This window comes from Pan paniscus, chromosome 21 (assembly GCF_029289425.2).
Source record: "Pan paniscus chromosome 21, NHGRI_mPanPan1-v2.0_pri, whole genome shotgun sequence".
Taxonomy (NCBI): Eukaryota; Metazoa; Chordata; class Mammalia; order Primates; family Hominidae; genus Pan; species Pan paniscus.
In genome coordinates, this window is record NC_073270.2 from 51,270,547 (window position 1) to 51,341,603 (window position 71,057).

The 71,057-nt window shown below is 41.6% G+C and overlaps 3 protein-coding genes and 1 pseudogene across 5 annotated transcripts; all 4 read right to left on the reverse strand.

The window, feature by feature from the left end:
• Window positions 1-3,071: 3,071 nt before the first annotated feature.
• On the reverse strand, window positions 3,072-8,372 carry WFDC6 (WAP four-disulfide core domain 6). The gene is made up of 3 exons (XM_008951357.4): window positions 8,207-8,372; window positions 6,854-6,984; window positions 3,072-3,381 (listed from the first exon to the last, which is right to left on the reverse strand). Exons 1-3 carry the CDS (start codon window positions 8,295-8,297, stop codon window positions 3,343-3,345), a joined length of 261 nt encoding a protein of 86 aa, XP_008949605.1. The 5' UTR covers window positions 8,298-8,372; the 3' UTR covers window positions 3,072-3,342.
• Window positions 8,373-9,511: 1,139 nt separating this feature from the next.
• On the reverse strand, window positions 9,512-19,153 carry EPPIN (epididymal peptidase inhibitor). 2 transcript variants are annotated; one of them, XM_003825968.5, is made up of 4 exons: window positions 16,158-19,153; window positions 14,526-14,657; window positions 11,584-11,751; window positions 9,512-11,038 (listed from the first exon to the last, which is right to left on the reverse strand). In XM_003825968.5, exons 1-4 carry the CDS (start codon window positions 16,246-16,248, stop codon window positions 11,028-11,030), a joined length of 402 nt encoding a protein of 133 aa, XP_003826016.1. In that variant the 5' UTR covers window positions 16,249-19,153; the 3' UTR covers window positions 9,512-11,027. The 2 variants fall into 2 exon arrangements, with proteins under 2 accessions (XP_003826016.1, XP_063456946.1); XM_063600876.1 differs by lacking the exon at window positions 9,512-11,038 and having other exon boundaries at window positions 11,602-11,762.
• Window positions 19,154-20,011: 858 nt separating this feature from the next.
• Window positions 20,012-47,521, reverse strand: WFDC8 (WAP four-disulfide core domain 8). Of its 2 annotated transcripts, XM_057300842.1 has the most exons (7): window positions 47,459-47,521; window positions 30,964-31,073; window positions 27,709-27,849; window positions 24,562-24,729; window positions 21,992-22,132; window positions 20,879-21,021; window positions 20,012-20,472 (listed from the first exon to the last, which is right to left on the reverse strand). In XM_057300842.1, exons 1-6 carry the CDS (start codon window positions 47,482-47,484, stop codon window positions 20,882-20,884), a joined length of 726 nt encoding a protein of 241 aa, XP_057156825.1. In that variant the 5' UTR covers window positions 47,485-47,521; the 3' UTR covers window positions 20,012-20,472; window positions 20,879-20,881. The 2 variants fall into 2 exon arrangements, with proteins under 2 accessions (XP_057156825.1, XP_057156824.1); XM_057300841.1 differs by having other exon boundaries at window positions 20,052-21,021.
• LOC103782860 (E3 ubiquitin-protein ligase CCNB1IP1-like) lies at window positions 36,814-37,631 on the reverse strand (annotated as a pseudogene).
• Window positions 47,522-71,057: the final 23,536 nt, after the last annotated feature.

Sequence of the window (71,057 nt, forward strand, 5' to 3'; positions counted from 1 at the left end):
TCCCTTCTCAAGCCTGGCATCCTCTTATCTTGCCCAGTCCTATGGGCATCTCTTTCTTCTTTCTCTCTCCCTATCCTTCCTTCTACTCCCTTTTCATCTTTTTTTTCTTTTTTTTTTTGAGACCAAGTCTCTCTCTGGAGTGCAGTGGTGCAATCTCAGCTCACTGCAACCTCTGCCTCCCGGGCTGAAGAGATTCTCCTGCCCCAGCCTCCTGAGTAGGTGGTATTACAGGTGCCCACCACTATGTCCGGCTAATTTTTGTATTTTTAGTAGAGACAGGGTTTTGCCGTTTTGGCCAGGCTGGTCTTGAACTTCTGACTTCAAGTTATCTGCCTGCCTTGGACTCCCAAAGTGCCTGGGATTACAGCTGTGAGCCACTGCTCCTAGCCCGTTTCCATCTTTGATCACCTATTCTGTGAATAAATTTTCTGAAAACTTAGCACTTTAAAGCAACCATTTTATATTGTGGGTCAGCCATCTGGGAAGCAATCTGCTTGGTGGTTCTTTTATAGGGTCTTTCCCATGGTTACAGTCAGATGTCTGCTGGGGCTGCAGCCATCTGAAGGCTCTATTGGGTTGGGCAGCTCATTTGCATGGCTGAAATTGATGCTAGCTATCAGTCAGAGCTTATCTGGGCCTGCTGATCACAGCACCCACATGGGTCTCTCTAGCATGGGCCTCTCTCAGAGTAGTTGGACATCTTACATGGCAGTTTCCCACTGCCCCCAAACAAGCTACCTAAGAGGATCAAGTGGGACTTGCACTTATTCTAGCTTAGCCTTGGAGGTCACATAGCATCATTTTTGCTTTATTCTCTTGGTCAAAGCAGTCACAGAGTTTTCTCAGATTCAAAAGGAGGGGACATAGATCCCACTTCTAGGTGGAAGGTGAGTGAAAGAATTTTAGGATCTTGCTTTAAAACAGTCACACCATCCAGTGTCTTTTCCTCCTTCACCCCTTTCTTCTCCCTCTTTAACTCTTCTCTGCTTTCCTCCATCTCCCCCTTTCATGCCTCTCCAGCTGTTTTCAATTTTGGAGTTTCTGCACCATACTATGGAACTGTCTTCTTTACTACAACTCCAGTAAACAAGTCCATGAGCCCTTTCAGAGACGGACTTACCATGAGGTTGATGGAGCCAAGCCTCAGGGTCCTCGCTCGAGCGAGCCCCTTTTAAGATTCTGGGAGTGCTTCTAGCTATATGTTTACATGGTCAGATGACTTGTAATATCTGCAAAAGTAAGATATTCTAACCATAATCACCAATCCACCTTCCCTTTCCACTCTGACCTTTCCCTCTGTCACACTTCTCCTAGGTCAGGTGGTGTTTGGGCGACTGCCAGCATTTTAGGCATGCAAATTAAAAGGAAGTTGAGTTGGGGATATATTTATTTTGGAGTTAGTAGAATATATTTAGGTCGTTAGCTGTCATTTGTATGTGTAGGAAGTTGCTGCTAGCTGTCCTGGTGGAGAAGCAGCTGCAAATAATACTCCCGTTTTCTACTGGGCCTATTCCCTTGACGTTATGACACTAAGTTATGGGACTAGAGGTTGCACTGTAAAATGAATGTTCTTAGCCCAAGAAGGTTGCGGGTGGTAGAGGAGAAACAAGTTTTGAAATGTATGGAGCCAGGAAAACAAGCCTGTGTAGCATTCTTTCAAATATCAGATACATCAATTTTTTTTTTGAGATGGAGTCTCACTCCACTGCCCAGGCTAGAGTGCAATGGCACGATCTTGGCTCACTGCAACCTCCACCTCCTGGGTTCAAGCAATTCTCCTGCCTCAGCCTCCTGAGTAGCTGGGGCTACAAGTGCGCACCACCACACCTGGCTAATTTCTTGTATTTTTAGTAGAGATGGGGTTTCACCACGTTGGCCAGTCTGGTCTTGAACTCTTGACATCAGGTGATCTGCCCCCTTCGGCCTCCCAAAGTGCTGGGATTACAGGCATGAACCACTGAGTCTGGTCAGATACATCACATTTTAATTAGAAAAAAAAAATCAGCTCTTATGGAAGCCTGTTCAGAAGTTCTTTTGTAGTAAGCATATACTTGATAATTCAATATGTACAATTTTAAATGTACCATGCATTTTTTCTTTTAATAGAATTGTACAAAAGATAATTTATTAAAATTCCTGTGTTTCTAGGACACAAACCTGTAACAGAACTGCAGACATCAAGCATGGCTTCAAGCATTCAGGTACATGTTTTATCCAATTCACCTATAATAAAAATTAAAATATCATATTTTGATCCCCACATTAAATAAAAGACTTAGTTATCTTTCCATTCTCTCCACAGAAATAGTGCTTTACAGAATTGAGGTCATAAATGTAAACAATGAATTATTAATTTATATGGGTTTTGTGCAATTTTTACTGTTTGTCAGCCTTTAAAAATTTGCAGTTGGTTGCAATTTCCCTCCTCATTTGAAATAATATTCTCTTTTGTACTCATTTGTGCTTGGTTTCTTTCTTTTTTCTTTTCTTTCTTTCTTTCTTTTTTTTTTTTTTTTTTGAGTTTTGTTCTTATTGCCCAGGCTGGAGTGCAATGGTGCAATCTTGGCTCACTGCAACTTTTGCCTCCTGGGTTCAAACAATTCTCCTGCCTCAGCCTCCCGAGTAGTTGGGATTACAGGCATGCACCACCACGCCTGGCTAATTTTGTATTTTTAGTAGAGATGGTGTTTCTCCATGTTGGTTAGGCTGGTCTTGAACTCCCGACTTCAGGTGATCCGCCCGCCTCGGCCTCCCAAAGTGCTGGGATTACAGGCGTGAGCCACCGTGCCCAGCCTGTGCTTGGTTTCTAAAGGAGCTCCTCATTTATCAGGTTTAGACCATACAAAATCTGGATCTGCACTGGCTCCATTCTTCAGCATCTTAACGACAACTTTACCAAAGTAACAATGTCACTAGCATTCTCAATTTGCAGGATTTTCATACTCTCTCCCTTTTTTGGTGTCACCAGAAAATGCAATGGCTTTTTGTTCTCTGAAAATTGCATATAGAGAGATGTGAGTGTATGTCAATATCAGCATATTGCAGATGTGAATTATTCAGCCTCGGAGAGATCGGACCCCACAGAGCACTTTATTAAGGCAACTGAAGCCTTCATACAAATAAATGGGGGGTCTGAAAGTTGAAGACATAGAGTTTCATACTGAGAAGTGGTCAAGGGGAAGAGCATTGTGTTTGAAGAGATGCTACGCTGGAAGAAAGTGTGTAAGCAATTCCTGGGGTTCAGTTTCTGGAACAGCCAAGGTTTGGCCCGTGGAAGCCAATTTGGAGCATCAATCAGGCACACGTGGAGAGAGGCCTGGATTATGAGCCAAATCCTGGAGGTTATTCAAGCTCCTCCTTATGGTATAAAGTAAGGCTGACCTGTGAAGCAGAAGAATAAAGGGTGAGATGCTTGGACCCTGACCACATTAGGAACCAAATCTTGCACCTAATGGGAAAAAGGAGGTGGGATCATTTTTACATCTTTGGGCAGGAATGGAATGAAGGTGAGTTTGGGGGCTCCTAGAATGATCATGAGTTCTGACTTGTCCAGTAGAGTCCCAGTTTATGCCTGTTGTCTCAGTGTAATAATTAATGGCACCTCACCTTGAGACACTTTCAAAAGTGATTTGGTTTGGCCAATAAACTATGTGGTTGCCCTGGTTAGAAATAACCTTTCAAAGGAAGAGAAGTAGCAACAAGGTTTAGTGAGAAGTAAAGGACTATAATGATTGGCTGATGAATGGTGCCCAGGGCTGGGCTGGGTTTACCGGGCTTCCGTCTGACCTGGTCTGGGATACTCCACCACTTCTGTTTTCTCTCTACACCCACTACTCACCTCATACTTGCCAATATCCCTTTGACTAATCCCTCCCTTCCCACCCTCTTTCCCAAAATATCCTTCTACTTATACTTCTGCATTGGAGCTGGTTTTGTCATCCCCAGGGCCACCCAGGTCTTGGAATGGACCAGCCAACACCCAGACCTCCCAGTGTGGCCTTGGTGAGCACAGGAGACCGGGATCTCTGGGACTTATGGTATTTTTTGCAGGTGACCAGACAGACAGCTTCAGTTTGGAAGTTGTTATTGTTCCCCTGGCTACCGCCATAGATGAATTCGGAGCAGATCTTAGTTTTTTTTATTGTACCACCAGTGTGGTATGGAGGCCAGGCAGGGGCCAGCCTCCTGTGGCATACTGCATATATCTGCAGGGAGATCGCAGAACAGAGCTGTTTGGGTGCCTGTCTCCCTGGAGAATGTCCATCTCTCCCCTTCTCTGGCCACCATTCCCTTTGTCTCCACTGAGAAGCAAATTTGCCTCAGGGCTCTGTTCCCAATTCAGTGTGAACCCTGACCACTCATTTTACCTCTCTGGTCCTTGACTTCCTCATCTGTAAGATGAGAATACAAAATCCCAACCTGCTCGCCTAACGGGGCTGTTGGAAGGAGCAGCTGTGACATCACATGGCTTCTTTTTCCTTGCCTCCCCAACATCTGAACACTAAATCTGGCTGATTTTGCCTCCTAAATAGCTCTCCTTTATTTCCTTTCGGCTGCTTTCTTAATTCAAGCATAATTATCTTTTGCAAGGACTCCATGAAAGGCCACCAGCTGATCTCCAAGACTTCTCCAATCTGCTCAACATTGGTTTCCAGAATGGCCGATCTGCTGGGCACAGGATAAAGTTCTACCAAACCCAGAGGGACTTCAGAATCCATTTTCTCCTTCTCCTCTCCAGCTTTATTTCTTATGCTGCCCCAACACCCAACTTCCCAAACTTATGCTCTAAAAATAGCACTTTCTTACACACCCTGTGCCTTTGCACATGCCTGACATATCCAGCCCCCTCTTGCTAAGTGAACTCTTGTTCATTCTTTAAAACCCTTTCTGGACATTGACTCTTTTATGCAGTCTTTCCTGGATTCATTCTTTACTCTTTGCTTTTCTTCGTTGCTTCTCAGTCTTGCACACACATTTATCATTTCCATTTACTTTCTTGTTCATATTTTCTGATTCCTCCATGAGAATGTGAGGTTTTTGAGAGGGGATTGCATCTTATGCCATCTTGATACAGCAGTTTCTAGCAGGTAATTTGGCATAGAGAGGATGCTTCAGGAGTATTCACAGAAAAAAAAAAACCCAAAACTCAAATCTACCCTGATCTTAAGCATTTATTGAGCAATTATTTTGCCCATAGTGTTATGAGGTACAAATAGAGTTCTTTAGAACCTCAGGTCTGAAGCACGACAAAACAACAATTGTAGCATTGATTAGTGTCAGCACAACAAAACAACAATTATAGCATTGATTAGTGTTCTTAGTAGTTGACATCTATTAACATTTAATCTTGTAAAGTAGGTCCTCTCATTGTTCTCATTATGCAGATGAGAAAACTAAGGTTTAGAGAGGCTAAATAACTTTCTTGAGGCCACACAGATGGTAAGGGATTTGAATATAGGTTAATCCATTGCTGTTAGGATCAAGACCAGATCCCTTACCAGCTCTCCTTCCCCCATCTAGCCCAGCTTCATCTTCCTCTCTTTTTAAAATTTGTTATTTGTTTATTTATCAAGAGAAACTATTTCTTAGCCCACATATTCATGCTTCATGGTTCAGGAACACAAGTCAGTGACAAACTTTAACCCAAAGAAATTCTTTCAATTCCAAAATCACTTTGTACTCTGAAAGATACCAGCCTTCCTCATCTCCTGAAAATCTGTTATAGAATTACAATTTCTCTAGAAATCTGTGTATGCCTTATTTCTTGGTTCAGCAACAGCGAACCTATAGAGAGCTGCAATCCATAGGGATGCAACAAATGCTTGAACAATATGAAACCACAGATGCCTGGCTGGAAGGCCACACATTTGAGGTTTTATCAAAGCACTGAAAACCTAGTTATTGTCTTGAAAGGTATGTCAACCTAAAGTAACAAGATTCAGAAAATATCATTAAGTAGGGCATTTATTTGACCCCAAAACTTGAGGATGGCCACTTGGGAATACAGATTCAAGTTGCCCTGAATATACACTACCAGTTTCCTGTTTCTTGTCTCTTGCTCACTCTCTGCTTTCTAGCCTTTCTAGGCCTGAACATCCTGCCTCCTGCCACAGAGCCTTTGCATATCCTATTACCTGGCCTGAAAGGCTATTTCTTCCCATTTTTGGTCTAAGTACTCATCTTTCAGATCTTAAATCATGGATCTCTTTCCCAGAAAAACTTTTCTGACCTTCCTGGCCACAATGAGCAAGTGGAACCCATCATGGGTGTCAGGGGCACCAATCAATATTTGTTGAATGAATAGAATGAATGAATGGTCCTTGATGATCTTCTTTAGAGCTCAATAATATGGGCAGAGAAGAAAGAGTGTAGGCGGTCTAAGGTGGTCAGGGAAGGCATCCTGGATTTATGTAGACAGGCCTAGAGAAAAAAGCCAGGAAATACAGATTATATACCTGTCTCTTATAGCTATCATATAACCTGACACAATGTTGGCATTTGATGAGACTTTGGTGACTACTTGGCATCTCGAGAATCACTGAAGAGTAGCCAAGAGTCCATGTGGTCCAATATCCACACCTGTCTTATGGAAAGGGAAACTGAGGCCCAGAAAGGGAAACTGAGGCCCAGAAAGGAAAACTACATTGTTCACAACACTTACCAAAATAGAGGAAGAAATGAAATAAAATCCATGTCTCCCAAGTCCAGGACTGGCAGATTTGTGTCAAGTAGAAGAGGCACCTAAACTCTTGGTCAGAGACCAGCCATCAGTGAACCAGGAGACAGAGATAGTGCAGTGCAGGTGGAGATAGGAGGTGAGGGCACTGGGTAATTTAGGAAGCATCTGAGTTACCTTTCTGAAGTCTAAACATTTCTTTCCACGGCTGAACAGGCAACATTTCATGTTTTCTGGGCAATCTCTGGGTTTGGTACACTGGTCTATTTCTTCCACTTCGCATTCCACTTTGATTTTGGAACACGGCTCTAAGGGAGGGGAAGATATATTCCCTCGAGGCCTTAAAGGAGCCAGTGCTCCCCCTCCCCGAGCCCAGGGCACCCCTCCAGAGTTAGAGAACTTTGTTTCCACTTCACCTGTCCCCAGAAGGTAGTGGCCCTCAGGGGGCTCAGGAGTTTCACAACACTGCTCACATCCCCAACCCCATAACAACTCACCATCGGATGCCTAAACCAACCCCTACCCCCTACCCGCACCATCTATGAGATTCCTGAGAGAAAGACGCATTCCTCTAAGACTGTTCCGGTCACTCAGCCTTGCTGTGCTTGGTTGCTCCCCCAGGAGGCGCTGTGGCTCTCGATGATTGAGATTAACATTTCTGGCATCAGATAGCTGGGCTTTTGAATTCTGTGAGATGCTTGGTGTGCCAGGCACTCTCTCTGAGCCTTGATTTCCTCATTTGCCCATAGGGTTGCTTTGAAGACTAACCAGCAACACAGTTTGACAAGCCATTGTCAAACTGCCTGGGGCAATGTAACGTAACAATGAGTAATATGGATGAAGCACTTACTGTGAGCTGCCTTTTCTCCTTAATCCTCATTACAAATCTATGGGTAAGTACGCTTAATATTCACATTTTGTAAACAGAAGAATTGGAAGCATAAGGAGATTATGTGAATTTGCCCAAGATCACACAGCTACTCAGGGGTGGAGCCAGGTTTGAACCTACAATGTGTGGCTCCTGAGTGCTCACTTTCAACCACTAATTTTCAGTGCCCAGTACAGTTAGCTGCTAATTGTGAGTCTTCACATTTCAGCATTCCAAGGGACTTCTGGAGACCATTCTTTAACCCAAAGACCAGGGTCCTCTGTGGGTATGGGTGTGGGGGCTGCAATGAGAACATTTGGAAGTTGACACAGGTGGTGTTGTGGGGAGCAGCCTGTTTTTCTTGTGGGAGACTTCCTTGGGCTTACTACTCCTTCTTAGTTCATTTCATGAGCTCTAGGTCCAGGCACCTCCAGGAAGAACTCTTTGGAATGGCAGCAAGGAGTCACTTGCCACAGATTTGGATGCCTGTATTCACCAAGGGAGTCTCTTACCAAGAGACTTCAAATAGCTCCCCTCTTTCCCACCTGGAATTCCAGGCAGAGGTGGAGAAAATAATTTCTCAGCTGCAAAATTATTCTTTGTTCCTTCCTCCCCACTGAGTTTCCTTTCCCCATTGCAAGGACGGAGTTCCCAATACTTACTGCCAAGGATGCCTTCAGCGTGCCCAGGTTCCTGGATGTCCCCCAAAAGGATGAATGGTACCAGGATTGGCAGAAGTCCTGAGAGTCCCATTTTAGGAAGTACTGGCCTGGTTGATGGCACCAAAACTAAGAACTGCTCCTCAGCAGCTCCTACATCTGCACTTTGCCTGCCCCGGTGTGGCCCAGCACCTTAAGAGACAGCCCTGGAGACAAGCCAGCCAGACTCCCCCATCAGGAACACCAGATCCCTGAGGCCATCAGTGGGACTACCTGGTACCTACCCTGGGGGATAGGCGGCTCCTAATCCTCAGCAATCTGAGGCTTTCTGGTCTACCAGGGAAAGAGGGCACATGTTGTCTTGGGCTTTCCAGGCTCCCTTAGCAGAAGGGGAGGTTTAACTCCAGAGTCTTCCATTTCCCAGGGGGAGTTTGCAGGTTAACAGTATGCTAGCTCTCTTCCTTCTTTCTAATTTCACTCTTCTCCTGACATGTCTATTCTTATGTTTTATTTTTCTCACTCTGTTTCTTCTCTTTTCTGTGCATCTGTATGTCTTTTACTCTGTGCCTGTCTTTTTCTCAGGGAGTCTCTGTCTGTCTCTCTTTCTCCCCGCCCTTCACTTCCCTCTCTCTTCTTTTGTATGTAAAGATCAGTTACATTTATCCTTTAAGTTGTTTGATTTTGCAACAGTAAATAACTTCTTTCATTACTTTGGGACTTCTCCAACTCTGTTCTCCGTTTTTCCCTGTTGTCACAGCTACAGCATTGGATTAAAAGTCACACCCTGAAGCATTAACGCTTGAGCATCTGTACCAAGTTTTATATCCTTGGTATAAGCCCGAAGGAGGTGAGGAGCCAGTTACCTGGGCATCAGTTCCATCTGGCAAAGGACTGTGGGTAATGGAAGCATTTCTGCAGGGTGGCAGCAGGGTGTGTGTGCAGCAAGGCATGTCATCAGTGGTGAGTGAGAAGTTCATTCCTTTTTATGGCCAAATAATAGCCAATGCACATTGACAGCCTCCTACCTCTAGCATCAGTCCCTACTTTTCTGCTGTGGGTTTTCTCTGGCCCCCAGGGAGCTTGTATAGCTTGCAAGTATAACAGTTTGAAAGAGCGAGGGATTTAGTATCCCTGGCATCCAGTGGGCATTGGGAATCAGTGGACAAATAGCTTAGCTTTCCCATCACTGGAGACAGATTAAGAAAATTTGTGGTCTGATATCCAGAATCTACAAGGAACTTAAACAAATTTACAAGAAAAAAACCTAACAACCCCATTGAAAAGTGGGCAAAGGACATGAACAGACACTTCTCAAAAGAAGACATTTATGCGGCCAACAAACGTGAAAAAAAGCTCAACACCAGTGATCATCAGAGAAATGCAAATCAAAACCACAATGAGATACCATCTCATGCCAGTCAGAATGGTGATTATTAAAAAGTCCAGAAACAACAGATGCTGGTAAAGCTGTGGAGAAACACGAATGCTTTTACACTGTTGGGAATGTAAATTAGTTCAACCATTGTGGAAGAGAGTGTGCCAATTCCTGAAAGATCTAGAACCAGAAATACCATTTGACCCAGCAATCCCATTACTGGGTATACCCTCAAAGGAATATAAATCATTCTTTTATAAAGATACATGCGTGTGTATGTTCACTGCAGCACTATTTACAATAGCAAAAACATGGAATCAACCCAAATATCCATCAACGATAGGCTGGAAAAAGAAAATGTGGTACATATATGCCATGGAATACTATGCAGCCATAAAAAGAAATGAGATCACGTCCTTTGCAGGGACATGGATGAAGCTGGAAGCCGTTATCCTCAGCAAAGTAACGCAGGAACAAAAGTAAATACCGCATGTTCTCACTTGTAAGTGGGAGATGAACAATGAGAACACGTGGACTGTTGAGGGGGCAGGGGGAGGGAAAGCATCAGGATAAATAGCTAATGCATGTGGGGCTTAATACCCAGGTAATGGGTTGATAGGTGCAGCAAACCACCATGGCACAGGCTTACCTATGTAACAAACCTGCAGGTCCTGCACATGTATCCCGGAACGTAAAATAAAATAAAATATTTTTAAAAAGAAAATTTGTAAGCCTGTTTTACATGATTCTTTAAAAGGTCCCCAGTAGGATTGAGCCACAGTAGTAACCAGCTCATAATAGACTCTTCTCTCTTCCCTTCTCTTCCCTGAATTACTCATCTCACTCCCCATCTTGTATGTCTTGGGAGATCTCTCAAACAAACTACCTGCACCCATGCCCTTTTTCCAGGGTTAGTTTCTAGAGGATCCAAACTAAGGCACTGTCCTTGGGCCCTTGCCTAAAAAGGGTTTTACAATCTTTTGTAGAAGCAGAGGAAGATAACAATAACAATATTCCTGGAACTCTGAACTCTCAAAGTTCTGATTGTCTTCACTCCCTTGAATGATGTCACCAGAAGCCTCAATGATCCCTTACTCTGCAAAGTGTAATGTGCCAAAAAGATGTCAATCACTCAGCCTCAAGGCACAGGACTACATCAAGTACTTTACTGGAAAAAATTGAGAGTGACACAGGTATAAACTGGGAGTTCTAGAAGTTGGAGATAAAGGGGACATAAAGATGAAATCAAAACGGATGGATATTGTGCATCAAAAGAGCCAAAGATGGAGGAAGAGGAGGTAGATGCAAGCATTCTGTTCTGGGAAGGGCTAAGATCTTGGAATGCTGAGAGTGAAACTGGAAGCCAGTCTGGAGCATCAGTCAGGTACAGGAACAGTACTCAGAGCATGAGCCACATTCTGGCAGTTCTTCCAGCGCATCCTTATCCAATCAGGGAAAGCCTGTAGAGAACGTAGGACAGAAACAGCTGAGCATCTTGGGTTCAGCTCATCTTTGGAGCTTGAAGTTATGTTTATACATCTTTGCACAGAAAGACACTAAAAAGTAGTGGGTTTGCTTTGGGGAGCTCTCCATCTCCTTCAAGGAAAAACAAATAGGAGTGAATCGCTGCCAAAGAGTTGTGTTGAGACAATGATGGCTTAGAAGGGTTGGTTGGTCAACGTGTCTTAAGTTTAGCGTCCTGTGCCTCTTCTGCAATTCATCTCTGAGATTTCACCACTTCTACACCCTTCCTCCACCACTCCTAATTCCCCTCATACTTGCCAGCATTGATTACTTCTACATCCCTTCTCATCCTCAGTTCCTCATACTCAGAAAGTAACTTTGTCTAGCCTTTTGCCAGGTGCATTCTTACCTCCTGATCAGAGCTGGTTCTGTCAGCACCAGGTCTGCCAAAGATGTAGCTGTCCTGGAATGGACCAGCCAACACCCAGACCTCCCAGCATGGGACTGGAGAGGATGAAAGACCGGGGCCCCTAGAACTTACGTTTATTCTTGCAGGTGTTCAGGCAGTTGGCTTTGGACTGGAAGTTGTTATTGTTTCCCTGGCAGCCACCATAGACAAACATGGAGCAAGTATTATTTTTCTTGTCATACCACCAACGAAGAAAATAAGCCAGACAGGGGCCAGTTTCTTTTGGCATTTTGCATACATCTGCAGAGAGACTCCAGAGTTGAAAACTCAGTGTGCCCACTCCAGAAATAAACAGTTGTTATTATTCTCCCTGGCAACTACTATAGATGAAACTGGAATAGGCTCCTTTACCCTTATCACATGGCAGGAGCACAGCTCCACTGACATATTGCACACATTTGCAAGGAGACCCCAGAGTGGGCATCTGCATCCCTGGAGATAGGGTTGTTGCAGGTGTAATTAGCTAAAATGAGGTCAGACCAAAATAGGGTTGGCCCCTATACCAATATGACTGGTGTCCTTATACAAACAGGTTAATTTGGACAGAGGCACACACACTGTGAGAACACCATATGAATGTGAAGGCAGAGATTGGGGTGATGTGTCTACAAGCCAAAGAACACCAAAGATTGCCAGCAAAGCCCCAGAAGCCAGGGGAGAGGAATGGAACATGCTTCTTCCCCATAACCCTGACAAGGAACCAACCGTGCTGATACCTTGATCTCGGATTTCTAGCCTGAGGAACTGTGAGACAATACATTTCTGTTGTTTAAGACTCCCAGTCAGTGGTACTTTGTTATAGCAACTCTACCAAACAAATGCAGGTCCCAACTAAATAATGCTTACACAGTTCCATTTGGGTAAGTCTCCACTGCTAAACAATTAGGTCCTGTTGATTTTTACCTCCTAATAGCTCACCTCTCTGCCAGTCTCTTTAATATAAGCCTCAGTGTCTCATGCCTGGACTGTTGAGGTAACCTCAGATTGATCCCCCTTCCTCCATTCCTGGCCCCTCCAATCAATCCTTCATGCTTCCCACCAGAGAGAAGGATCTGATGGATCTGAGAGCCAGGCTTATCATGTCATTGCACAGATAAGACCTACCTTCACTCTATGACAATGTCCTCCCATGACCCACAAGGCCCTTCATTGTCTGGCTCCTACTGTGACGCTGGCCTCCTCTCCTGCCACAGAACCCCTTTGAGCCACATGCTCCAGCAATATTCAACACACCGTGCTACCTCTATACCTCCATCCCTTTGCACTGCTCACAGTGACACTCTTCTTCCTTCAAAACCTTTCTCAGACATCAACTGCTGTGATGTCTCTCTTGACTCCATTCTACATTCCTCACTGCCACACCTTGCCTCAGAGTCTTGTGCATTCATTTTTCATTTGTTTATATCTTCAGTCTCATCCCTGAGGCTGTGAGTTTCTAGTGAGCAGGGAGTGAGTTTCTAGTGTATCTGCTTTCATCTTGGCATCCCAGTTCCTAACAGGTAGCCTGGCACAGTATAGAACCTTATGGAACGTTGAGGATAAATGAAATGTATCCTGATCTGAACTGAATAAATTATTCATTGAGCACCTATTATGTGCTCAATGCTTCAAGGAACAGAGAAAAGGCATGATCTTTGCTATTTAGGAGCCCTTAGCCAAGAATTACAAATAAGCGAATAGGTATCAGGTGGCTACTGTGTGCCAGGCATTATTCTAAGCACATCATGCAGATCAATTGGATCCTCAAAATAATCTTTTACACTGATCCTTTTATTTTCTGAGGAAACTGACTCACAGTGAGGGAAAGTCGTTAATTTATCCAAGACAAAAAGGCTCGTAAAAACTGGAGGTAAGAGTTGAACTCAGGATGGCTGAATTCAGAATCCTTACCTGCTGGCATATGAGTGACTTAGCCCCCTAACCTGCCCACTCTACTTCTCTGTCAAGTCCTGTTAACTTTGCCTCCTATGTCCTACTCTTTCTTTCAAGCACGTCCTACTCTTCTTCATCCCCTCAGCTACCTCTAGTTCCGGCCACCATTTCTATCATCTTGAAGTCCTTTAAGATACTCTGTTCCTCCTATTTTAAACTCGATAGATGTAGTATGAACCTGGTCATGTGATGCCCCGCCTCGGTGGATTGCCATGGCCCTTGGGATCCAGGCAAGACTCTTTAATCTGGCCCACCATACCTGAATTGTTTGATCTCTGCCCACCCAGAATCTGTTTTCCTTGTACCATGCTCGTGCTCACTCTGCGTTCTGGACTCCCAAGGCCCCACCACTGAGCCTTTGTGCATGCTACTGCCTGTGCCTGGAAAACCCCTCCACCCACTTTTTGCCTAAAACATTACCCATCTTTCTCAACTCAACTCTAGATTTGCTTTCTCAGAGAAGGCAATCCCAACCCCCCTGACCATACTGAGCAGACCAAATCCTATTGTGGGTCTCAGAGGCACTCAATCAGTATTTGTTGAATGAATAAAAACAGAATCTTTGATAGTCTTTTTGCATCCCAGGGAGATGGGCATGAAACTAAGATGCAGCAGACAGGAAAAACCCTCTGTTCTGGAGCAGTCAGGAGAGGTGTTTTGGTGCAAAGTTGGATTTGTGTAGGCAGAGAGGTGGTCACTCCATAGCAAAAAAGTTAGGAAATATAAATTGCTTAATTTATCACTTGCAGCATATGTTAGGGCAACAATGGCCACCTGGGAGCTCAAAAAATTATAAGAGTGACAGGTATCCAAATAGCCAAAAGAATCTGATTCAATGCCACTGATTCACCAATGATTTGTTCTGGGAAACTGAGTCTCAGACATTACCTGATAGGATAAGGTCATTCCTAATGGCACACACCATATTTGGCACAGTAATGAATCTAAATCGCAGGTCTCCCAAGTCCAGCAGTTTTGCCAGAGACCAGCCCTCAGCGATCAGGGCACAAAGCCAGTCCAGGAAGGCAGAAGGTGAGGACAGAGGGAGGAGGGGTTGGTTATTCTGCAGCTCTGAATATTACCTTGTTTGAGATCTAAACATTTTTTTCCGCAGCTGAAGACACAACACTTCTTGTTGTCCTGGCATTGTCTGTCCTTTGTACACACATCCCTTTCTTGAAATTCACATTCTTCTCTGATTTTGGGACATCTCCCTAGGGAAAGAGCAGTTTTACACCCGTGTGCCTTAGAGAGCATAGTGTCTCCCCACTTTGCCAGACACAAGGCAATTCTAGAGAGTCAGGGAAGTTTGCTTTCAGTTTGCTTGCCCCCAGGAGTTCTTTTCCTCAGGGCAGCCTCACTCACTTCCCTACTGCCTACACCCCCACCACTCCCCAGTGACCTCTCCTCCCTCTATTCCCACCCCCCAGCTCCATCCCATCTAAGGCAGAATTTCTCAACCACCGGTGATATTTGGGCTGGATAATTCTTTGTTTGGGGGGCTGAACTGGGGATTGTAGGATGTTTAGCAGCATCCCAGGCCTCTTCCCATCAGAATCCAGTAGCACCCCCTGATTGTAACAACTGAAAATGTCTCCAGGCACTGCAAAGGTCCCCTGGAAGGCAAAATCACACCATTGTGGGCCACTGATGTAAGCCAATGCGGTCTTTTTGGCCTTGTTGAGGAATCCATGTTTGGAAGTTCCTCTAGGTGGTAGTATTATACAGCAATTAGTATCACTTACCCCGGAGCCAGTTTAGATTTTGAATTCTGACTTGGTCTGAATTCTGACCCTCTCTGAACCTTGGTTTCATCATCTGTAAAATCATTTTGCCCTTACGGATTTTGTGAGAAAACAATGAGACAAAGTATATAAAGCCCTAATCAAAGTAACTGATGCACAGTCATATTATCTAACATTTGCTAAGTATTTACCATAAGCCGAGCACTCTTCTAAGCATTTTAAATGTATGATCTCATTTAATCTTTATAATTGCTCTATGAAGGAAGTTCTATTAATACCCCCATTTTACACATGAATGGGAAACTGAGACCCATGAAATTTAAGTAACTTGCCCAAGATTACAGGGCTACCAAGATTTGAACCCACTAAGTCTGATTCCAGATCCCTCTGTTGTTTTAGAAATCCCTTTTCAGAAATCCTTACTTCCTGAGTGTTCAGCAAATGATACCAATGATCATTGTTACATTATAGTCATGGAATTAATATTCCACAACTAATGTGTCTTAAGTTTAAAGAGACTTCTGGATGCTGTCCTTTATCTCAAAGTTAGGGAACCCCTAGGGATACAGGGACACTTTATGGGACTACATTTGAAAGAACCAAGAGTGGATAGAGATGATGCCTCAAGGAAGGGGCCTGTTTTGCTTGTGGGGTAAGGAGAAGGTCCCTTGGTTTCCCGGATTCCTGTAGCGACTCCCCTGAAAGCTAGATCCTGTGACTCTCCTCCACCTCCTTGATAAAGACCCTCCACTTCAAAGGGGCTGAAAGTGGGGATTGCCTAAATCGGGGTTACTGCATTCCCAGAAGGGATCTTCCACAGGAGGGATCTTACAAATATCTCTCTCCTCTCCCAACCCGGGACCTGGGCTAAGATGGTGGAAAGCAACCCACATCTGAAGAGTTCTTCCCTGTTCCTTCCTCCCAGCAAACTCCCCTCTCTCTAGGGTAAGGGCTGAGGCCAATACTTACTGGGAAATAACCAATCAGTCAGACCAGGTCCCTGGACATTCGCTAAGAGGACGAATAGCACCAGGAGGCTCAAAAGTCCAGAAGATCCCATGTTGAAGAGAGGCCAGCCTTTCTGGTGGTTCCCGAATTCGGAATGCTCAGCTGCTGCACCTTGGATATAAGAACTGGAGACAAGCCAGCCACCCCCTTTCTTGCTGGGAACACTAAGTTCCCAAGGTCACAAATGGGACTAACTGGCACCCACAGCTCACAGCTTGGGAGGAAGGGTCTCTTATTGAATGGATCTTGATCCTTACACCCCTAGGCTGCACTGGGCTGGGGGCTCTAGTCAACCACAGGGAGTGGGCAAAGCGTGTCTCTCACTTTCCAGGCTACCTTCAGAGTGAATGCCACCATCTTGGGTCTTCATCTTGATAACTTGGAGAGTGGTGGAATGTCCTCATTCTTCATTCATTTTCCATCGTACGTGCACACTTACTAGCACACTCCTTCTGCTTGTCTCTGACAATGTGTCTCTGTCGGTCTCTTGGTATCTCATTGTTTATCTGTGCCTCTCTGTGCCTAAGTCTACTGTTTCTCTTTCCCCATGGTCTCTGTGTTCCTTTCTCCCTCTCCCACAGTTTCCTCCCATCCTTCTGTCTTTTATTGTATCTTTGGTTCACTCATATTCATTGACTAAGGCCAAAGAATACAGATTTGCCACAGAGCAGGGTGTAGGGGAGGAATCAGGCTGATAGCAGAGTCTTCAGAGAATGTTTCTCAAAGTTTTGTTGCTCTGAGAGCAAGAGAGGATATCAGCGCTTAGAGGGAGCCTTTATCATCAATGCCAGCTCCTTGATGTCTGAGGAACTATGAAGTGAAGGGACTTGCCTGGGAGACTGCAGTGGAATAAAGTTCAGTAACACAGCAGACTTTGGGGATTCTAACTGGGCTGCTAGAGGAGCTGTGGGAAAGAGGTGCTGGGGAACTTGGACAGCTTTCCTTTCCTACAGCCATGGAATCTACACTGGCCACTCAGCCAGTCCTGGGAAGAAGAGAGACACTCTTTACAGAGCAAATGTTATCCCGAGGGCTCCCGTTTTCTTCTCTAACTAGGAGTTACCCTTTTGGGCCAAGTTTGTTCTCCAAATTTTCCTACATGACAGACAGAGGCCAGACAAAGACAGCCTTATTATCAGAGAGTGACTATATGGTCACAAAATTTAGGATCACAGACAGAGCCCCCGTAAGAATCCCATGCCACCAACTTGACAATCTCACTTGAAGAGACTACCGAATCGAATTTTTCTTTTCTTTTTTCTTCTTTTCTTTTCTTCTCTTTTCCTTTCCTTTCCTTTCCTCTTCTCTTCTCCTTTCCTTTCTTTTCTTTTCTTTTCTTTAAAAACATTCTTGCTCTGTCATCCAGGCTGGAGTGCAGTGGCACAATCTCGGCTCACTGCAACCTCCACCTTCCCGGTTCAAGCAATTCGTGCCTCAGCCTCCCAAGTAGCTGGGATTACAGGCATGCACCACCATGCACAGCTAATTTTTGTATATTTAGTAGAGATGAGGTATCGCCCTTGGCCAGGCTGGTCTCCACCTCCTGGCCTCAAGCAATTTGCCCACCTAAGCCTCCCAAAGTGTTGGGATTACAGGCATGAGCCACCGTGCCTGGCTAGAATTTCTAATGAACGAGTAAGACGTTGTAAGCAGTGCTGTTTCACTCATTTCATTTCCCATATTCTCACAAACTCAGCCCAGGAGAGAGTGAAAACTGGAATATCTAAGTAGAAGGGCTCTGAGGGACCATCAAGCCCTATTTCTCATTTTATAGATGGGAATCATAAGGCCCAGAGAAGTGAGGATGCTGACTAAATGTCACCCAGCCAGTGAGTGTCAGAAATAAGATTAAGAGGGAGCTGAGCACACAAGTTCTTGCCAGAGGACACCAGGGCATGTTTTGATCTTGGTGTGGATATAATATTTTCTTGTAGAGTTGAAGGTAGAGAGGAAGGGTGAGTCTAAAGGAATGAAGTAATGTCTTTAGTGGAGACAGAGGCTGAACATCCACAAAGTGAAAGTCAGTAAATTTCTTTTTTTTTTTTTTGAAACGGAGTCTCACTCTGTCACCCAGGCTGGAGTGCAGTGGCGCAAACTTGGCTCACCAAAGTCAGTAAATTTCTAAATGGTACCCAGGGTCCCCAATTAAGGCTGCATTATTTCGGAAATTTTATTGAAAATAAATTAACTATCTTTCTGGTTGTTTCATTCCATTCTGTCTTGCCTAATTTTCAAGCCCATCCAAGCATCTCACTTTCCAAGCAGGTGAAATAAAATTTATGTCTTTGGGACTTGGGATAAATCATGGTTTTGGCCCCTTCTCTCCAATAATTTCTTGGAGAAGGCTGGGTAAGGACCCACCTGGGGTTTTGCCTCTCCTTTCTTCATCCTTTCTCATTGAGGGCATGGTGCCCTACCTCTGCCTCCAGGCTAATTCTCTCCCAGGAACAATCCTGTGCTCAGAACAGGGGACTCCAACGAGAACCAACAAGATCAGCCTCTACCTGGCACCTCCTGCTTTTTCATTAGCCCAAGATCTGTCACATGGACTGATTCTCTGTCACTGGCTTCCTATGTTGTTCCCTCTGCCTCTAACTCTATTACTAAGTTACATGTTTGCTCCCCCAAGTAAGCTCTGAACTCCATTAAACAGGTCTGTGTCTAGAACGCAGTGCTTAAAACATGAATAGGCCCCAAATAAACACTCAGTACATCTTGCTGGAAGAGCAAGGTAGGTGGGGGGGATTGGTAGGTGTGTGAATAGGTAGGTAGCTATGTGGATGGATGGGTGGCTGGTAGAGTGTGATAAGTGGGAAGATGGTTGAGCAGGGAGAGGGATTAGTGAGGAAAGCATGGATGTTTGGGTACATGAATGCATGGATTATGGATGGGTGGATGATTGGGTGAATAAGTGGATTGGATTGAATATAAAGATGGATAGGGTAGTGATGGGATATGTGGGCCTATTGATGGAGGCTGTTTGAATGAAAGGTGGAGGAGTGCATTGGTAGGGGGATGGAGGGAGTTAGGTATAGAAATGATGAATATGTATTTTGATGGGTATGAAAGAGTGTGTGCATGTGTGTGTGTGCAGAGAAAGGGGGAAGAGAGAGGTCAATAATAGGAAGATGAATTAAAGGCTAGATGGGCAAGTGGGTCTGTAGAAGAAAGATGAGTAAGAAAAGTAAGTGGATAGACATATGGAGTAGGCAAATAGCTAAGTTGAAAAGTGTGTCAGTGGAAGGAAAGGAGGGATAGGTGAATGGGGATTGGGTATTTGCATATGTGTTGAGTGAATGGATAGGTGAGTAAAGGGATTGAATGGTTAGTAAATAGGTGGGTGGAAACATGAATGTACAAATGAAAGCATTAACCAAAGTTAAAGATATAAAAGAATTATATAGAGAACAATTTATGCTACTCTAAAGTAATACATGTGAAAATATAGGAAAAATGGATCAATTTTACCAAAATACAAAAGACCAAAATTTGCAGAAGAGGAGGTAGAAAACCTGCAGACTATAAGATGAAATATTTTAAAATTACTAAAATATACCACTAGAAAGAACCTGATCTAGATGCTTTTGGAGCTGAATTTTGGTAGCCTTCAAAAAATGCTGAATTGCTATATTATGTAAAATATTTCAGAGCATAGAAAAAGTAGCTAGGTTTCCCAATTAGTTCCCATACTCATTTTTTGAAAGTAATATGACCCAAATAGAAAAAACAAATTTAAAAAGACCTATTTTTCTTTTGACTATAGATGTGAAAATTCAAACTATACTATTAGCTAAAAAGAACCAATAATATATTGATACAGCAGTCTGCAATTAAGTTTATTAAGAATGCAAGGATGGCTCAAGAAAATTTAGTAATTTATTATGCCAACAAATTAGAAGAGAAAAATCATTATGTGACTGTATGCTTAAAAGGTATTTGATAAAATTCAGTAGTCATTTTCAGTAGTAGCTATAAATGGATAGGAAATAGGCTTAAAAAGGAAATAACTGGCCAGGCACAGTGGCTCCCACCTGTGATCCCAGCACTTTCGGAGGCTGAGGTGGGTGGATCACCTGAGGTCAGGAGTTTGTGACCAGCCTGGCCAACATGGTAAAACCCCATCTCTACTAAAAATACAAAAAATTAGCTGGGCATGATGGTGGGCACCTGTAATCCCAGCTACTTGGGAGGCTGAGGCAGGAGAATCACTTGAACCCAGGAAGCAGAGGTTGCAGTGAGCCAAGATTGCGCCTGGGCAATAAGAGCAAAACTCCGTCTCAAAAGAAAAAAAAAAAAAAAAGAAAGAAAAGGAAAAAGAAAATAATTTAAGTGCAATAAAACTTATGTATTCCAAATTCAACAACAAATATCTTTTTATAGTGCAGGAGCCATTGACTTTAAAATAAGGAACTAGACAAGGATGGATGCCATTGCCTTTATTTTCATTATTATTTTGGAGGTTCTACACAATACAAGAAGACAAGAAAATAAAGTCATGAAGTTGAAAAAAAGCCAAATATATCATCACTTTCAGATGATGGGATTATATATAAAATCAAAGTAACATCATTCAATATTGTGATACTTAAGATAATTTGGCAAGTTGGATACAAGACAAAACTGACAGCTCTTTATCATGCTACTCATAATTAATGATTTTGATGATAATATTTTCTACTTACTATTCAACGTCTGGGGTCCATACATTTCAGTCCACAATGCGAGCAGCACTTTTCCACCAATGGGCACTCCTCATCCTGCAGGCACTTGGGTTTATCAATCTTGGTACATGGCAAGGGCTTGCGTGGGCAGAAACCTTTTTTGACTTTATGGGGTAAAAGAAAACACTTGACCTTGAAATACTTGGTCATAATTTGAGACAAATTTGGGGAATCTTGGGAATCTCAAACAAGGTTTTATTCTGATTAAGCTTCTTACCTTTCCCCCTACAGTAACAATAGACTGGAGGAGGCAGAGTATCAACTTTCTACGACTAATAACTTGAGGAGCATCAAGAAAAGTCTTACCATCTCTGACTTGTACCATCTGATAGGATTCCTGTCTGCTCCTACAGAATTAATGGATCTGGGTTATATAACCCCAGAGTACCACAGGTGGCAGGAGTATTAGCACACAGAACCTTCTTGTTTTACAAATTGTAGGCATTGAGGAGTATTTAGAGGGAAATGAGTTGCCCAATGCCACATAGAAAGCCAGTAGAAAAGTTGAAGTAGGTTGAAAAGCCTTTGACTCCTGCCACCACACCATACTGAACCTTAGAACCTTAAAGCCACACCTGGACAATCCCTGGGACTACATGGGGAAGTAAACACCTGCCTTAGAGGAGGCAGGAAAGTTGGCTTCTATCCAACATCATTTGCTACTAATGTTTTCCCCAGCCCATCTTATAGGATATGAATATGATGTGCATGCTTTGAAGTTCTGTGCAGACATGAGGGCTTATTAGGAATACACCTCATGGTTATGAATTTTTTATGAATCGGTGAATATTGTCACCTTGCAAGTCATTGAGGAATGAGTCTCAGAAAAAATAAGTTTTCTTGGGGAAGAATAGAGAGCAATGCTATGAATTACTGGCTTTGAAGAACAGCACAATAGTCTTCAGAGGTCAAGAGGTCAATATAACTTGTTGGGCATTAAAAGGGGTTCCCAAAGATCCTCAAAGATGAGCCCAAGGAGCATCTGAGGTTCAAGACACCCCCCACTCCATGGAGACAGCATGGCATCCTTGGCACATGCCCAATAGATTTGGGAGGTATAACCCCAATCCTTACCTGTCCAGGCCCTGGCACAAACAAAGCCACACCTGGATTCACAACATTTGTCTGTCTGGGGACAATCGATGTCACTGTGACATGAAGGTGGACACTCCTTACGTTCAGTGAAAGGGAAGAGTGGGCATTGTCCATCCTTAACTAAAATAAGAGCAGATGTGAGCTTCTTAAAACCCCACCCCCATCCCACCACCCTTCAAAGAGCCTTTCCTTCTCTTCAAAGCTAGTATCCCTTTCTGCAACTTGGTTCACCCTACCCTATCCATCTCCAGTAGGCTGTGGAAGAATGAAATGTCTCATCATATCATGGGATATGGTAGAGAGCATGCTGGGCTTGGTGCCTTCAGCCCCATGGTAAAGTCCCAGTCCTGCTACTTAGTGAGTTTCCTTCTCTGTAAAATGAGGATAATTATGTGAAATCTACACAAATCAGTGTAAGCCATTTTAGGGTATTTGGTTTTACTTAGAATGAAATGGGGATCCATCACACTGTTCTCAGTAGAGAAGTGATATGGCCTGACTCATGTTTTGAAAGGGTCATTGTGACTATTGTGTTTATAATAGATTGTAAGGAGGATAGAAGCAGGGAGACCTTTTAAGAGGCTGTTGGGGTAATCCAAGTAAGAAGATGGCTCCTCAGATCAGGGTGGCAGCTGCGGAGGTGGTAAGGTTTTACCAGATTTAGGATCTACTTTCAAGGTAGAACTAAAATTATTTCCTAACTAACTTAATGGATGTTAATTGATAAAGAGAGGCATCAACTGTGATTGTGAAGTTTTTCAACCAAGATGAGAAGCATGGATAGAACCGGTTTGCGTTAGGGGAGTGATGGTAAGAGGTACTGGTTTATGTTTATGTTGAGCTTATTTTTCTGTTTTTGAGACAGGGTTTCCCACTGTCACTCAACGAAGCCTCAATTTCCCCAGCTCAAGTGATCTTTGAGGAGGTGGGAATACCTCCTCAAGTGATCTTCCCAGCCTCCTGAGTAGCTGGGACCATAGGCACGTGACACCATGACTGTTTTTTTGTTGTTGTGTTTTTGTTTTTGGTTTTGGTTTTGTTGTTGTTGTTTGTAGAAATTGGGTCTCACTATGCTGCCTAGGCTGGTCTCAAACTCCTGGGCTCAAGTGATCCTCTTGCCTCAGCCTCCCAAAGTGCTGGGATTATAGGTGTGAGCTACTGTGCCTGGCCCGAGGTTCTGTTTAAGCAAGTTCAACATGAGATGTTTGTGAGGTCCAGGTGGAGATGTAGAGCAGATAGTGGAGTTTAGGAGTCAGATCAGGGCTGGAGACACAACTTTGTGGGTCATTAGGACATAGGTGGTATTTAAATCAATTCTTTGGGGTTTTGTGCTTGTATGCTCTTGTACTCATCTGACTGCAAATTCTACAAGGGCTTCCCCAGGTCAGGCTCAGGCTATGATGTGTTGAACTCTCAGAGGTATTATCAGGTTGCCTCTGAGTCTTAACCTAAATTTCCCACAAACCAGCCCAAGCCCATTTCCCTGGCCTCCTCTTCCTTGTCTTCCTGGGAGAGGAGACAAGGCTCTTGTCCACAGCACCATGATTCCTTAGAGCTTCCCATGAAGGGAAGCTCGTGGTCCTAGTTTCAAGTCAGGTCCCAGGATTGCCTTGGCCGTTCAGGCCCATGGGTCCATGGAATTAAAATTCCACCTCTACTCCTGACCAACTGTGGGTCCTCAGGCAACTAACTTCACCTCTCTGACTCTGTTCTCCCATCTGTAAAGTGGTAGTGATGGTACATTTTTCAGCTTGCCTCACAGAATCTGAGGTCGAAATTGCAACGCTGCCTCATAAATCACACAGTTGTGAAGGTCACTGGTCACCATCTCAATTGTTACCATTTAGTGAACCCACACCACGGGACCACCACTATATCAAGTCTTTGTGTTTTAAATCACATATAATCCTGCCAACAACTCAATGAGCTGTTTGCTGTGACTCCAGAATTACAGAAGAGGGAACTGAAATTCAAAGAAATGAAGAAAGCAGCAAGTGGGAAAAGTCAGATTTAAATTCAGGTCATTTGACTCCTAAGTTTGGTAGGACACTGTTTCCCAACATTGCTGGTGATGATCATTATACTAAGGAATGAATCCACATCCTTCACCTTCACGCCACCCTACTCTCCACCTCCAATGTGGACACTTACTCCATGGGATTCCAGAGCTGGCCTGTCTACACTTCATTCTTACGCAAATCCTCAGTATGATGCTCAACAAGTTACTATTATGAGGAAACACGTTCTTCCAAGGGGGCACACCTGGCTTTCAGGTCACATTGGCCAAGATCTATTAACATTTTCTATACACTATCTCATTTTTTGGCAGAGCCACTCCATTAGGTAAATACTATTATTAACCTCATTCTATAGACAAGGAAACTGAAGCTTATAAAGGCAGGCAACTGGCCTAAGACCTCCCAGCCAGTGAATGACAGAGCTAAGTCTTGAACCAAGGAACTTTAACCTCAAATCCTGAGCCTATAACCTCATTGGTATACTATTTCTAGTTAAACTAGACCCTCAGATTTCCAGGATAGAGGTCTCACCAATTAACATGCAGGCCGTTCTGCAGGCATTCTCACTTAAGAAGTTGTTGGCATTCCCTTCGCAGCCCCTGTATTTGAAGGGTGTGCAGCGGTAATTTTTAAAGTCAAAATGCCAGCGCTGTGCCTCATGATTACAGTTTCCATGTCTCACAGGTAGCATGCAGGGTTCTGAGGTCAGGAAGCAAGGAAAGGATATGAAGAGTAGAGATAAAAGAACAGGGTCAGTTCCCTAGCATTTCTCATAACTCCTGGTGTTATCACCCAAGTCATAAAAGGAGCCATGGCAGGGGGAAAAAAAGGCATAGGTTCTGGTCCCAGTTCTGCTACTAATAGTCTATGTTGTATGGCACCTCTGAGCATCACTCCTTCCTTGCAAAGAATATTACAAGGTGCATATAAGAATCTTGTACTTTGGAGCTGATCTTTCTTCTCCACTGTCCTGAGCTTTGGTAGGGCAAGATTTGTTCAGCAACTATTAGGTTGATGCAAAAGTAATTGTGGTTTTTGCATTGTTAAAATTTGCCATTTGATATTAGAATACATTCTTAAATAAATGTGGTTATATCATATATCATTTTAATGCACATTTCTTGCTTCCTGTACTTTTGCTAATGACTTATTATTTGCTGTTTATTTTATATTTATTTTAGACTATATAAATTATGTTAGGCAAAAAGCAAATTCAAGTGATTTTCTCATTTGAGTTGAAAATGGGTCGTAAAGCAGCAGAGACAACTTGCAACATCAACAACACATTTAGCCCGGGAACTGCTAAGAAATATACAGTGCAGTGGTGGTTCAAGAAGTTTTGCAAAGGAGACAAGGGCTTTGAAGATGAGGAGCATTGTGGCTGGCCATTGGAAGTTGACAATGACCAACTGAGAGCAATCATCAAAGCTGATCCTCTTATAACTATATAAGAAGTTGCCGAAGAGCTCAACGTCAACCATTCTATGGTCATCCAGCATTTGAAGCAAATTGGAAAGGTGAAAAGGCTCGATAGGTGGGTGCCTCATGAACTGAGCAAAAATAAAAAAATATATATTGTTTTGAAGGGTCATCTCTTATTCTATGCAACAACAACAAACTATTTCTCAATCATATTGTGATGTGCAATGAAAAGTGGATTTTACACGACAACCAATGATGACCAGCTCAGTGGCTGGACCAAGAAGAAGCTCAAAAACACTTCCCAAAGCCAAACTTGCACCAAAAAAAGGTCATGGTCACTGTTTGGTGGTCTGCTGCTGGTCTGATCCACTATAACTTTCTGAATCCTGGCAAAACCATTACATCTGAGAAGTATGCTCAGCAAATCGATGAGATGCACTGAAAACTGCAGTGCCTGCAGCCAGCATTGGTCAACAGAAAGGGCCAATTGATCAACAGAAAGGGCCAATTCTTCTCCGCCACAACGCCCAACCACACGTCACACAACCAACACAAAAGTTGAATGAATTGGGCTACAAAGTTTTGCTTCATCCACCATGTTCACCTGACCTCTCGCCAACCAACTACCACTTCTTCAAGCATCTCAACAACTTTTTGCAGGGAAAACACATCCACAAACAACAGGATGCAGAAAATGCTTTCCAAGAGTTCATCAAATCCTGAAGCATGGATTTGTATGCTACAGCAATAAACAAACTTATTTCTCTTTGGCAAAAATGTGTTGATTGTAATGGTTCCTATTTTGATTAATAAAGATGTGTTTTGCTTTATTTTCTTTTGTTTTGTTTTGTTTTTTGAGAAGGAGTCTCGCTGTGTCACCCAGGCTGCAGTGCAATGGTGCGATCTCAGCTCACTGCAACCTCTGCCTCCCAAGTTCAAGCAATTCTCCTGCCTCAGCCTCCTGAGTAGCCAGGATTACAGGCACCCGCCAACATGCCCAGCTAATTTTTGTATTTTTAGTAGAGACAAGGTTTCACCGTGTTGGTTAGGCTGGTGTTGAACTCCTGACATCAGGTGATCTGCCCGCCTTGGCCTCCCAAAGTGCTGGGATTACAGGTGTGAGCCACCGTGCCCAGCCAATAAAGATGTGTTTGAGCCTAGTTATAATGATTTAAAATTCATGGTCCAAAACCGCAATTACTTTTGCATCCAAAGTGCCTAACAAAGTGCCTAGTACCTAGAAGGAATGAAATACCAGGAAGAAACAGCCCCTGATGTCTGAAAACTGATCTGACACTCCCAGCTAAGCCACATGGATTCTCTGTTGGACATTTAAAAAATCTCCTAGAACATCTGTATCAACCAACGTCACTCTGAGATCATGATGAAGTGAGACAAAAACAAGATCACCGTGAAACCTGCAAAATACCAAACACCCGCCCCCCTCTAAGCTAACGTGAGTGACTTATGCTTCTCTACCAATCAATCACAGCTTTATCCTCAGTCTATTCTGTGTTCTGTATTGTTAAGATTCCCCAGGATAGCCAGTCATAGAATTGCCCCCGCTTTCTGACAGCACCCAATCTAGAGAAAACTCTCACTTCTTTAGACCCTCCCCCGAATTACCCAATCAAAGCCCAAATCCTATAATAGATTCTTTCTACCAGCTTCTTACTGAAATGCCTCATACTTGTCTAGGGTGAATCTTTTCCCTCACTTCAATAAGTAATAAACCCAATTTGTTCAACTACAGGTGTATTCTGGTGGTCTTTGTTCAAAAGGCATTAACAACAGATATTTGTTGAATGAATAAATGTATGAGTGAGTGAATAAATGAATCTTTTTAAAAAACACACAGTTCCCCGCACATATTAGATAGATGCCCAATACATTGAGTTACCAGAAAACCTCCTTGAAGATCAAAGAGTCTGAAAAACAATGCCAGCATTTAAGCTGACTGAGGTTTCATTTTGTCACAGTGCCATAACAGTCTCTTTAACAGAGTGCGCATGCAACAAGTATTAGTTATTTGTGAATGATTGAATGTTGGACCCAAGAAGACCAGCATCAATATTATGGTGATTGATGGTCACCATGCCTAGACTTATGACTTGTACTTGAGGGTTAGGCATTGAATAACAGAATGAGAAGAGCACAGGCCCTGGGTCCTTGTCCTGCCATCCAAGGGAATCCCTCAGCCAGTTTTGGACAGAGCAAGAAGTGGGGAACCTCTGTCCTCAGCCTGGACATCGCTACCTTGAAAGGGATCCATGCACTTCTTCTGACAGGCAAAAAAGCAGCACTTCTGATATTCCTTGCAGTCAAAATCTGTGTTGCATGAGTCCGGAAGTTCAGTGGTACAGGTGAGCCTCTCTTTGGGACATAACCCTGGTTTGTCTGCAAGAAAGAAATGTCCAAACTCACATTCTTTCGGAATTTCAGCTCTTTTTCTCCTATGGCAAAGGTGTGTAGTGAAATTCTCTCAGCCCTATCCTCTACCTTCAATTCTTAATTCTTGCTCTGCTTATATTCAGGGGCTAGTTCTGTTTCTCAGCACTCAGATTCATTCAAATGGATCTGAATCAGGAATTTGTGTCCAAGAAGAACTGAAGGAGAAGCATGTTGGATACCAGGGAAAGGGGTTAGAAAGGGACCAAGGCCCTTTCCCTAAATTCAAAAGATTTTCTCTCTTCTTGAAACCTAATATTTTAATGCTTGATTCCTTTGTCTCCAGTTGATAAAAGAAATTAGTAAAGACTGGTGGGAACATCATGGAAGTAGAGGTCAGGAAGGCTGATTTGACCCTTGACTCCTGGTAAACTCAAGACCAATCTGAACTCATTGTATGATTTTTAATTTACCTCTAAGGAGTAAGAAACAGTGGAGTGGAAGAAGCATTGTAGTCAGGCAGATCTGGCTCGGGAGCCTGTCTCCAACACTAACCAACTAAATAATCTTGGGAAAGTATTTCCCTTCATCTGAGTTATATTTTCCATCTTTAAAATGAGAATGACAATTCCTGCCTTACAGGTTGATTATAAGAGTTAAATGGCGTGATGTCTATAATGCCTGGGGTAAGACCTTGGCAGATGTGGCGTTGCTTTCTACCTTTTATTTTTATTTTTTTACTAAAAACTAGAAGAGGCAAGGGGAAAAAAAACTACAGCACCCAGTGTTTCCAGTCAGTCTCCCATCCAAGTACTAACCAGGTCTGATCCTGCTTACCTTTTGAGATCAGACAAGATCAGGCATTTTCAGGGTGGTATGGCCATGCTTCCTTCCTTTTTGAGGCTAGACATGGCTTCCTGATTTCAGTACTTGTGGTAGGTAGAATCTAAAGTTGCACCCTCAAGATTCCCATCCTCTGATTATTGAATCAAACACTAATCTAGGCAATGCTGTGAAGGGATTTTGCAGAAAAGTTAAAGACCCAAGTTAGTTGACTTTAAGATTAGAGATTATCTCTAATTTTAAGGTCTAATCTCTGGCCCAGACCTAGTCAATTAGGTCCTTGAAAAGCATAGTTTTCTTCTGGTTGGTAGAGAAGAATTGATTAGAGAGATTCAAATGATGAGAAGGATCCAACATGCTATTCGTAGCTTTGAAGATGGTTGAGGCCAAGTGCCAAGGCATAAGGGTGGCATCTAGAAGTGACAGCCAGTAAAGGAGCCTCAGTCCTACAACTCCAAGGAAATGACTCTGCTACAACCAGGGAGCTTGGGAGAGGACACTGCATCCCAAATGAGAACTACAGCCCTGGCTGACATTTCAATCTCGGCCTGGTAAGACCCGGAGCAAAGAACCCAGATGCACAATGCCAGACTTCTGACCCACAGATAATTTGTTACGTAGCAAAGGATAGCTCATACAGCGCTTAATGTGTCTCCATGATTCTAAACTGAGCATCCCTCCAGTGGAATCTGGCCAGAGAGGCATGATCCTTTCAGATACTACTGAGTCTTGGAACTGTAGAACTTTGGAATGGAAAGAACTCTATTTATCATTGGTACCAAACTTCTGATTTCATAGATCAAAAGAAATGAGGTCAGATAGGATAATACAATGCATTAGGGGCAATTCTGGGACTTACAATCCAGGACTCACTTCAGGAGCCCCACACCTTCCCTGAGGACTGGCCACTGAGACTTTGAGTACTTTCCAACAATACTTCTTGTCATTAATGACCCCCTCCAGGAATGGACTGAAGCTAAGAAGAGTATGTGGTTCCTAATTTGGAGTGTACATCAAAATCATCTACGCATCTTTCAGAAAATATAGACTCTAGGCTGAATCAGAATCTCTAGAAAGTGCATCCTTGGGACTCCACTTTTTAAGAAGAACCCCAGGTGGTCCTAAAGCAGGCAGTGGGCACCAGGAGGTAGGGTGTTACTTGGGAACCATTGTTCTAGGTTTAGGCAGAGACGGAGTTTGGCAAATCAAACTGGGTTTGAGTCGTTGTAGCTCCTTTCCCCATTGTCAGCTTGAACTCTCACTTATTAATAAAAACCCTCCTCCGTTTCTTGTCGGCTCTTCTTAACCACTTACTTGTGTGTATAAGCACACCTCATGGGTTTCTCTGCATCTACTGGGGATGCTTCCCAGAGATCTGGTCTCAGCTGTCTTCTGACATTACTTGACACATACTCACTGGGTAATCCCACTTGTTCCCATGATCCCAACTATGATTCCCATCTCTTCCTCCAGACTCATCCTCTATTCCAAACTAAAGACTTTTATTTCGACCTGCCTGGGAAAAACACCATCTGGGCATCTCAGAAGCACCTCTGTTCCAACATATTTAAAACAGAACTATTATCTTCTTATGCCCAAGCACTACCTTACTTTCTATTCCGCATCTTGACATTTGGCATCAACAGGTCCAGTCTGTTATTAGAATCCAGAGATTCACTCCTTCCTCTCCGCCACCCCAGTATCCCATCAGTCATGGACTTGGGTCAATTCTGTCTCCTAAACCTCTCTCCAAACCCTGTCTCCTGCCTCTCTTTACTACCACTCCCTCAGATCAGCACCTGATCTCACCCCTTGTCTCTTCTCAACTACTGCAGCAGCCTCCTCACTGGTCCTCTCCCCTCAGGCTCATGCCTAGTGACTCATTAATTAAAAAACAATTAAACTTGCATGTGTATGTGTGTGTGTGTGTGTGTGTGTGTGTGTGTACAGTGGGAATGAATGTGATCACCCAAGAATTATGTGTTGAGTGATATCATAAGACAGATGAGACCAGATCTCTGGGGATCATCCCTAGTAGATGCAAACTATATATATTGTCTCCTTCCATATATAAAAATATGGAAAAGTTAGGGAAATAATTTGTGGGGAGCAAGTAAGGAAAGTATGTGGAGGGCCAGGGTCGTGAGCAGGGGTAGCTTTCTGTGGCCCCAAATCCACAGCAGAGGGGGCCTCATCTGACACTGGCACTGGCCTCATGTCTAACCCTCATCCCCAAGAATGCTGTCTAAGGAAGAATGGCTGCAGCTTTTTTGAACTCACGTTTGATCTTCTTGGTCAGCATTGCAGAAGTCCACTCCAAAGCAAGGCAGAGAAGCAGCAGGAAAGCTACATTCCTCCAGGAGAAGGTGGGGCTATGGAGAGGAAGGTGCCTGTATGGATGAGAAGAGAGGTGGGAGTTAAGCACAATCCAGAGAGAGACACAAAGTGTGTGCAGGGGAACCTTAGAGATGATCCACCAGGTCCCTTCAGTTCACAGGTAAGAAGACTGACACCAGCATGGGGAAGGGGTCTGTCTGAGGTCAGATGGTGAGTTAGGGTGTGTCTAAGACATTCCGTTTCAGGACCCTGACCAATCCCCATACCCTGCCATGGTGCTGTACCTTGTGCTACACAGACACTTGCCTATTGTCTTGTTCCTGGGTAAGAGGCCACACTTGCATGATCACAAGGATTTATTTGGAACAGTTGCAGAGCTGGTTTGCCCACAGTCACTCCAGGGGCAACCCCAGACACTAGTGAGCATCTTTTCTTTGCTCCACTGATGACAGAAATGGATGGTATGAGATTTCCCAGAGGGCCTGGGTACACTCTACTGGATCTTGGTGCACCAGAAGCAAGAACAATCTCAGATGACCTTGGGTTAACAGAGAAATTCCTTTTATTCCTTCTGTTACTATCTAAGCCTAGGATCTTATGATACTCCCAGACAACCAGATGAACAGATGAGCTTCCCCTGCCTACTCAAGCCCCCATTTCCCATATGTGTCTTCATGATCCTTATGTATTTTTTATTTTAAGGTGTGAAAAACTAATAATCCTTTACTGTATTAACTCTTAGAGTGCATGCATTTCAGAAATGCAAGAGGTGGGTAGAGGGAGAAAGAGGAAGCAAGAGACAGAGAAAACATCTTTGTGCCAAAATATACATCTGTATTGGTGGAACTTCCGATACTGAGAAAGCTATGAAGCTATCTTGGAATAGAGTATCTTCCAGAGTTCCTGAAGCCATACCATGTGGCTGCCTAAAAGTAAAGACTTGTGACAATTTATCTCCCCAACCTTTTTTGTTGGGGGAGTTCTAATCATGTATCCTCTTCAAATTTTACAATAGTGCCTGTACTCTCTGGTCATGGAAATTATGACCCCAAACATAGTGATCTTGATTTTGGGCCTTGCTCAATCCCTTATAACAGCATATCTTGGATCCTCAATTTCCTCATCTGGAAAATGGGAATAATACAATTAACCTGGAAGCTTTGTTGTCATTGTGAGGATTAAGATGAGATAGCGTGAAGATTTAATGAAGTGGTACGGAGTGGTAGGAAACGTAGCATTCAGAGTTAGACCTGAGTTCACATCCTGAATCCACCACTTATTGGCTGTGTGGCCTGGGTTCAGTCACTTCACTTCACTGAGCCTCAATTTGTCATAAAGGAAACAATAATAACACCTACCTCACAGACATGAGAATTACTTGAACTATTTTTGTAAAGCATGACAAGTGGCTTGTAAATCAGTGTTTATTGTATTTTAGCCAGTTAATAAATAATGAATGGCAATAGTGAATGCCAACAAATGTTCCTATTACCATTTTAGCTTTTGAGTTCCCTAGTTAGAGACTGTGTAAATCATTCCTTTAGTTCCCCTAAAAGATTAGCCAAAAGGCCCTCTGGTGCTTTAAATTTTTATTATCAAGTCACTCTATGGGTTTGAAATTTTACCCTCTAACCTGAAAACATCTATTAACCCAGTCTTGAGAATCAGTTAATCAGATTAGCCTGCAGTCAGTTAGAAGAAAGCAGATCTCGTGGGATGGAGGCAGGGGAGAAACACAGATTAATAGAATTGCCAAACATAATAGAGGATGTCCATTTATAATTTTAGCATAAGTATATCCCATGCAATATAAGGAACATAGTTCTACTAAAAAAGTATTTGATGTTTATCTGACATTCAAATTTAATAGGTCATCCTCTATTTTTATTTTCTAAATCTGGCAACTTTGACACAGAATGAATCCATTTTGGTTGGACTGGGGTTTGTTTGGGCAAGAGACTACAAAACACAGGTCTTATAGGTAACAAATGAGCATAATTGCAAGAGTTGCTCAGTGGGGGCTCTGAAGAACTAGGACAGACCTGGAATACACGGACACAAATGTGCTATATAAATAACACACTAGGTTCTGGGCACGGTGGCTCATGTTTGTAATCTCAGCACTTTGAGAGGCCAAGACAGGAGGATCACTTGAGCCCAGGAGTTCAAGACCCACCTGGGCATGGGCTGGGCGCGGTGGCTCACGCCTGTAATCCCAGCACTTTGGGAGGCCCAGGTGGGCGGATTATGAGGTCAGGAGATTGAGACCATCCTGGCTAACAGGGTGAAATCCTGTCTATACTAAACAAAATACAAAAAATTAATGGGGCGTGGTGGCGGGCGCCTGTAGTCCCAGCTATTCCTGAGGCTGAGGCAGGAGAATGGCGTGAACCCGGGAGGCAGAGCTTTCGGTGAGCCGAGATCGCCGCCACTGCACTCCAGCCTGGACGATAGAGAGAGACTCTGTCTCAAAAAAAAAAAAAAAAAAAAAACTTAGCCCAGCATGGCAGCGCACACCTGTGGTTCTAGCTACTTAGGAGGCTGAGCTGGGAGAATCACTTGAGCCCAGGAGGTCAGTGTTGCAATGAGCCATGATCATGCCCCTGCACTTCAGCCTGGGTGACAGAGTGAGACCCTGTGGAGGAAGGGAAAGGAAAGGAAAGGAGAGAAGAGGAGAGGAGAGGAGAAGAGAAGAGGGGAGAGGGAGAAAAAAGAAAGAGAGAGAGAAAGAAAGGAAAGAAAGAAAGAAGGAAGGAAAGAAAGAAAAAGAAAGAAAGAGAGAAAAAGAAGGAAGGAAGGAAAAGGAAAGGAAAGGAAGAAAGAAAAAGAAAGAAAGAAAGAAAAGAAAGGAAGGAAGAAGAGAGAGTGAGGGAGGGAAAGGAAGAAAGAGAAAGAGGGAGGGAACGAAGGAAAGAAGGAAGGAGAGAAGGAAGGAAGGAAGGGAAAAAGGGAGGGAGGGAAGGAAGGAAGGACACACACCAGGAATGAAGAGATTTTGATTGAAATCCACGCTTCACCATCAAATCACTGTGTCAACTTGGGCTAGTTTTACCTCCGTCTACCCATTTGAAATTTTACCTCTGTCTACCCTTTTGAAAAATGAGTGGATTTGACTAGATTAGGCTTGTTCAGGCTGGGGTACCCATATCCCTCAGGATACAGGTAGATTTTCCAGGAGGTACACAGGTACAGAGGGATCTGAGGACATTACTGATTATTAAACTACATATTTACTTTTTCCTGAAGTTGATTTACTTGAGAATGAGCCACCCTGAAGTTCTCCTTTTCTTCCTCTCTTTGATTAAGTCCTTCCTCTTTAAATTTTTTTTAAAAAAAGCATACTTCTTACCTATCTCTCACATGTCTTCAAAGTGTAAAAACTTCTGAATTCCAAACAAAGGAACAATTCAAAAATGCATTTTCCTGAGGATGCTTTCCATGGAAGCAAAGGAAAGAAAGTGTGAGTAAGAAATACCAAGGGGTCAGCACCGGTTTCATTCAGGTGGCAAACTCACACTAAGCCACTGTGCCTTTTGCTGTCTACCCTAGAAATAGGATTCAGGAGTGTGATACTTGCCACGGGGATGTAGATTAAGACATTGATTTGAATTGAAAAATGAAGACATTCTTTTGTGGGAGAAATGAGTTTGACTGATTTGGCTGATGGAGGACTGACTTTGCCAATTAGTTAAATCTGTGCCATCAAGTTTTTTAAAAAAAATATTTAAAGTATGCAGTAAGATAAAAGCATTTTATGAAAGTAATCACAAAATTTTTAAAAAATATATTTTTTATAAAATGCTTTCAAACTTTCCTATATTTTGAAACCATAGTATTCAAACTTTCCAGCACTTACAGAGCATTTCAGATTAGATAAGGTGACTAAATGAAAGAATAACATGTATAATTAATCACATTATTAATCATTTGGTAGATGCTGGTAAAGCCTTTTTAGTTAACTTTCTGGAAATAAAGAAAATCACTTGTGATTTGTGATTAGTATTCTACCTGCTAAAAAACAAATCCTTTTGCAAGATACCAGGTGTCCAATTCTATGCCTTTATAAAAATTGAAGGAGCGTTTAATCAAGCTATTGATTAATAATTAAGTTAGATCATTAAAATAATTTTTAAATGCTTAATATTATTTTAATATAATCTCTTGAGATCAATAACATATTGCTAGCCAGGTGCAGTGGCTCATGCCTGTAATCCCAGCATTTTGGAAGGCTGAGTCGGGTGGATCACTTGAGGTCAGGAGTTCAAGACCAGCCTACCCAACATGGTTAAACCCTGTCTCTACTAAAAAATACAAAAATTAGTCGGGCATGGTGGTGCATGACTGTAATCCCAGCTACTCGGGAGGCTGAGGCAGGAGAACTGCTTGAACCTGGGAGGCTGAGGTTGCAGTGAGCCGGGATTGCACCACTGCACTCCAGCCTGGGCAACAGAGCGAGACTCTGTCTCAAAAACAAAAAACAAAAAATAATAAAATAAAATAAATAACATTGCAAAATGTTCTGCAGTAGAAGTGCATTCCTAAATAAGTAAACCCAAGGCAATAGTTGACAAAAAGGCAAATAAATAAGTAACTTTAGTTTAAAATACAGTCACCCTTTGGTATCTTTGGGGGATTGGTTCCAGGAACCCTCATGGATACCAAAATCCTTAGATGCTCATGTCGCTTATATAAAATGGCATAGTATTTGCATATAACCAACATTCATTCTTCCAAATACTTTAAAATCACCTCTAGATTGGTAGGTATTTAATACTTACCATTATAAATGCTATGCAAGTAGTTGTTATACTGTATTGGTTTTTATTTGTATTATTTTTATTGTTGTGTTATTTTTTATTGTTTTTTTTCTAAATATTTTCTATCTACAGTTGATTGGACCTGCAGATGCAGAACCTGTGGATATGGAGGGCCAACTGTAAATGCCAAAGAAAATCAACTTTACAAAATAGCGTTATCAATGTTAACTATTTTCAAATACAAGTAGGGACTGAACATATATGCATCGAATCATGTTCTCGTTCACTGACATAAGTGTAAGTGTGCCTCCAAACAAGTTACTATGAGAGTAAATACATAAATATATTCAAAATACACACACTCAAATAATAAGCCACAGATCACCCACCATTTTCCAAGACCAAAATTTTCACATAAATATAAGGGCAAATACAGCCAAATACCAGTGTAAATTAACACGCTTACATACACAGATATGTGAAAATACCAGAATTCAAAGTGACATGCAGACATGTAACACAGGTGTTTATGCATAAACACACAGCTCGGTCAGAAACAGCCCATACAGAAACAGTGGTCTACTGAAACACAGAATACTGCTGTGACCTTCTCACTAGTGATGAAAACTCAACAGTTCACAATAAAACTGACTTTTAAAATGCTCACGCTTTAAATAATAGAGACAAAGGAACCAGACTTCTAAAGCCACTCTCCACTGCCACTGAATTTCTTATAAGTTGATAATGTGAAGGCAATTTCACAAACGTAAAAGCACAGGGAGGTTGGTGACTCCCATCTGGAATAAAGATTTGTTAAATGAAATCACTGAAATTGAACAGAGAAACATTCTGTAAAGTTAGCTAAATCACTTTTACCTTTTTTCTTGTTAGAGACAGAACCTCACTCTGTCACTCAGGCTGCAGTGCAGCCGGGCCATCCTAGCTCACTGCAGCCTCAAACTTCTGGACTCAAGCCATCCTCCTGCTTCAGCCTCCTGAGTAGCTGGGATTACAGGCATGCACCACCATGCATGACTCAAGTTCTTTTTACTGTGAAGGCCCTGCTACAGACTTGCTACTGCTCTAGTTCACATCTTGTAGAGGCAAAACTAAAAAAGCTGTTGCTGTGCGCAGGTGCTGTGGGAGAACCCAAGAAAAGTGGTCTGAACTGAAAATCTCCATTTCCACTACCCCAATTTCCAACTGGTATACTGTCCACAGAAAATTTGGAGTTGTTCCCTAATGGGAAGCCAAAAACATCAGAGTACAATCATGGATGGCTCAAGGGTATCTTTGTGGTGTGGAATAGTGATGTTTCATAGCCTAAGCCTGTCATAGAGGCCTTGGAGCTTTCAATACTGATGATTGTGCTTCATAAGTGTCTCGGAGATGTCACTGTTATTTTTTTCTTGTATTCTTCTAGCACTCTCCTCATGGAGGTTATCTCCCTTTTCATAGAGGTCAATTCAACATCCTGGCTCTGTATTTGCTGAGTATATGTCTTCTCCATCTGTTTCATATGGCCTTCAGCTTTCGTGAAATTGTATTCTTGATAGAGACACACCTGATGTAATGTCCAGAAGGCCAGTACTTGGGAGCTAATGCCCAACACTATCTCCAGTCACAATCCAGCCAATACCATAGCTTTATATTCCTGAATTCAGTGCGGACAATATCTAGCCTTCCAGCAAGTGTACTGTTGCAGGCAGGACAGATAGCAGGTGAACCACAAAAGTCACCACTGCCATGCTGATCACAGAAGATGTGAGAGCAGATGGTGACCCATGTATAACCAGAGAGTTCAATGTGACACTCTCGATAATTACAAAACAACATATCTTCACACAAAGACATAATAGGATAGTGAGGTCTCCAGATGCTGAAAATAGTCCATGAAAGAAATATGCAGTCATCATCCATTGTATATCTAGAATTTACAGCACTGAAGAGGTCCAGACTGAAACAGTAAGACTCAGATCTGGTTTTGGCCTTGAAATTTTACTTCTCTGGTATCAGATGAATCCAGCTTCTATGTAGGTATCAAGTTGAACTACAGGATCTATCAGCTATTTAGCATCATCTCTTTATAGTCCCATCAGCCTTTAACTCTTCCTTTATTGAGAATTTCCAAATCCAATCCCGCTTGATTTTCAGGGGGTCTGCAGATGACCTTTCACAGGGCCACTTCTGGCCTGGCACACAGGGTGCTAAAGACCCAGGTCTTCCCTCTTCAGTGGATTTCATCTTCAACCTGCCCTCCTTCTCCCTTTAGGAGAGGGAGGGTTAAAATAATTTTTGATTATGAGTATCATGTGATATTTGGCAACTTACTAGAAGTTCAAAGAACCAAATGTCATACTTAAAACTTTTTGTCCCTGTACACTTACATATTAAAAGATGAATTCCTATAGATTTGTATTTATCAATAAAATTGTGTTTCTCAATTTTTACAATGTGTTTATTTACATGTTCATTATTATTATATCATTGAAATAACAAATGGGTTTTAAAAATTAATCCATAAGAAAAAATTTGATTCCTGGAGTCTCATGGTCACAGTAAATAATTTAAATTTTCATTTATGCATATGTTTTTAATTGCATAGCAGTAGGAAAATAGCATGAATGGCATTGCCTAGGTTGTCTTTCAGGATTTTTATAGTTTTGGGTTTAAAATTTAAGTCTTTAATCCATCTTGAGTTAATTTTTGTAAATTGTGCAAGGAAGGGGTCCAGTTTCAGTCTTCTGCATATGGATAGCCAGTTATCCCAGCACCATTTATTGAATAGGGAGTCCTTTCCCCTTCACAATAGCAAAGACATAGAATTGACCTAAATGTCCATCAATGGTAGACTGGATAAAGAAAATGTGATACATATACACAGTGGAATACTATGCAGCCGTGAAAAAGAATGAGATCATGTCCTTTGCAGAAACATGGTGGAGCTGGAAGCCATCATCCTTAGCAAACTAATGCAGGAACAGAAAACCAAATACCACATGTTCTTACTTATAAGGGGGAGCTAAATGATGAGAACACATGGAGACATAGAAGGGAACAACAGACATTGGGGCCTATGGGAGGGTGGAGGGTAGGAGGAAGGAGAGGATCAGGAAAAATAACTAATGAGTACTAGGCTTAATACATGGGTGTCAAAACAATCTGTACAACAAACCCCCATGGCACAAGTTTACCTATATAACAAGTTTGCACATGTACCCATGAACTTAAAAGTTAAATTAAAAAAAGAAAATGGCATGAGTAAAAGACTTTTGAGCATAAGATTATATTCCATTATACTGAAAGTCTGTGGGGTAAGAGGAATGAAAATATGAGTTCAATGAAAAAAATTAATGTTTTAAAATTTCTAACTGTTAAAGAATTGCTTTCCATATATTTTAAATAGATGCTTGTGGATATCAAATTAGTATGATATTTCTACCCCAGTGATTATATATATTGTAAAAAGTTATGTAGCAGTTTAAAAAATTAATATTTACATGTTCACATAATGCATTGAGATTCATTTATGTTGTGTGTTGTTTGTTCTTTTTTATTGCGAATTTTGTCCATTCTATGGCTATACAACAGGTTCATCCTTTCTCTAGTTCATGGAAATTTGGGTTATTTCCAGTTTGGGGCAATTATGAATAAAGCCCATACAAACATTTGTATAGAGGTATTTTTATGAACCTAAGTTTTCATTTCTCTTAAATAAATACCAGGAAGTGGTATTGCCGGGTTATGTGACCAGTGTATGTTTGTAAGAAACTGCCAAACTCTTTTCCAAAGTCACAGTACCATTTTGCATTTTCATTAGTAATGCATGCACTGCTCTCCTAAGAGTTTCACTTGCTCCACACACCTGTTAGCGTTTGGTGTTGTAAATGCTTTTATTTTAGTTGTTCTAATAGATGTGCAGTGGTAAGACTGCATGCTATTTGGAGAAATGAAAGTAATTAGCCTACATTTGTGGAACTCTAAGAATCTAAGCCACTTCAAATGTTGGTGGGAAGATTTTTCATATTTTCCAACTTCTCCTAGGACAGCTTTCAAACCCAGTTGGTTCCTTGGTTTCTGAGCCTGCTTGTGTAGGAGTTTCTCCAGAGCCCCATCATTGAACCTACTTTTTAAAAAAAGTCTTCATAATTTCCATACTTTATTGTCCTTAAATCGTTAATTTTAAGTTTAATATTATTCCTTTTTTATTTTCCATGTCTGATTCTCTACCCACAATCTTTTTGTTTTCATTAGATTTTATTTGCCTTTCTTTTTCCAACTTGAAATGGATCATTGGTCAATTTCATTCATTTCTCATTTCCTATAATTTACTTTCATTTTTATTTTTAATTTGAGACATACCTCTTTCATCACTGCTTTCATTGCACTTTAAGACATTTATTTTAATTGACTAATAATAATTATTTATATTTATGTGCTACAATTTAATGTTTTGATGTATGTACACATTGCGGAATGGTTATATCAGGGTAATTAACACATCCGTCACCTCAGATACTTATCATTTTTTAAATTAGAACATTTCTGTAGCAATTCTGAAATGTACAATACATTGTTAACTACGGTCACCATGCTATGCAATAGATCTCAGAGACTTCTTTCCTTTGTCTAACTGAAACTTTATCCCCTTAACCAACATCTTCCCTTTCCCCATACACTCCATCCTGACCCCTGGCAACGGCCTCTGATAACCACCATCTACTCTCTACTTCTACAAGTTCAACTTTTTAGATTCCACATGTAAGTGAGACATGCAATATTTGTCTTTCTCTGCCTGGCTTGTTTCACTTAGCATAATGTTCTTCATCTTCCTCCATGTTGTTGCAAATGACAGAATTTCCTTCTTTTTAAAGGCTGAATAGTAGTTCATTGTGTATATATACCACTTTTTTACCCATTTATCCATTGCTGAACACTTAGGTTGATTCCATATCTTGGCTATTGTGAGTAATGCTGCAATGAACATAGCAGTGCCAATATCTCTTCAACATACTGATTTCATTTCTTTTGGATATATACCCAAATATGGGATTGCTGGATTATGCAGTAATTCTACTTTTAGTATTTTTGAGGAAGCTCCACACTATTCTTCATAATGGCTGTACTAATTTATACTCCCACCAACAGTGTTCAAGAATTCCCTTTTCAGCCAGGTGCGGTGGCTCACACCTGTAATCCCAGCACTTTGGGAGGCTGAGGCGGGCGGATCTCATCAGGAGATTGAGACCATCCTGGCTAACGCAGTGAAACCCCGTCTCTACTAAAAATACAAAAAATTAGCCGGGCGTGGTGGCAGGTGCCTGTAGTCCCAGCTACTCGGGAGGCTGAGGCAGGAGAATGGCGTGAACCCAGGAGGTGGAGCTTGCAGTGAGCCGAGATCGTGTCACTGCACTCCAGCCTGGGCGACAGAGTGAGACTCCATCTCAAAAAAAAAAAAAAAAAAAAAAGAATTCCCTTTTCTCCACATCCTCATCAACACTTGTTATGTTTAATCTTTTTGATAACAGACATTCTAACAAGCATGAGGTGATACCTCATTGTGATTTTAATTTGCATTTCCCTGTTGATTAATGATGTTGAGCATTTTCTCATAAACCTATTGGCTATTTGAATGCCTTATTTATTTATTTATTTATTTACTAACTTACTTATTTATTTATTTTCAAGACAGTCATGCTCTGTCACCCAGGCTGGAGTGCAGTGGTGTGATCTTGGCACACTGCAACCTTCGCCTCCCAAGTTCAAGCAATTCTCGTGCCTCAGCCTCCCGAGTAGCTGGAACTACAGGTATGTGCCATCATGCCCAGCTAATTTTTGTGGTTTTAGTAGAGACAGGGTTTCACCATGTTGGCCAGGCTGGTCTTGAACTCCTGGCCTCAAGTGATCTTCCTGCCTTGGCCTCCCAAAGTGTTGGGATTACAGGCGTGAGCCACCGCGCCCAGCCTTTGTATGCCTTCTTTTAAGAAATGTCTATTCAAGTCCTTTGCCCATTTTTAAATTGAGTTGTTTTCTTACTATCAAGTAAATGGAGTGCCGTATATATTTTGAATATTAACCCCTCATCATAGTATGGTTTGCAAATATTTTCTCTCACTCTATGAGTTGTCTCTTGACTCTGTTGATTATTTTCTTTGCTGTGCAAACGCTTTGTAATTTAATGTAATCTCACTTGTCTAGTTTTACTTCTGTTTCTTGTGATTTTAGGGTCATATCCAAGAAATCATTGCCCACACCCATGTAATGGAGCTTTCCCCCTATGTTTTCTTCTCAGAGTTTTATAGTTTCAGCCATTGCAGTTAGATCTTTTGTCCATTTTGAGTTGATTTTTTAAAATATATGCATATTTTGTATTTCAATAGCTTTTGGGGCACAAATGGTTTTTGGTTACATGAATAGATTGTATAGTGGTGAAGTCTGAGATTTTAGTGCACCAGTCCCCAAGTAGTGTACATTGTACCCAATATGTAGTTTGTTTTATCCCTCTCTGCCCTCCTACACTCCGCCCTTCTGAGTCTCCAAAGTCCATCATACCACCTGTATACCTTTGCATACCCATAGGTTAACTCAACTTATAAGCGAAAACATATGGTATTTGGTTTTCCATTCCTGAGTTTCTTAACTTAGAATAATGGCCTCCAGCTCCATCCAAGTTGCGCAAAAGACATTATTTCATTATTTTTTATGGCTGAGTGGTGTATATATACCATGTTTTCTTTATCCATTGAGTTGATTTTTTTGCATGGTGTGCAATAAGGGTTCAATTTTATTTTTCTACATGTGGATTTCCAGTTTTCCCAAGACCATTTATCAGAGACAGTCTCCATTGTGTGTTCTTGGCATCTTTATCAAAAATCAGTTAACCATAAATGTATAGATTTATTTCTGGGCTTTCTATTCTGTTCCATTGGTCAATGTATCTGTTTCTATGACAGTACCATGCTGTTTTGATTGCTACAGCTTTGTAGTATATTTAAAATCAGGTAGTGTGATGCCTCCAGCTGTGTTCTTTTTGCTCAAGATTGCTTGAGATTCTTGGGGTCTTTTGTGACTCCATACAAATTTTAGGATTTTTAAAATTTCTATAAGAAATGCATTTGGAATTTTGGTAGGGATTCTGAAGTTATACACTAACAAGTGGAATAACCTGGAAGAAATTGAGAAATTCCTAGAAGCATATAATCTACCAAAACTGAATCATGAAGAAACAGAAAAACTAAATAGATCAACAAGTAAGGAGATTTAATTGGTAATTAAAAGTCTCTTATCGAAGAAAAATCTAGGATCTGATGGCTTCATGACTTCATTCTACCAAACATTTAAAGAACTAATGCTAATCCTCCTCAAATGCTTCCAAAAAATTGAAGTGGAGGGAATTCTTTCAAACTCATTTTATGAGGCCAGCATTATTCTAATACCAAAGCCATGCAAAGACACTACAAGAAAAGAAAATTACAGGCCAATATCCATGATGTACACAGAGGCAAAAATTCTCAAAAAAAAAAAGATCAGCAAATTGTATTCAACAGTACATTAAAAGGATCATTCACAGCCAAGCATGGTGGGTCACACCTATAATCCCAGCAATTTGGGAGGCCAAGGAGGGCAGATCACTTGAGGCTAGGCGTTCGAGACCAGCCTGGCCAACAGGGCAAAACCCTGTCTCTACTAAAAATACAAAAAAAATTAGCCAGGCATGGTGACACATCCCCATAATCCCAGCTACTTGAGAGGCTGAGGCACAAGAATTACTTGAACCTGGGTGGCAGAGGTTGCAGTGAACCAAGATCGTGCCACTGCACTCTAGCCTGAGTGACAAAGCGAGACTCTGTCTCAAAATAAAAGAAAAAAATAGTATCATTCACCATGATCAAGTGGGATTTATCCCTTGGATGCAAGGATGGTTCAACATATTCAAAGCAATCAATGTGGTGCACCATCTTAACAGAATTAGTGATATAAATAATATGATCATCTCAGTAGATGCAGAAAATGCATTTGACAAAATTCAACATTTTTATGATAAAAAATCTCAACAAATTAGGTATAGAAGGAATGTACATCAACACAATAAAGGCCAGATACGACAAGCCCACAGCTCTTATACCCAACAGTGAAAAGTTGAGTTTTTTCTCTGAGATCAGGAACAAGACAAGAATGCCAATTTCTACCACTTTTAATTGACATAGTACTGAAAGTCCTGGCCAGAGCAATTAGCAAGAAAAATAAATAAAATTCATCCAAATAGGAAAGAAAGCGACGAAATTGCCTCTGTTTACTTATGACATGATCCTATATATAGAAAACCCTAAAGACTCCACACCAAAAAAACTGTTAGAACTGATAAAGCAATTTATTAAACTTTCAGGATACAAAATCAACATACAAAAATCAGTGGCATTTCTATACACTAACAACAAACTACCTGAAAAACAAATTAAAACAATACCATTTACAATAGCATAAAAAATACTTAGGAGTAAATTTAACAAAGGATATGAAAGATCTGTACGCTGAAAACTACAAAATATTAGTGAAAGAAATTGGAGAAGACATAAATAAATGAAAAGATATTTCATGTTCATATTTCATATGGATTAGAAGAATTAATATTGTTAAAATGCCCATACCACCCGGAACCTACCTTTTTGTCCAGCTTCCCCAAATAGGAGAGGTTGCACTTTGCAGAAAACTGAGCAGCATTTTGCAATTGAAAGGTCTACAGATGGCCAGGAGCTGGGGGAACAGTGTGAATTCCCAGGTTACAATATTTAGGAACTACAGGTAAGGGCCCACTATGACTCTATTACATCTCACTACCCTCTAGTTCTCCCCAGTTAGGTGCTTGCCCAGCCCCAGGCCCTGTTTCCATGGCTGAGAGCTCCTAGCTCACACCCCTCCTCATCCCCATAGCATAGCATGTTCTGTTGCAAGGCTACTCAACCAGATATGTGCCTCTAGCCTCAGTTACTAGGAAGCAGACCTTGAGGAGGACAACTAGCTCCATAAGTCACTTTAATACACCTTGCCCTAAGTTCAGGCTGAGTAAGTAAGTAAATTAGTAAGCCTTGTCCAAAGATATTTTCTTCTAAATGCTGCCTAGTCAGATATCTACATTCTGATACCGGGGAAGGATTGTCTCTAAATATTGAGTACAGAACACTCCGTATATATCTCCATATTGTGCTGCTAAAATATTTTAAATCTTTTACATTTTTTGTCCTTTTGATCTGTCAATGATTGAGAAAGGTGTGTCAAGGGCCCTCAATACAGCCATAGATTTCTCAATTTATGCCTATAATGATGTCAATGTTTGCTTTAATATATCCTGATTTGATTGGTTTAGGTAAATACAAATGTATTCCTGGTGAACTGAGTCTTTTACCATTATCTAGCAAGCCATCCTTTATCCTTAAAGATAAAACTTCGTCTTAGAGTTTTCTTTTTTTTTTCAGACAGTCTCCCACTGTCTTTCTCCCAGGGTGGAGTGCAGTGGCACGATCTTGGCTCACTCCAACCTCCCCCTCCTGGGTTCAAATGATTCTTGTGCCTCGGCCTCCCAAGGAGCTGGGATTATAGGCATGTGCCACCACACCTGTAATTTTTGTAATTTTAGTAGAGACGGGGTCTTTCCATGTTGCCTAGGCTGGTCTTGAACTCCTGGCCTCAAGCAATCTGCCTGCCTCGGCCTCCCAAAGTGTTGGGATTACAGGCGTAAGCCAATGTGCCCAGCCTTAGAGTTTTCTATTGCCTAATATTAATCAAACTATACTTTCTCTTCTTTGTTTGCATTTGCCTAGTCTTTTTTCCATTCTTTTGCGTTCAACCATTCTACTTATGTTTTAAGTTTATCCTTCAAATAGTGTAAATCTACATTGTAAAAATCCAGTCCAGCAATTATTACCTATTAATTGACATTTATGGGCACTAATGACATATTTGGATTCATTTCTACAATTTTATTACAAGTTATCTACTCTCAGTCCTCATTATTCAGATTCTGTACTTGCAAATTTGCCTACTTGCTGAAATTTATTTATTACCCAAAAATCAATACTCATGATGCTTTTGTGGTCATTCAGGGATACGTGCAGAATGGCAACATACACATTCTGCATGAGCCACCGCGCCTGGCCTATATACATGTTTAAAAAATAAAGACAGGGCCAGCACGGTGGCTCACGCCTGTAATCCCAGCACTTTGGGAGGCTGAGGCAGGCAGATCACCTGTGGTCAGGAGTTCAAGACTAGCCTGGCCAACACGGTGAAACCCTGTCTCTATTAAAAATACAAAAATTAGCCTGGCGTGGTGGTGCACACCTGTAGTCCCAGCTACTCAGGAGGCTAAGGCAGGAGGATCCCTTGAACCCAGAAGGTGGAGGTTGCAGAGAGCCGAGATCACACCACTATGCTCCAGCCTGGGGGACAGAGAGAGATTCTCTCTCAAACAAAACAAAAATAAAAATAAAAATAAAAATAAATAAATAAATAAAGTATGTAGAGTTTTATTTAATAATTAACCACACAGATTAAAAAATAGAAAGTAGCCAGCTTCCCAGAAGTCTTCTATGTGCACCTTCTAATTACCATCTCTGTCATGTGTCTTCAGACAGAAGCACATATAAAAACACGGTTATGTATTGATCAAATGATGAAAATGTGTGGTCAGAGGCTTGCATTTTCCCTAGGAGCAATGGCTCAGTATTTGCTAATCCGGTGTTCACAGTGACTTTACAGAACATAACTACCCCCAAGTAATTGGAATCAACTGTATTTTTATTACTTTGGTGTACAAAGAACTTTGAGCTCTCCATGGCTTGCCACAACAAAAGACTTCCTAGGCAAATTGTCTACTGCTTTGTTCCAAGTGGGGGCTCTACTCGAGGCTGTGGGACCAAGACAAAAGAAGCAGCCTCTATGTGGATTAGGCCCCTTCTCCTGGCAGAGAGAAAGCACAAAGGAGCTGGCAGAAACTCACAGTGCAAAACTCACTATGCATATGCTACATCTGCTCATACTCCAATAGGCAAAGCACAGCTGACAGCAAACCCAAAGTCAATGAGACAGAAATGTGTCTTCCTTCCACGGGCCGTTCTAAAATTTCAAGGTAATGGGCAGGAGTGTCCTCTTAAAGGAAAGATGGAATGAATAGTTGTGAATAATAATATAACCTATCACTATTACTCCTGTTTTAATTTTTTGAAAATGTTTAGATACATATTATATGCTTGTTTAATTTAAAATATCAAACTTTACCTTGCTCAGGCTCTGCCCCTCCACACTGGGCCACTCAAAGATGCCCAACTTACCCTACTTGGGCTCCAACAGCCATATCAGGTTGCATTTGAGACCAGCCTGGCCAACATGGTGAAACTCCGTCTCTACTAAAAATGCAAAACTTAGCCAAGCGTGGTGGCGCACACCTGTAGTCCCAGCTACTAGGGAGGCTAAGGCAGGAGAATCGCTGGATGCATTGATGCCCTCTTCACCCTGCTTAGGCTCTGATTCCTGACACAAGACAGGTCTGTTCTGTGGAACCCCTCCTCACTATGCTTGGCCCAACTCCCCACAGCCGACCACCCTAACTTCTATGTATCCTCCTCATCTCCTTGGGCTCTGACCCTCCATGTCTGGCTGCCCACCCCCATAGACACCCTCCTCACCCTCCTTCAGTTCGGACAGTCCACATCAGGCCTCTTCCCTATGGAGACAGCTTCCTCACTTTGCTCCAGCTCTAAGGCTCCTCCCTCATCTGCTCCCCTGCCTGGACACTCTGCTCACCCCACTCAGGCTCTCATTCTATGCCAGTCTGCCCCTCTAGCCCCAGGGGGATGCCTTTCTCAACATGGGCAGGCTGGTCTCCATGCTATGCTGCTTCTTGCCTCTTCACTAGGCATTCTCATCTACCCCTGGCTCCAGCACACCAGGCCAGCAGCCCTCCTACAGAGACACCCTCCTTGACCTGTTCCAGCTCTGATGCCCACACGGAGCCAGCCGTGGCTCCCTTCCCCTTGGGGCAAACGCCTACCTTGCTCTGCCCTATCTAATGGCTTTAGGACTGACTAGTTCAGTTAGTAAAGAAAAGGAGACAAAACAAGGAAGAGCTACTTTTCCTTTTTGTAAAAATATGTATTGTGAAAAACACCACAAAAATAAAAATATGCATGAAACATTAATGTTCAGTCTAACGAACTATTACGAAGTGACCACTCATTAAACTATCACTGAGATCAAGTAAAAAATTTCCAACACTTTCTGCTCCTTTTTTATTCTTTTCCAGTCACAACCCCTTCCTATGCTCTCGAAGGCAGCTAATGGTAGTGACTTTCTTTTTCATATTTTCAAGATCATATGTATTCCCCTAAATATGTTTTTGTTTTTGTCTGCTTCTGTTCTATATCAATGGAGTCACTTGGAATGTATTCTTTTGTGCCTGGCTTTTTGTGTTCAACATTATATTAATGAATTCCATCCATATTGTTTTGTGTAGCTGTATTTTGTCAATTTTCATTGCCATGCCATCTATTGTATGACTACACACATCTCTACTGAGTTGTTTATAGTTTGCAGCTGTTAAGAATAAAGCTGCTATGTGTATACATAGCATGTATGTAATAACGTTCTGCACGTGTATCCCAGAACTTAAAGTATAATAAAAAAACTAGGATTTTCTAAATAAAAATGTTATTTATATCAACATGTAATAAGTTTATTACGTTAAATGAATTAATAAATGTTTTTAAATGTCAAAAAAAATTTTAAAAATTTACTCATGTAAAAAAAGAATAAAGCTGCTATGAACACTCTGTGTGCATTTGCTGGAGCACGTGGGCAGGTGTTCTTGTAGGTTATACATTCAGCATAGGGAATGATGGGTTACAGGGTATGCATATCTTCAGCTTCTCAAGCTGATACCAAATTATTTCCCAAAGAGTTTGTACCAATTCACAGCCTTGACATTGGTAGTTGAGAGTTCCTATTGTTCCATAACCATGCTGTATGTAGAACTGTCACAATCTTTTCATTTTTACCATCCTGCTACGAGTATGGAAATACATCACTGTGGACTTAATTTAAATTTCTTGACTACTAATGAGGTTGAGCACCTTTTTAGATCTTTATTAACCACTTGGCTATCCTCTCTTTGATTTTCTTTTCAAATGTTTTGCTCATTGTTCTCTGGGGTTTTCTGACTTTTTCTTGCTGATTTCTACTGGAGTCATGTCTTTCCTCAGTTATATGTATTATGAACATCTTCCAGGATCAAGGGTAATCTTCTAAAACCCTTATTGGCTTGTCTTTTACCTTTTGAATGAATGTTTTTATCACGTGCCCTTCCTACCCCAAAGACAGAATCAGGAATCCTTTTTCTATGTTCGTTTCCTGCAATACAATAACTCGCTACAATACAATACAGTAACTCCAATATCTGAAGTCTTTGTGGACCTCTGCTGTTGGTTGTTTTTCTTGATTTTTTTCGTCTTGTTTTCTTAAGATCTGTGTGATTTTTTTTATTGTGAGAGTATATATTTAATGGAAGTTTATGTATGTAACAATACTTTGTGGAATTTCTTGGATTCCTGTGTTTAAAGGAGAATTCTTCCGAATCAACTTGTCCTCAATTTTTCCCTAACAACTCATGCAATTTTGAATTAAATTCATAGCTTTAGATTTATCAGACCATGCACATGTGCCAATTTTCCTACTCTGCTCTTATGAAAGGAAACAAGGTTGCAGTTACAAATTCTCAGAATAGTCTTTTTTTTTTTTTTTTTTTTTTTGAGATGGAGTCTCGCTCTGTTCCCCAGGCTGGAGTGCAGTGGCACTATCTCAACTCACTGCAACCTCCGTCTCCCGGGTTCAAGTGATTCTCCTGCCTCAGCCTCCTGAATAGCTGGGATTACAGACACGCACCACCACGCCTGGCTAATTTTTTTGTATTTTTAGTAGAGATGGGGTTTCACCATGTTGGTCAGGCCGGTCTCGAACTCCTGGCCTCGTGATCCACCCACCTTTGCCTCCCAAAGTGCTGGGATTACAGGCGTGACCCACTGCACCCAGCCCAGAGTAGTCTTTTTTCCTGTTTTGTTCAGAGCCAAAGCCAAGACAGTCAAGTTCCTTCACCACAGTCGTACATGTGTGTGTTTCTGTTTCATCCATTTATTAAGGTGTCAGCATTTGGTGATCCTTGTGAGTGAGATTTCTGATCTGACTTTTCACATTGCTTAGGGCTTAGCTCTTTTTTCTTGCCCTTGCCAGGGGCCCACTAAAATTCAAACTGCAGATTACCAGGCATTGGCAGATACTCCCAGGGAAGCCTCTAACTAAAGCACTTCCTTATCTCTCTGGAGTCAGACCTTCACATCATTTTTGGCTTTTAAGAATTCCTCTTTCTTGCCAACTGACTCATTGATTTAAAGAGTCATGCATTTTAAGTATTTTAGACAATATTTTGGGGGGGTGTTTTACTGGGAATAGTTTCTAAGAGTCCTAGTTATGAATTTTTAATTATAAAATTACACACATCGAATACCCAATAAGTGAAACAGTACAAAGAACATATAAAGAAAAGGTAATAATTTCTAAGCCACATCTCTCCATTTCTAACTCCCTCAATATTAATAGCCTTGGTTGATAATTAATAACCAATTTTAATAGGCTGTTTTGTACCCTTACCATCTTTCTCTGTCCAAATATATACAATCATGTATGTATATGGGTTCTGATACTTGGAAAACAAAATGAAATTATGATGTATACATTCACTACTACTGTACTTGCTTCTTTTCACTTAACTGTACCTCATGTAAGTCCATCCATATAAAAATATAGATTGAAAATTGCCTTAAATAGATGCCCACACTCTGTTCAACGTCTCTGCTCTTAAATTTCTGCTAGTCTTATGGAAATTGCAGAGTTGCTTAATTTGCATATCCCCAGCTACTACTGATATTAATCTTCTTTGCTTTTTAAAGTTTTTTAGTTAAAAAATTTATAATTGACAAATAATTTTATATATTAGTGTGATATTTTCATATACATATACTTATATTGTGAAATGATTAAATCAAGCTAATTAACATCACCATCACCTCACATATCTATCATTTTTTTGTGATAAAAACATTTAAAACCTACTCTCAGCAATCTTCAAGTGCTTTTAATTATCGGCCATTTGAATTTTCTCTTTCATGAACTGCTTGTGCAAATCTTTTTCTATTGAGATGTTTGTCATTTTCTCATCAATGTGTTTATTAGAAAAAATAACTTTTGGCTAGTCATATGTATTGCAAATATTTCCCTCAGCCCATAGTTTGATTTTTATTTATTATGTGTTTTGTTCTATAAAAATTTAAAGAGTTACGTAATCAATAATGCTTATTAATTTTTCTTTATGTCTTTTACATTTCTTGCTTAAGCAGTTCTCTCCAATGCTAAGATTATGAGATCATTCTCCTAATTTTTCTCCTAAGTTATTTATTTAAAAAAATCTAACACATAGAACAGAGATTTCTACTCTTCTGGGAAAATGAACTAGATGGACTTTTCTCTATTCCTCTGATGAAATTCAGCTAAAAATCCTGGACATTAAATACACAAGAAGACTCTGAAAGGTAATAAGGGCAAGGCAGACGAGCCAGAAACCTTAGGACCTGAAGAACAGCACGGCAGCGGGATTACTGAGTTTTCTTTTTGCCTCACATATTCAAGACTGGGTGCTAGAGAAGCTGGAAACCCAGAAACACAGAAACAGAGACAATAAAAGCCTCAAAAACAAAACAAAATGCAACACAACAAAAAACCAGCCTGCTCACTCTTGCCAAAGGACCAGGAAAGAGGCAGCCTAATAAGACGGAAAACATTCAACAATAACCACTAGTATAGCCAAACACGTAGTTCCACCCCCATCAGAGCTGAGAGAGGAGCCTCAACTTCTGCCTTTACCAAGCTGAAAGGAGGAGCCCCAGTCTCCCTGCAAAGAGCCCAGACTTTGGTCACCACCAGACAATAATGATGCTGCCTTCCCCCAATGCGTGTGCTGTCAGTGGAGGCCGTGTGGGGAGCAGAAGGATACTTCTATCCCTCTCTGCTAGAGAGGTATCAGTGGAACTTATTGAGGAGCTAGACCTCCCACCCCAGCCCAGAAGTAATGAGAGGAAACCACTCCTCCTAACTCAGTTGTCAACAAAGACTCAATGGGGAACCTGATTTCTACCCCCATCTGGCAGTAATGAGGTGGTGCTCCACTCTTCCCTGCTGGAAGGGTGACAGAAGAAATCAAGGTTTAAATGAGATCTAGAATCTCATAAAATAAAACCCAAAGTTTCCAACTTTCAATACAAAATTATTTGTTATATCAAAAACCAGAAAAATCTCAAACAAAATGACAGAAGATTATTAATAGGTGCCAACACTGGGATGACAAAGATGTTATAATTATATGATAAAAATTGTAAAGAGGTCATCATAAAGAAGCTTAAAGGAGCAATTATAAACAAACAAAGATATTAAAACAGAACGTCTCAGCAAAGAAATAGAAGATATAAAGAAGAAGCAAATGGACATTTTAGAAAATTTTAAAAGAGTATAACTGAAATACAAACTCAATGGATGAGCTTAATAGCCAAATAGAGAGTATAGAGGAATAATCTGTGAATTTGAAGATAGAACTTTCACTCGCATCCGTGTGAAGAGACCACCAAACAGGCTTTGTGTGAGCAATAAAGCTTTTCAATCGCCTGGATGCAGGCGGGCTGAGTCCGAAAAGAGAGTCAGCGAAGGGAGATAAGGGTGGGGCCATTTTATAAGATTTGGGTAGGTAAAGGAAAACTACAGTCAAAGAGGGGTTGTTCTCTGGCGGGCAGGAGTGGGGGGTCACAATTTGCTCAGTAGGGGAGCTTTTGAGCCAGGATGAGCCAGGAGAAGGAATTTCACAAGATAATGTCATCAGTTAAGGCAGGAACAGGCCATTTTCACTTCTTTTGTGGTGGAATGTCATCAGTTGAGGCAGGAACAGTCCATCTGAATGTGTACGTGCAGGTCACAGGGGATATGATGGCTTAGCTTGGGCTCAGAGGCCTGACATTCCTGTCTTCTTATGTTAATAAGAAAAATAAAACAAAATAGTGGTAAAGTGTTGGGAAGGCGAAAATTTTTCGGGGTGGTATGGAGAGATAATGGGCGATGTTTCTCAGGGCTGCTTTGAGCGGCATTAGGGGCGGCGTGGGAGCCTAGAGTAGGAGAGATTAAGCTGAAGGAAGATTTTGTGGTAAGGGGTGATATTGTGGGGTTGTTAGAAGAAACATTTAGAATTATTGGTGATGGCCTGGATACAGTTTTGTATGAATTGAAAAACTAAACGGAATAAGAGAAGGAGAAAAACAGGTATTAAAGGTCTAAGAATGGGGAGAACCCAGGCCATCTAATTAGAGAATCTCCTAATAAGGAGATTCAGCATAGTCCTGCCAGCAAATATTATTTATTTACTTTAAGAGTTAAGAGTGGCAGTTTGGAGATAGCACTAGGAGATATCAGCTGTGATGGCTTGGAGAAACAGTGTAAGCCGGCAGTGTAAACATATTGTCTAGTCCTTTTTAAGTTAGTGGCTGAGCTTGGTGAGGTGTGTTTTTAAAAGACCTTTAGTCCGTTCTACTTTTCCTGAAGACTGAGGACTGTAAGGGATATAAAGGTTTCATTGAATACCAAGAGCCTGAAAAACTGCTTGGCTGATTTGACTAATAAAGGCTGGTCCGTTATCAGACTGTATAGAGGTGGGAAGGCTAAACCAAGGAATTATGTCTGACAGAAGGGAAGAAATGGCTGCGGTGGCCTTCTCAGACCCTGTAGGCAAGGCCTCTACTTATCTAGTGAAAATGTCTACTTAGACTAAGAGGTATTTTTGTTTTCTGACTCAGGGAATGTTGAGTAAAGCCAATTTGCCAGTCCTGGGCAGGGGCAAATCTCCGAGCTTGATGTGTAGGGAAGGGAGGAGGCCTGAATAATCCCTGAGGAGTAGTAGAATAGCAGATGGAACACTGAGAAGTTATTTCCTTGAGGATAGATTTCCACGATGGAAAGGAAATGAGAGGTTCTAAGAGGCGGGCTAGTGGCTTGTACTATAGCATAGCCTGCCTTTGCTGGTGTGTGGTGATTAGGCCTGGTGGAACTACCATCAATAAACCAAATGTGATCAGGGTGAGGAACAGGAAAGAAGGAAATATGGGGAAATGGGGTGAATGTCAGGTGGATCAGAGAGATACAGTCATGGGGGTCAGGTGTGGTATCAGGAATAATGTGGGAGGCCTGATTGAAGTCCGGGCCAGGAACAATGGTAATTGTGGGAGACTTAACAAAGAGTGAGTACAGCTGAAGGAGCCAGGGAGCAGAAAGTATATGTGTCAGGTGTGAGAAAGAAAATAGATTCTAGAAGTTATGAGAAGTGTAGAGAGTGAGTTGAGCATAGTTTGTGATTTTAAGGGCCTCTAAAAGTATTAGGGCAGCAGCAGCTGCTGCACGGAGACATGATGGCCAGCCTAAAACAGTAAGGTCAAGTTGTTTGGACAAAAAGCTACAGGGCGTGGTCCTGGTTCTTGTGTAAGAATTCTAACTGCACAGCCCTGCACTTAGGCTTTGGGTAATGAAAAGGGTTGGGATGAGTCAGGGAGAGCTAGGGTGTGGGCAGTCACTAAAGCTGTCTTCAAGGAACGGAAAGAGGAGTGGGGAAAGGATTTAGGATCTATGGGGTCAGCTAGTTTTCCTTTTGTGAGTTTATGTAATGGTTTTGTTAGGATGGCAAAACCAGGTATCTAAAGTCAAAAGTATCTAACCATGCCTAGGAAGGAAAGGAGTTGTTTTGTAGGTGTTGGGGTTTGAGAGATCAGCTGAACACGATCGGCAGGGAGAGCACGTGTGTTTTTATGAGAATTACGCTGAGATAGGTAACAGATGAGGAAGAAATTTGGGCTTGACTGAAGTAATGGGGGCTATCTGTGAAGGCTTGCGGCAGTGCAGCCCAGGTAATTTGCTGAGCCTGGTGGGTGTCAGGGTCAGTCCAAGTGAACGCAAAGAGAGGCTGGGATGAAGGGTGCAAAGGAATAGTAAAGAAAGCATGTTTGAGATCCAGAACAGAATAACGGGTTGTGGAGGGAGGTATTGAGGATAGGAAAGTATATGGGTTTGGCACCACGGGTGGATAGGCAAAACAATTTGGTTGATAAGGCGCAGATCCTGAACTAATCTGTAAGACTTGTTCAGGTTTTGGACAGGTAAAATGGGGGAATTTTAAGGAGAGTTTATAGGTTTTAGAAGCCTATGCTGTAGCAGGCGAGTGATAACAGGCTTTAATCCTTTTAAAGCATGCTGTGGGATGGGATATTGGCATTGAGCAGGGTAAGGGTGATTAGGTTTTAATGGGATGGTAATGGGCATGTGATCGGTTGCCAGGGAAGGAGTAGAGATGTCCTATACTTGTGGGTTAAGATGGGGGGATATGAGAGGAAGATGCAAAGGAGGCTTTGGGTTGGGGAGAAGGGTGGCAATGAGATGTGGCTGTAGTCCAGGAATAGCCAGGGAAGCAGATAATTTGGTTAAAATATCTCGGCCTAATAAGGGAACTGGGCACTTGGGGGTAACTAAAAAAGAGTGCTTAAAAAAATATTGTCTAAGTTGGCACCAGAGTTGGGGAGTTTTAAGAGGTTTAGAAGCCTGGCTGTCAATACCCACAGCAGTTATGGAGGCAAGGGAAACAGGCCCTTGAAAAGAAGGTAATGTGGAGTGGGTAGCCTTCATATTGATTAAGAAGGGGACAGACTTACCTTCCACTGTGAGATTTACCTAAAGCTCGGCGTCCATGATGGTCTATGGGGATTCCGAGGCGATCGGGCAGCGTCAGTCTTCAGTCGCTAAGCCAAGAAGATCTGGGAAGGAGTCAGAGAACCTTGGGCCAGAGTTCCAGGGGCTCTGGGAGTGGCTGCCAGGTGAGTTGAACAGTCTGATTTTCAGTGGGGTCCCGCACAGACGGGACACAGCTTAGGAGGAATCCTGGGCTACGGCATTCCTTGGCCTGGTGGCCAGATTTCTGGCACTTGTAGCAAGCTCCTGGGGGATGCAGGCCTGGAGGAATGCCTGGCCACTGCGGTTTGGGCGTTTGGAAGTTCTTGTGTGCTGGAGATGTGGCTGGGGTTTCTCTCAGAGTGGAGGCAAGGAATTGCAACTCAGAAATACGTTGTTACTTGGCTGCCTCTACTCTATTATTGTACACCTTGAAGGTGAGGTTAATTAAGTCCTGTTGTGGAGTTTGAGGGCCGGAATTTAATTTTTGGAGTTTTATTTAATGTCGGGAGCAGATTGGGTAATAAAATGTATATTGAGAACAAGACAGCCTTTTGACCTTTTAGGGTCTAGGCTGTAAAGCATCTCAGGGTTGCTGCCAAATGAGCCATGATCTGGGCTGGATTTTTAAATTTGATGAAAAAGAGCCTAAACGCTATCTGATGTGGGATAAAGAAAAAGGAGCATTAACCTTGACTATGGCTTTAGCTCCAGCCACCTTTTTAAGAGTAAATTGCTGGGCAGGAGATCATGTAGGGTTCTTCCAAGATTGCCAAGGTATCCTCCAACTCTCACTGGTGGTTTCGGGGCTCAATGCAGGAAATCATATTGCTGATTTTCTAGTCCAACTTGCTGTTCTCTAGAAGAGAGAAGGGGTAGGAATTCAGTAGCCACACAATCTGGTAAAAACATATCCATTTAAGCATAACTAATCCTCCCAAACCCTGTGGGCAGGGATGTTTTTCTGTGGCTCAAGAGATGCCCACACAAGGATTCTCCCAGTATGTTTTAAGTTCAATGAGCAGAGACATAAATGCCAGATCTCCTAGGGTTTGGCTAAATCAAGCAGACCTACAAGAGGAGTGTGGGGAGTCTGGGGATAGGATGAAGAAGCAGAGGCCCCAGATTGGATTGGCTGGGACTGAGGAGGCATAGCATCCTGCTGTCTGTCTCCCCACAACCTAAGAGTCCATAATTTTTGAGAACTGGATGAAGAGGGAAAGGTGCTTCTTAGATCTTACCGTCTTCAAGAAGCATGCAGACATTTCCGCAGAAGACATTACTGCATTAATGATGAATTTGAGATTCTGAGTGTAACTTGCAGAAGGTTCTGCCTATCAGTGAGAATCTGTGTGGCATTTCAGTTTTGGCTTTGATAAAGTTGAGAAGGAGTATATGAGCAGTAACACCCAGGAGGGTGTTTCTCACTATTATCAGCCCCTCCAATGCTCCAGGACCCACTCCATTGATTTCCCTTCTTCCTCTCCCCAGCTGAAGGATCTGGGTGGTTTTCTTTGTTGTTGTTGTTGGCTTCTGGAGTAAAGTTCCAGTCCCCAATCATCCTCCCTTCAACAACTCAGCTGCTATGACGTCACCCCTATGGAATTTAAACTCACAGAACCTGAGTTCAATTCTTAGAGCAACTAGTTCTGAGGCACTTTCTAGTCCCCCATTTTACAGGGTGGGAAGAATTGAATCTCAAAGTAGGGAAAAAACTTTCCTTCCACCTTCACCTCTCCACTTCTGGCTGAAATGGCCCTGAAAGACTCAGCTCTTCCCTACCCATATTCATCATGCAATATCTACTCACCACCTTACCTTCAATTCTTCTGAAGATTTCACTTTTGTTATCCCAGTGGCTCCAAACTTCTCTCCATCAAGCATGCATTTTATTTCTCCTTTTTATGCCCAATGTTTTGAAATACTCAATCCTAATAAAAGGGCATGTTTCAAGAAATAATTAGTAGTCCTTTCCCAATTTGGTGTTCCTCTTTGGAACTCTTAACTGAGGACATAAACTCCTAAGTTTATGTCCTCCTCAGTTTATGAGCTAGGAACCCTCCATGCAGGCTCTGAACCTGGTGGAGCTCTTCCTTGGTAAGTGTCCTCCTAGACGAAAACTCAGGCCACCACAGTCCCCCAAACACAGATAAAAACATTGCATTACTTGCAGCATCAGGTGATCCTCAAGCCTGAGAACTAAACATTTAGTTTTCTTCAGGGATTCTGACTTTTTAAAAAAGCTGTGTTTTTATGTTGCCAGCCCCTGGCACCTCTCTGCAATAGGACTGGGAAAAGTCTTTTTGTTTTCCACCCACTCTTCATTTTGAAGCCCAGCCAGAATACATACAGTAATCTGAAAATTCCATTACAGGAAAAAACTCTTTCTTTCCATTCTCCTGACACTGGCAGAACCACAATGCCAAGGAGTATCAGCAATTGGACATCTGAGTAAAGCTGGCAGGAGACTCAGGATTTTACCAGGCTCTGCTGGGAGTAGAAAAGGGTTCCAGATGAGGAGTTTGGAGAATGTGTGACTCGACTCTCACTACCTTATCTGGTTCTGCCTCCTCCACTCCTCTGGCCATCACTCCCTGGGTGGGCACTGGCTTCTCACAAAGTACTTCCTTTTTCTTATAGCTCATACTCCTCTCATTGCAGAAATAAATTCTCCACACTTTTTTTTAATTTTTGAAATTTGAAAAATATACATTTGAAAAACAGAAAAGAACAAAGAGAAGTAATGAGATAGTAGTTATTCCTTACCTAGAGAAATAACTGTTGATAATTTACTACGTGTCCAGATTTTTTTACTGTATCAATACATATATCATCTGAATTTATATCTAATCTTTACCTCTACTCATATATAATCTATATATATGTGTTTTTCATCAAATTTGCCTCAGATTATACATGCTGTTTCTAACTTTTTTTCATTTAATCAAATATTGCAGAAATAATTTATTTTCTATAAAATGATTTTGGGAGCAAGTACTGTTTTCTTTATGTATACTGCACACAAGTACATAAATCATTAGTGGATTTTTACTACATACATACCCATCTAGACACCACCCAGATTAAGAAAGAGATCGTCAGATAATATTCCTCTTCTCTCATCCAAGAAAAGGTCATCGCTATTTTAAATTTTATCACCATCAATTAGACTTGCCTATTTTAAACTTTATATAAATGGAATAATACAGTGTGTATTATTTTGTGTCTGGCTTCTTTTGCTCAACATCATGTTTGGAAAGTCCGTCTATATTGTGGATGTTGTTCATTCAATTTCATTGTTATATAATATTCCATTGAATGAATGTAATATTTAATCCATTCCACTTTTGATAGATATTTGGATTGTATCCAAGTTAGAGTCTTATGAATGTTTCTATGACCACTTTTATATATGGCACTGGGCATACATATAGATATTCCTGTTGGGTATATACCTAGAAGTGGAATTTTTGGGTCATAGAATATGCATATGTTCAGTTTTAGGAGATCTGCCAAACAGTTTTCCAAATTGGTTATATCAGTATACATTCTCATCAGCAGAATATGAGACTTCCAGTGACGCTGATTTTTCTGCAACATTTAGGTTTCTTAAAAAATCTTTTTTTTTTTTTTTTTTTTAGATGGAGTCTTGCTTTGTTGCCCAGGCTGGAGTGCAGTGGCATGATCTTGGCTCACTGCAAGCTCCACCTCCCGGGTTCACGCCATTCTCCTGCCTCAGCCTCCCAAGTAGCTGGGACTACAGGCACCCACCACCACACCCGGCTAATTTTTTGTATTTTTAGTAGAGACAGGGTTTCACCATGTTAGCCAGGATGGTCTCGATCTCCTGACCTCGTGGTGCTCCCGCCTCGGCCTCCCAAAGTGCTGGGATTACAGGCATGAGCCACCGCGCCCTGCCTTAAAAAATCTTTTTCATTTTAGCCCTTCTGTTATGTGTGTGTTTTGTGATTTGAATTTGCATTTTCCTGATAACTAATCAAGTTGGGCACCTTTTTATTACCTTTTATTGAACATTTGGATATTGTCTTTTATAAATTGGCTGGTTGAATCTTTTTGCTCATTTTTCAATTTTATGCCCTTTTCTTATTTATTACACATTCTTATATACCCTGGATATGAGTCCCTTGATAAATATGTGTATTACAAATATCTTCTCTCACTCTGTAATTTGCTTTTTCACTGTCTTTTATTTTTTAATAAACAGAAATTATTATTTTAATGTAGTTCAATTTATCCATCTTTTCCCCTATGGTTAGTATTTTTGTTTCCCATTTAAGAAGGATTTCCTGCCCCAAAGTTATGAAGATATTCTTCTGTGTTATCTTCTAGCATCTTACGTTATATTTTTGACATTTAAATCTATAGTGTAACTTACAGATTTAAATATATACTTTAAATGTATGTTTTTACTTCATTCACTTTTTTCTTTTTATTATTTTCTTCCTTCTAACTTCCACTGTGATTTTTATTTCTTTTTTTTTTTGTTCTGCCAATTTTTGCTTAATATATTTGATGCCGTATTACTAGATAAATCACATTTCAAACTACTATTTGTTTGTGGTGGATTGACAATTTCATCATCATGAAATGTCCAGTTTTATCTTTAATAATGCTTCTTGCTTTAAAGGCTACTTTGTCTGATATTAACATATTCATACTCACAGTCTTTTGTTAGCATTTGCATAGTATACTTGCTTACATCCTTCAACTTTCAAACTTTAAGTTAGATCTTTCAAACCTTATATTTAAGATAGATGTCTTAAGCTGCATTCGTTTTGTTTATTCACTCTGACAGTCTTTGTCTTTTATTTGGAATATTAGGTCTGTTTGTATTTAATGCAATAAATGATATATTTGGGTTTGTATCAACCAATTACTATGCAATTTCTATTGTCCAACAGCTGTTCTATTTTTCTTTTTATCCTTCTTGCACTTTGGATTAATCAAGCTTTTTTCCTATAATTTCATTAACACTGCCCCCCTCATTGACTTCTTAGTTATTTATTCTCTTACATTACAAAATTCATCTTGGACTTATTAGGGTATAAAATAAAATTTGCATCCCAGGCAATGCAAAAATTTTCAAACATTTTACCTCCAAGTACTCACATCTTTTGTGTTTTTTTTTAATGTACCATAATTCTACATAAATCTAAATTCCATGGAAATTACTATTGACTGTATAATCAATAGTAACTTAAATAAAGATATCTCGGTTTTGGCCCTGTTGATGTTTTGGGCCATATAATTATTTGCTGTAAAAGGCTGTTCCACACATTACGGATGTTTAGCAGCATCCTTGGTCTCTATCCACTAGATGTCAGTAGCACCAACCCCCAAGTTGTGACAATTAAAAATGTCTTCAAACATTGCCAAATGTCCCCTAGTGGGCACAATTGTCCTGACTTGGGAACCACAGATTAGATTTACCCATATATTTTCCCTTTCTGTTTTTCTTCATTCCTTCTTCCATTTTCTTGTTCATCATTTGCCTGCATAAATCTCTGATATTTCATTTCTTTTCTTTTCTTTTTTTTTTTTTTTTTTGAGACAGAGTCTCACTCACCCAGGCTGGAGAGCAGTGGCGTGATCCTGGCTCACTGCAACCTCCATCTCCTGGGTTCAAGCAATTCTCCTGCCTCATCCTCCCATGTAGCTGGGACTACAAGCATGTGCCACCACACCTAGCTAATTTTTGTATTTTTAGTAGAGACGAGGTTTCACCATGTTGGCCAGGCTGGTCTTGAACTCCTGACCTCAAGTGATACACCCGCCTTGGCCTCCCAAAGTGCTGGGATTGCAGGTGTGAGCCACTGTGCCTGGCCTGATATTTCTTTCCATGTGAAAGTGCTGGTGATGAATTTTCTCAGTCTTTCTCTGAAAATACCTTAGTTCTGGTCTTATTTTTGAAAGATTTTTTTCTTAGGTATAGAATTCTAGGTTAGCATTATTTTCCATCAGCAAGTTGAAGATATCATTCCATTGTCTTCTCCCTTTCATTATTTCCATTGGGAAGACAGCTATCAGTATTACTGTTATTCTTAAAAAGGCATGTCTTTTTTTCTGTCAGATTTTAAGATTTTTCTCTTTGCTTTGGCTTCAAGTAAAATTAAAACAGATATACCTACATATGGTTTTACTGTGATGTGCCTAGGTGTTCACTGGTCTCAGGGGGCTTCTTTAATATGTAGCTTGATGTCTTATATCAGTTTACCAAATTCTCAGCCATTTTCCCTTTCTTTGCTCTATTCTGTCTTTCTTCTCCTTCTGGATCTCCAATTACACATATGTTAGTTCTCTCACTATATGCTATATGTCACATTCATTCTTTTCTATACTTTCTAGTATTATTTTCCTCTCCCTGTTTTAGTCTGGATATGTTCTGCTAACTTATCTTTCAGTTTGATCAACCTCTCTTCAGCTGGGTCCAGGCTTCTCTAAATAGCATACACTGATTATTTTATTTTTATCATTGTATTTTTATTTTTGGGATTTTGATTATTTTATTTTTTATTATAATGAGTCTCTTGAATACAGCACACAGGTGGATTTTGACTCTATCTGGCTTGCCACTCTGTGTCTTTAAATTGGGGGCATTTAACCCATTTACATTTAAAGTTAATATTGTTATGTGTGAATTTGATCCTGATATCATGATGCCTGTTGGTTATTTTGCAGACCTGTTTATGCATTTGCTTCATAGTGTCACTCATCTGTGTGTTTCAGTGTGTTTTTTGTAGTGGCTGGTATTGGTTTTTCCTTCCATGTTGGAAGGCAGACCTGGTGGTGACAAATTCCCTCAGCATTTGCTGTCTGAAAAAGATTTTATTTCTCCTTCACTTAGGAAGCTCAGCTGGGCCAAATATTAAATTCTAGGTTGGAAATTATTTGCTTTAAGGGTGTTTAAAATTGGCCCCCGATCTCTTCTGGCTTGTAGGGTTTCTGCTGAGATGTCTGCTGTTAGTCTAATGGGCTTCCCTTTACAGGTAACCTGGCCCTTCTCTCTGGCTGCCCTTAACATTTTTTTTTTTCATTTTGACCTTGGAGAATCTGATAATTATGTGGTCAGGGCTGATCTTCTCATGGAGTATTTTACTGGGGTTCTCTGGATTTCCTGAATTTGAATGTTGGCCTGTCTTGCTAGGTTGGGTGAGTTTTCCTGGATGATACACTGAAGTGTATTTTCCTACTTGGTTTCATTCTCCCAGTCTCTTTCAGGTACCCCATCATTTGTAGGTTCAGTCTTTTAACATAGTCCCATAGTTCCTGGAGGTTTTGTTCATTCCTTTTCATTCTTTTTTTCTCTAATCTTGTCTGCCTGCCTTATTTCAGCAAGATAGTCTTCAAGCTCTGATATCCTTTCTTCCACTTGGTCTATTCAGCTATTGATACTTGTGTTTGCATTATGAAGTTCTCATGTTGTGTTTTTCAGCTCCATCAGATCATTTATGTTCCTCTCTAAAGTGGTTATTCTGATTAACAGCACCTGTGATGTTTTATCGTAGTTCTTAGCTTCTTTGCTGTGAGTTAGAACATAATCCTTTAGCTTGGTGAAGTTCGTTATTACCCATCTTCCTAAGCCTACTTCTGTCAATTCATCCATCTCAGTCTCAGCCCATTTCTGTGCCCTTGCTAGAGACGTGTTGCAACTCTCTGAAGGAGAAGAGGCACTCTGGCTTTTTGAGTTTTCAGCATTTTTTCTCATCTTCATGGGTTTATCTACCTTTGATCTTTGAGGCTGCTGACATTTGAATGGAGTTTTTTGTGGTGCCTTTTTCATTGATGCTGTTCAGGCTCCTCTTCCGCAGGGCTGCTGCAGTTTGCTTGTGGTCCACTCCAGTTCCTATTTGCCTGGGTCCCTCCCATCCCTGGAGTTATCACCAGTGGAGGCTGCAGACCAGCAAAGATGCCAAGCTGCTCCTTCCTCTGAGAGCTCTGTCTTAGAGGGGCACTGGCCTGATGCCAGCTGAAACACTCCTGCATGAGGTGTGTGGAGACTCCTGTTGAGAGGTCTCACTTAGTCAGCAGGAGCAGGGTCAGAGACCTGCTTAAATAAGCAGAGTTTCTGCCCCTTGAAGGGTGTGCCACACTGGGGGAATCACCCTCATCTGGGCTGCCCTGACTCTCCAGAGCCAGTAGGCAGAAAAGACAGATCATTGATCCACAATACCACAGCTGTCCCTCCTCCTAGGAGGTCCTCTCAGGGTTATCAGTGCCCCATCCATAAACCTCTGGCTGGGGATACTGAGATTCCCACTGGGAGGCCCCACCCAGCACTTTGGGAGGCCAAGGCAGGCAGATCACTTGAGGTGAGGAGTTGAAGACCAACCTGGCTAACATGGCGAAACCCCATCTCTACTAAATATACAAAAATTAGCCAGACATGGTGGCATGCACGTGTAATCCCAGCTACTTGGGAGGCTGAGGCATGAGAATTGCCTGAACCTGGGAGGTAGAGGTTGCAGTGAGCTGAGATCGTGCCACTGCACTCCAGCCTGGACGACAGAGTGAGACTCCGTCTCAAAAATAAATAAATTAACCCTAATGAATAAAGCTTTAATTGTGGGGCATTCAGATAATGGAAAATTGTCCTTAGTTAGGGGGGACTTCTGAAAGCCCTTCTCATTTTGTCCCTGTTGACACAAGCAACCTTGCCTTTGCTTGGCATGAAACCCAGCAGCAGGGCCTAGGCACAGAGATCAGCTCCCTAACTATTCTGTTGATGCAACAGCATCACTGGATGTCTCATATCTGAGATACTGCTGATCTGTTCTCCTCTTGGTTTGGGCACAAACCACACAGATGGGACATTAGTGATGTTCCAATGATGCAGTGTCCCAGGTAGCAAAAGCAATAAGGCAGAGGTTGATCCGAGTGAGGGTAGGAATAGGGCATGGAGTGATGCTCTGGATTCTTGGCCTCTGCACTTAGCACAAAGGAGGAGTGTCTGGAGTAGATTGACAAGGAACAAAATAGTTCCAGGAGACAGGTGCCATGCTGCTGCTTATTTGGGTTGAAACACACCAGCCTAGATTAGTGTTTCTTTGAACAACTATTAATAATAGTGGTTGCTTGGAACAATAGTTGTTAGTTGTAACTAATAAATCTATTGCTTACCCCTGCTATACCCATGGGATACACCCCACCCCACCTTCATCTATCCATTACAAAAAAACTCCTGTGTTCCCACAGAAGTCAAAACAGATTTTCCCCCCCCCTGGGGAATGCTCCTGGTAAAATCCACAGTACTGCAGATGGAGGGCTCCTAGACTTAAAAAGACTCTTCAGGGCACTATGTGAAAATAGAAGAGATCCTCTGACTTGAGACAGAGCAAGAACCTATGGGGAAATTCTAGACTCCAGAAAAGAATCCAGACCTTTTATATCCATTATAAGAGGGAGCAAAAGGAAAAAAGAAAGTACAGAAATTCCAAGTTGAACACCAAGTTCACAGTCCAGTGTGATGTCAGAACTGGGGACCAGGCAGAGCACATGATGTCAAAGTAGGAAAACAGGATTTCATTCCTTCTCTTCTTCCCTCTCTGTCAGGGTCCAGAGAGAGCCTGGGCTGGGTCTATTTTCTCCAGAATAAAAATATATATACACTCAAAAGTGTCCCAATTCCTTCTTTTTTTTTTTTTTTTTTTTGAGACGGAGTCTCGTTCTGCCACCCAGGCTGGAGTGCAGTGTCGCAATCTCCGCTCACTGCAACTTCCGCCTCCCAGGTTCAAGTGATTGTCTTGCCTCAGCCTCCCAAGTAGCTGGGATTACAAGCATGCACTACCACGCCTGGCTACTTTTTGTATTTTAGTAAAGATGAGGTTTCACCATATTGGTCAGGCTGGTCTCGAACTCCTGGCCTCAGGTGGTCTGCCCGCCTCAGCCTCCTACAGTGCTGGGATTACAGATGTGAGCCACCGTGTCCGGCCCCAATCCTTTCCTGTTTCTCAAGGCCATGTTCACATTTAGCATGCCCCAGGGACCCTACTCTGAACCTCTCACCATCAACTTCCTCTCTACCCTCTCCCCTTAACTCATAGGTACTGACTGTGAGTCCCCTTATGCTTTGTTATCATGCTCTACTCTGGACTCTACTTGTCTATATTATAAAACTTATAATGCTGAAAGGCATGTAGCTACCTTATCCATCTGTGCATGAATACCTAGTCCCTTTTCCTATAGAGAGGTATCAACCCAGGCACACAGTAGCAATTTTATAACCTCCTGTTGATTACTTAATGGAAGTTATTAAATTTTAAAATGAGCCTATTACAGGTTATGTGGATCCTGAAAGAGTAAATGACCACTAGTGGAAATGAAATCAACTAGGCAAAAAGGACAAATCTAATACTTCTCAAACCGAGGAATAGGTAATAGTACCTTTGAGTACTGCTACTTTGAAGGCTATCCTTCCATGAAGGAAATTAAGGACAACTAGAGGAAACAGAGGAATGGTCTTAAGAAAGGAAAAAAGAGGGTAAGGATAAATGGAGAAGCAAGTTGAGGGCACCTGTGGATCAGTTATGGGGATATGCCCATATACGGGTGGTTGCTTCCTACAGATATTGGGTACATTTAGAAGGGAGAGGTCTTTGGGGACCTGGTCGAGAAAAAGTGGCTATGTGATGAGTGGCAGGGATGGGAAGTCAGTGAAGAAGTCAAAGCTCTTGGACAGAAAGAAGAGTCAGGTACGTGGCTTTAATGAGGGAAGCTAAGGGTGCTGGAGATGGAGTAGTAGAAGCAGAAATCCTAGGTCTGCTTGATTGGAATATCAAGGCTGGGATATTCTCTCCCATGGAAGTGGGTCCAGGTGAAGCAAGGAGGTAACCCTGCCTCCCTCTCTTCCTTTCCCATCTCCCACTGATGGATCGGAAGGCCAGGTAACCTTGGCCATTTACTTGTCAGTCCAGGCACATCTCTCTCTGGTCAATGTAGAAATCCATATATGAATCCATTTGGAAGTGCCTGAATAATAATCCACCTGTTGGGATTGTGTCAGGGCAGGTAGGTATGTACAACAGGCTGAGGAACCTTGAGAATCTACCCTTTTCAAACTTAACAACCCTTCTAGACTCCAGAATCCATGGATTTAACTGCTTCTTAAGAAAGCATCCTCTTTGTACTCTCCAAGTCCTGTGTTTGCTTAAACTCACTCCCTTTGCCTGATCTGCTCCTGCAGTCTCCCACAGGATCCACAATGTGCTGGCCTCTGGAGCTTCCCTATTTCCCCTTGGCCAAAATGAGATCTACTTTTATCATCCCAAACTCTAATGAAGTCATCCAGTGAAATCCATACTCATAGAACTCGAGATCCCAAAAGAGCCTGAGAGTTCCTCTAGACTCTCACCCATATCTTATCTCTCCCTGACTCTTATTCTCTCTCCACTGTCAATCACTCACTCCAGTCGTCTTTCTAGAGTCCTTCTTTAACCTTCTTTCCAACCTCTTGACCTTTCCACTATTACTAGTGTCATAGCTCATAAGTATCCAGACTTCACCATCTTCTCCCTTTTCTTCAGCACAAAGTGAATGCATTAAGAAATAAGTAATTTTTTTTTCTCCCTTGGAATTGATCAAAGCTACATACAACTGGTTCTTGAATTCTTTTTTTTTTATACAGAGTCTTGCTCTGTCGCCCAGGCTGGAGTGCAATGGCTCGATCTTGACTCACTGTAACCTCTACCTCCTGGGCTCAAGCAATTCTCCTGTCTCAGCCTCCCAAGTAGCTGGGATTACAGGCGTGCACCACCATGCCTGGCTAATTTTTGTATTTTTAGTAGAGATGGTATTTCACCATGTTGACCAGGCTGGTCTTGAACTCCTGATCTCAAGTGATTTGCCCGCTTGTGGTTCTCAAACTCTTGACACATCAGTTGAGTGGCAGTGTCCACCGTGCCAAAGCCTTCCCAACTTCAGCTGACCTGACGTCTTCTTTCGTTTTGCGGGGGAAATGTAAGCAAAAGTTCCTGGAAATTTCTCAGTTAATTCTTACAGGTCTGGAAGGTGGTCTGTAAGGAAGTCTTTGGATGAAGCTTGAAAAGGGTGCAATACTCATCAAAGCAGTGAGTTCAGCACCAGGCAGATTGAATGTACCACCTTCTCTCCCCTCTTCAGGTCCTATCCTTACCACCCATGTGGTCTCAGGGCTTGGGTCATCTAGTATGAATCACAGCAAACCAGGGGTCATAGAAGTTAGAGGTTTATGATGTTAAGTATATGTGCATCTCTTAGTGATGGATGCCTCTTGGAATAGTGAGGAAGAAGGGAGGAAAAATGGAGAAGGCTGTGCCACACATAGACCAAAACAAGAAGGCCCTCTCTTTGAGGGGCCCTCCTCTAGCTCTGTCATTTCCCCATAGAGCAAAAAGCTTATGGAACCAAGAGGATGCTCACCTGGAAACTGCACTGCCACTTCTAGATTACCATGGGTAGCAAGTACCCAAGAACACCCTTTCCAAATGGCTCTAAGCCCATCTCCAGACCTGTGCAGGCTTTTCCTAAGATATATCTTCCAAAAAATGGACCTTGTCATTGGTGCGCATATACCTGAACCCAAGCATTGGCCAAGGGGCAACGGTTTGCAGGTACATGTGGAGAAAGCTTAGAATTGTGGGCTTTTGTGTCTACTAGACTGAGCTTTCTACCCATTCCTCCATATACTCCTCATTATTTTCTTTTTATGATTACAAAAGCAATCCATATTTATTGTAGAAAATTTTTCAAAAACTGAAAAACAGTAAGAAGCAAATAGAAAATTACCAGCAATTTAATGACCCTGAAATTATCATGTTATCATTTTGGTGTATATGCTCCATGTAGGTGCATCTCCATGGGGTGTGTGTGTGTGTGTGTCTCTGTGTGTGTCTGTGTGTGTGTCTGTGTATCTGTGTGTGTGTGTGTATGTGTGTGTGACCTACACACAACTAGGCATTCCCTAGTGGTGCCAAACAATCAATATCTTTTATGGGCCCTCCGTTAAACATCGCTGTACTCACAAAGAAACATAAATCCAATTCTATAAATATTGGGAATTTTACTGATGGTAAAATTAAAATAGGAGGAGGAGGTTACATCACTATCATATGGTAACATTCCCTTAAAAATCATCTCTTTATCTTTCCTAAATATTCCACTGTCTTTGACTGCTATACCTCTCTCTCTCTTCTTTCACCAAGCCTCTCTCTTTGCTTTCCTTCTGGTAAAAGCAGTCTCTCTCTCTCTCTCTCTCCCTCCCTCCCCCTCCCTCCCTCCCTCCCTCTCCCCCTCCCTCCCTCCTTCCCTCCCTCCCTCTCTGTCTCTCTCTCTCCCTTTCTCTCTCTGTCTCTCCCTCTCTCTCTCTCTCTCTCCCTCTCTCTCCCTCTCTCTCTCCCTCTCTCTCCCTCTCTCTCCCTCTCTCTCCCTCTCTCTCCCTCTCTCTCCCTCTCTCTCCCTCTCTCCCCCTCTCTCTCCCTCTCTCTCCCTCTCTCCCCCTCTCTCCCTCTCTCTCCCTCTCTCTCTACCCCTGAATCTGGCCTTTCTAAACACCCTCAACTTGTGTACCTGTATACTATACTGAGCTACACTAAAGTTTCTATATTTAGCCAAATCCAGCCCATCATACCAGCTCTTCCCCTGGTATATTCCTAGGAGTGGATCTCGGTTCACGCTGTTTCACACTTTCCTTGGGAAACACTCTGTGTTCTTCTGCAAAGAGGAGTAGGCAATATGTTTTCAGATTCACAGACAAGCTTCTCCTTCCACCGTCTTGCTCCCACCCTATGCTAACCTGTTCACAAAGGTTAAGCAAGCAGTTGGAATTATGGAATCTCCCATCTGGTTTCCTAATCATATTTTTACCATCAGTATCAGGCCCATACTCATGTTTCATCCCCACACTGCTCCTAGCCAGGTTCAGAACCTCTCTCTAGGGTCTCCTCCTCTGGTAACAACAGAAAAGAATGGGTTTACCATGTTTGTTTCTCATTAGCATAAGTGGTTATAAGATGCACCTCATTTGCTATAATTGAAGAAAGGACAAGTGTATTTCCACTCTCAGAGTCCAAGGCAGTCCCAAGTGTGACTTTTAATATGTCTCACACTTTCTGGGCTCTGAGAAGGGCAGGATGCTAGTGCTCAAATGACCACAACAATGACAATTATAAACATTTCTGACATGAGACATGATGTATACAACTGATTGTACCTGTGTCCTGGGTTTATTTGCAATGCCTGCAAATGAATTCACCCTGTAGGGAGATTATTAAAACTACCATGGATATGTTTGAACTGTTGTGAGAATTACCAAAATGTGAAACAGAGACATGAAGTGAGGACATGCTGTTGGCAAAATGGCACGGGTAGACTTGTTCAATGCAGGTTGCCACAAACCTTCAATTTGTAAAAAATGCAATATCTGCGAAGCATAATAAAACAAGGTGCAATAAACGAGGTATGCCTGTATATCCGACTGATTGATGGTGCTGTTGAGTTCAACTGTGTCCTTACTAATTTTCTGCCTGCTGGATCCCATTCATAACTGAGGCATGTTGAAGTCTCCAACTACAGTAATGGATTCATCTATTTCTCCTTGCAGTTCCATCAGTTTCTGCCTCACATATAGTTTTTAAATGTATTTTTAAATGCACATTTGACTTTTTAGAATGTATATATTTAAATGTATATATTTTAAATATATATATATTTAAGGTACACAATTTGATGATTTAATATACGTATACACTGTGGAATAATCACCACAATAATTTGTCTATCATCTCAGATAGTTACCATTTTCTTTCTCCCCTTTATTCCTTTCTTGCTTTTTTTCCTTTTTTTTTGGTGAGAATGCTTAAGATACATTATCTTACCAAAGTTCAACTATACAATAAAGTATTGTTAATTATAGTCACATTGCTATTCATCAGATCACAAAAAAATATTGATTATGCACAACTAAAACTTCGTACCCCTTTGACAACTTCTCCCCACTTCTTCCTCCCTCCAGCTCCTGGTTATCACCACTCTACTATCTGTTTCAACGGGTTTGACTATATTAGATCCCACAAATAAGTGAGATCATGCGGCATTTGTCTTTCTGCATCTGGTTTGTTTTACTTAGCACAATGTCCTCCAGGTTCATTCTTGTGTCAACTGATAGAGCTGTTATTTCTATCTTGGTGAAAGCTGAATAATAGTCTAGTGTGTATGTATGTGGGTGTGTGTTTACCACATTTTTTAAAATCCATGCATCCATCAATGGACATTTAGTTTGCTTCCACATCTTGGCGTTTCTGCATAATGCTTAAATGAACATGGGCATGCAAATATCTCTTCAAGATCCTGTTTTCAATTCTCATCGATATATATCAAGAAGTAGGACTGCTGAATCACATGGTAGTTCTATGTTTAATTTTGTTTGGAACCTCTATGCTG

What these genes read in the sequence shown, in the direction of transcription:
- WFDC6 (XM_008951357.4), bottom strand. Translation starts at nt 8,297, where the DNA reads ATGGGACTCTCAGGACTTCTGCCAATCCTGGTACCATTCATCCTTTTG. An exon ending in CGCTGAAGGCATCCTTGGCA is followed by an intron (nt 6,985 to 8,206) that starts GTAAGTATTGGG and finishes CCCCTCCCTTAG; the next exon opens with AGCCGTGTTCCAAAATCAAA. An exon ending in AATGTTTAGACTTCAGAAAG is followed by an intron (nt 3,382 to 6,853) that starts GTAACTCAGATG and finishes TCTGCTTCACAG; the next exon opens with GTCAGCCTTACTTTATACCA.
- EPPIN (XM_003825968.5), bottom strand. Translation starts at nt 16,248, where the DNA reads ATGGGATCTTCTGGACTTTTGAGCCTCCTGGTGCTATTCGTCCTCTTA. An exon ending in GACTGATTGGTTATTTCCCA is followed by an intron (nt 14,658 to 16,157) that starts GTAAGTATTGGC and finishes CTCTTTCCCTAG; the next exon opens with GGAGATGTCCCAAAATCAGA. An exon ending in ATGTTTAGATCTCAAACAAG is followed by an intron (nt 11,752 to 14,525) that starts GTAATATTCAGA and finishes GTCTCTCTGCAG; the next exon opens with ATGTATGCAAAATGCCAAAA.
- WFDC8 (XM_057300842.1), bottom strand. Translation starts at nt 47,484, where the DNA reads ATGTGGACTGTCCGAACTGAAGGAGG. An exon ending in GCTGACCAAGAAGATCAAAC is followed by an intron (nt 27,850 to 30,963) that starts GTGAGTTCAAAA and finishes TCTTTCTTGCAG; the next exon opens with ACAAACCAGGGTTATGTCCC. An exon ending in AACGGCCTGCATGTTAATTG is followed by an intron (nt 22,133 to 24,561) that starts GTGAGACCTCTA and finishes CTCTTATTTTAG; the next exon opens with TTAAGGATGGACAATGCCCA.